The sequence below is a fragment of the Camellia sinensis genome, chromosome 12 (assembly GCF_055761805.1).
Source record: "Camellia sinensis isolate YWXY chromosome 12, ASM5576180v1, whole genome shotgun sequence".
Lineage (NCBI taxonomy): Eukaryota > Viridiplantae > Streptophyta > Magnoliopsida > Ericales > Theaceae > Camellia > Camellia sinensis.
In genome coordinates this window covers 139,952,489-140,020,000 of record NC_138972.1, presented here as the reverse complement: position 1 = coordinate 140,020,000, position 67,512 = coordinate 139,952,489, and the positions used below count along the sequence as shown (strand labels likewise).

The following is a 67,512-nucleotide window of genomic DNA, read 5'->3' as shown; positions in this document are numbered from 1 at the left end:
GGTCACCGGCCATTGGTGAAGCTATCGGCAGAGGGAGGATTGCCGGTCGGCACTTAGCACTGCCGGTCGGCAGAGAGTTCCTGCAGAACCTGCAATTGACAGCAACAGAGGGCAAGGCAGAGCATGGCAGTACAATTCAAGCCGTATATGCACCAAACATGTTCCTTATCATATGAATGAGTCAAAGGGACATGCTTCTTGGTTCTCGGACCACCAATCGCGCATTTCAATGCGTGATGGCCCAAGAGACCAAGCATGCACATTTTGATGTCAAGTGCAATGCAAACCAACAAACCAAAGAGGACTTAACCTCTATCATGGATAGTCAAGAGGCCAAGTATGCATGCCAATGCAATGCAACCTAAGCATGTTAACTAGGCATGCAATACGGCAATGAAAATGAGCATGCAAGGAATGCAAGGCATAGGGCAATGCAACTAACAAGTGTGCAAGACTAATGTAGGCATTCAAGCATGTAAGCCAACATGTGACTTCATTCAATCATGCAAGTTCAATTATGCAACAATCTACCAATATGCTACAACATACTAGGAGTACATGCAACAAACAAAGAGATGGACTTAAACATGATTCGGGCAGCTCTCATTAGGCCCAAAACAGTGGCCATAAGCCAAGGAAATGAGGGCTAAATGACGTGCAAACATGCATGCACACAAGGACCAACACTTAAGCATAAAAAGGCAACTCTCAAGCACACTTGAAAGAGGCATAACATGGACTAATGGCATGCAAGGTAAGCATTGAAAATCATGTTACAAAAGGTGCTAAGCCAGTTAAACAAGACAAACAAGGCGTGCAAATAAAGCCAAAAACCCAAGGCAAACCAAGAGGCTTAAACCAAGACTAAATCAACCAAGCCTTACAAGGCTAAGAGGACTTAAAATAGGTCTAGTGCAAACCTAAAAAACACCCAAGGGACACCTAGATGGCATCTAAATGGTTCAAAATCAAAAGCATGCACAATGACCAAAACATGGAGCATGCAAGACAAGCTTCCAAAGCTTCAAAGAGGTGTCCAAAGCAAGCATACAAGCATGTCAAAGGGACTAAAATTATGCTATAAATGATGCCAAATCATTAGAATAAAGCAAGCAGTGCATGCTACACATTCACACACTTAAGGCCAACAAGCCAAAAATGCAAAGAGGCTATACAATGCATGCCATGGCCGACCCAAACAACTATGGACAGACCTCTAGCATGGCAAAATAAGCACAAAAGCTTCACAAAATTAGACCTAAAACATGCTAGAGCAAAGGCTAACAACCTAAGGCATATTAAGGCAATAACAAGGCATTACAAGGTAGATATGCTAAGCATGTATGGTGTACCAAAACCAACACACAACAAGGTTATATCATGGCATAATAAGCATGGAAAAGAGCCAAGGCATGATCAATACACACTCTAACATGATGCTCCCTTAGGAAGCCAAAAAGGGTCCCTTTTAAGGACAACAAAGGGAGGGGGTGGCCCTCCCCTTTTGGAGACTTCAAGGCACCATCCCCACCACTAAAATCCCTCAAGACTTCAGTGGTGAAGAGGCCCAAACACCAAAGTCTCGAAACTCACTCAAAATGGCTCAAAATGGGGCCTTTCAAGGCCTAAGAGGGGTCAAACACCTCCAAACCACAAAACACTCTTAATAAACAATCAAGAGGGCTAAAAAACAGAACTTTTTTGTATTATACACCAAGCTCAAAAACGATTTTAAGACAAGTAAAAATACATTGCAAAAATGGGGAATAAATGGACTAGTTTCTTACCCTTGTTGACTTTCTTCAAAGATGAAGCTCCAACAGCTCCTCCAAGCTTGAAACCACTCAAGAACCTCAAGAACAACCTCTTGGAACCTCATAAACTAAGGGAAGGTGAAACACTAGGTGTTTGTGTGCAATAGTAAGACACAAATGCCACCTAGACACACACAAGAGAGAGATATAGAGATAGAATGTGTATGGATCCTAACCCTAGAACTCAAAACCCTAAAATGGCTGTCTAAAAATGTCTAAAGTGTCTAAAGTGTCTAACCCTAAGGCCAAGAGAGAAGACTCTCTCTTATAGAGCCTTTTGTTTTGTAAAGCTTACAAGACAAGCTTCTCAAGAGAGAGATCCCTCCATACACGTGTATGGAGGGGAGCCAAATGCAAGACAGCTGTGATAAAATATCTGCAAAAGCAGATGCACAGTAGTCGGCCGGCCAAAGATGCCATTTTGGCAAAATGGGGTGCCGACCGGCAACAAAGAATGCCGACCGGCAATATAGATTGCCGATGGCAGCAAAACACAGCCGGTGGCCTCTGACCATGGTCGGTGGTGTGTGGGGATGTCTCACAAGGCATTCCCTGCCCCTCCAAGGCAAAAGACAAGTGTTTGGTGCAAAACCAGACACTAAACAGTCAAGTTCGGAGATCCTGAGGCAAGGCGCATGGCCGAGACCTCCGGGAACTCCAAACGAACACAAACATGGGTAATCACCAGGTGTTCCAATGGTGACGTCCAAGTCTTGAGGACGGTCAAAAAATGGGGTGTCTACAGTTGCCCCTCTTTGACAGAACTCGAAAGTCATAACAATGACGGGAGTGAATGTCAAAGCCCAAAGACGACCCATTTTTGACAAGGCCGAAGACTTAGACAAACATGCAAGACAAACAAGATATGCGCCCGAAGGCAGGGGCAAAATGCAAGACAATGCACGAAGCCGAGCATAACTTATGATTATGCAAAGAAAGCTGTAACGAAGCACACATGCAACAGTTTTAAGCTAGCGTACACCAAACTACACTACAATGCAGAAAGGATGTAAGAGAATTATGCAATTCTCAATACTTCTCACTCAGAGGATACAATACCTGTGCGGCTCATCTGGTTGCACCAGCCTCAAATGAACCGTACATACAATATCAAGCCTGAAAAGAAAGCAAACTTAACAGGTACAATATCGTTATTAGCAACACGCATGACAATGCGAGAATGGATGCAAAATGATATGCAATAGATACAAAACAATGTATAAATAATGCAAATGAAAATGCAATGTAATTGAAACAATGCAAACTATATGCAAAGCAATTGAATCATGATCCAATCGTGAGTGGTTCGAAACCACGCCTATGTCAACTAGATTGATGGAGGTAACAAGTCTGTCTACCATAGAACGGTCAACTGAACTATGAGTAATGTAGACGGACGCAAGAACAAGTATTGGGGGGATTGACACAAGTGGGGAAACGACCCGCTGAAGAAGGGACAACGGTCCTAATGCCGGATGCAAAAATTACACTACAATGTAATATATATATATATATATATATGGAAATGGCAATGGATATGGCACGCGGGCCAAACCAAATCTTGCCTAGGCAAGGCATGTACGCATACAAGCCATGTTTAACATAGAACGGTCTACTGAACTATGCTTCGACACGAGAAGTATGGGCACATACCAGACCAAGCTCAACATGGAAAGGCGCAAGCCATAGATGGAAAGTGATGCAATGAATGCACGCAAGCTACAATGCAATGTGCACTAGGATGGGAAAGATACGATGGATATGGCCTGCGGGCCAAACCAAATCTTGCCTAGGAAAGGCATGTACACGTACAGGCCGCGTCTAACATAGAACGGTCCACTGAACTATGTTTTGACGTGAAAAGTATGGGCACATACCAGACCAAGCTCAACATGGAAAGGCGCAAGCGATAGGCGGAAGGTGATGCAATGAATGCATGCAAACTACGATGCAATAGAAATGGCACGCGGGCCGAAACCAAATTTTGCCTAGGAAAGGCATGTACACAAACAAGCCGCGGCTAACATAGAACGGTCCACTGAACTATGCTTTGACACGAGAAGTATGGGCACATACAAGACCAAGCTCAACCTGGAAAGGCGCAAGCCATAGATGGAAGGTGATGCAATGAATGCATGCAGACTACAATGCCATATCTACAAATATGCAATGGGATGGAAATGGATACAAAAAGGCATGACAATGCAGTATGATGCGATCTTCTGGGGAAAATGCAATGGATGCACGCAAGCTACAATGGAAATGCATGACAATGCGTGTTTATTTTCTACAATGCATGACAATGCAATATTTACCATGTATGCATGACAATACACTACTTACAATGAATGCATGACAATCCGTGTTTTTGTTTATTTGTTTTTTTTTGGAATGCAAATGCAATGATGATGCACGATCTTGAAGTGCGCGACAACGCGCGGCTTTTGAGATGCACGTGAACTTGAACATGCGACAACACGAGTCGCTTGAAATATATGTATAATGTAACTCACCAAAAGTCGTTCAGGCACGACGAACACCGAAGGACTTACACCTTCAGAGGATTTAGGGTCTCCTAGACCGTGGATATACCTGCGCGGCTCGTCTGGTTGCACCAGTCTCAAATGAACCGTACATACAATATCGTGCCTGAAAAGAAAACAAACTTAACAGGTACAACGCATATTAATGTATTTGAAAATGCGTGACAACGTAAAGCAAGTGGGAAGCATAACAATGCTTGTGAAATCACAGATATGTAAATGGAGCACGCGGTCTACGCGGGCAATGAAACTGATCATAGGCATGCGGTCTACGCAGGCAATGAAATTGAACATAAGCATGCGGTCTACGCAAGTCAAAACATGCGGTCTACGCAGGTAATGAAATTGAACAAATATGCGGTCTACGCAAGCAAAACATGCGGTCTACGCAAGTAATGAATTTGAACAATCATGCGGTCTACGCAAGCAAAACGTGCGGTCTACGCAAGTAATGAAATTGAACAATCATGCGGTTTACGCAAACAAAACATGCGGTCTACGCAGGTAATGAAATTTGAACAAACATGCGGTCTACGCAAGCAAAACATGTGGTCTACGCAGCTAATGAATTTGAACAATCATGCGGTCTATGCAAACAAAACATGCGGTCTACGCAGGTAATGAAATTGAACAATCATGCGGTCTACGCAATCAAAACATGCGGTCTACGCAGGTAATGAAATTTGAACAAACATGCGGTCTACGCAAGCAGAACATGCGGTCTACGCAGGTAATGAAATTGAACAATCATGCGGTCTACGCAAGCAAAACATGCGGTCTACGCAGGTTATGAAATTTGAACAAACATGCGGTCTACGCAAGCAAAACATGCGGTCTACGCAGGTTATGAAATTTGAACAAACATGCGGTCTACCCAAGCAAAACATGCGATCTACGCAGGTTATGAAATTGAACAAACATGCGGTCTACGCAGGTTATGAAATTTGAACAAACATGCGGTCTACGCAAGCAAAACATGCGGTCTACGCAGGTTATGAAATTTGAACAAACATGCGGTCTACGCAAGTTATGAGATTTGAACAAACATGCGGTCTATGCAAGCAAAACATGCGGTCTACACAGGTTATGAAATTTGAACAAACATGCGGTCTACGCAAGCAAAACATGCGGTCTACGCAGGTTATGAAATTTGAACAAACATATGGTCTACGCAAGCAAAACATGCGGTCTACGCGGGTTATGAAATTTGAACAAACATGCGATCTACGCAAGCAAAACATGCGGTCTACGCAGGTTATGAAATTGAACAAACATGCGGTCTACGCAAGTTATGAAATTTGAACAAACATGCGGTCTACGCAAGCAAAACATGCGGTCTACGCAAGTTATGAAATTTGAACAAACATGCGGTCTACGCAAACAAAACATGTGGTCTACGCAAGTTATGAAATTTGAACAAACATGCAAAATGCAATAAGATGCGCAAAACCGCGCGATGTGTTTTAGACAACGCGAGCGCACAAGACAGTGCGATTGATTTGAAATGCACAAGACAGTGCGATTGGTTTGAAATACACAAGACAATGCGATACGCTAAACAGCGCGATTAATTTTGAAATGCACAAAACAGTGCGATTGATTTGAAATGCACAAGACAGTGCGATTGATTTTGAAATGCACAAAACAGTGCGATACGCTAAACAACGTGATTAATTTTGAAATGCACAAAACAGTGCGATTGATTTTGAAATGCACAAAACAATGCGATTGATTTGAAATGCACAAAACAGTGCGATTGATTTGAAATGCACAAGACAATGCGATTGATTTGAAATGCACAAAACAGTGCGATTGATTTTGAAATGCACAAAACAGTGCGATTGATTTTGAAATGCACAAAACAGTGCGATTGATTTGAAATGCACAAGACAGTGCGATTGATATGCGATGCACAGGGGGGCAACTTTTGAGTTTCGTAAAAGCCAAAAGGATACGAAAATGATACACCTTGCACGAATTCGAGTGCCACGCACCGAAGACACGACCCGCGGTCACAACGGAGGCCGGTTGAGCGTCGAAAATGCCTTCTCTTGCACTTTCTTGAGCAATGGAGGCCCCAAACCACACATATCACCCTAACAAGGTTGTAGGAGGCTCACCGACCATCAAGGGAGGTCACCGGCCATCCACCGGCCACAAAAATAGTCCACTGGCCAAATATTTGGCTGACCGGCCAACAGGAAAACAACTCAAACAAACCACTGTCCATTTTGAACACTCAGCTCGTAACACAGTGCTTGGTTTAATCTGCATACAGCCCATACAGCTCACAACTGATTCTGAACACTGCTCATTCTGAACTCTGCTCATTCTGAACTTCATAGCCCATAACACAGTATTCTTAGTTCATTCTGCATGCGGCGAAAACAGTTCAAATCTAAAAAGATAGAATACAAAGGTGGGATCGGCTGAAGTTGAAGCACACTCAGATGCAATCTGGAACCCACATGTTCACTGTTTCCAAGTGACCCGGGTTGAACCCCTGCAGTTTTACAAAAGAACCAAACCTGTTTTACAGAAATGTGGAGAATGGCACAGCACTCTGAGCACAAAATGATTTGAGAAAAAGGGTTTTCAACCAGGTACTGAGCCTACGACTGAACACAGTGAAAAAGACTCAATAACGAAAAACAAAAGGTAAACAACCTAAACACAACGAGACACACTCGGAACCGACTCAAAGCAAGGGTCGAGGTAAACAAAACAAAAGACACGACACACAGACGCGTTAACGACGACGGGGACCTCAGATCACGAGGAGCTAATTTCTCTGGGTATTGTTTCCCACCCTTTCTGATTTGTGATTCTCACATCACTCTGGCACTCAGGCTCAGTTTTTCTCTCAAAACCCTTTGGCTCGCTTTTTCTCTCAACTTACACTTCTCTATTCTTCATTCTCTCATTTTTCGTCCCTCCCCAAGGTGATTAATGAATGAATGGGAAGTTGCGGGTTCATGCCCGATGCCGTTAGCTCACAGCTATTGCTCCTGGTGTGGGTAGAGTGCCCTTCTGGCAAGTATGTTGACGACGGGGGGAGACAGAACGTCTGGCTCAACTGTGCCCTTAGTTCATCACTTTGACCATTTTGTTTTGTTTTGCTTTCTACTAAAACAGTTTTGATCATGATGAGAGTCGGATTAACGTACTTGTTTGATTTTTGATTTGAAAACCATGCAAGTCAGGCTGTAAACACTAAAAATTTTCCTTTTTGGGTCCAAGAAAATGGTCTAGTTTTGGAAAATGGAATAGTTTTCGAGAAAATAGTCAACCTTAGTAAAAATTTTCAAAAACTATTTTTCAAACAGTCAATGCTCAACGAGCATGGAACTTACTCTTTGAGATGCGCAACCTCGGATCGGAGGCAATGGAAAATTGCCCCTAGCTTAAAGGGGGTGGATGGCAACGGAAAGTTGCCCCTGGTTTGAATGGCGGCTCACGGCAACTCGTGGCAACGGAAAGTTGCCCCTTGTTTGGATGGTGCCGCAGCAGTCCGCAAATAGTCTTCATTGGTGGTTGTCGAACTCTTGGACACAGAGATGACAAAGACGGTTATAACAAATATATGGACACAATCACCTTGGAAGGTGTTGGCAACTGGACTTTGGAATGAAGTTGAAACCATTGCATGGACCGAGACACTATGAAAGCGTTGGGGGCTGGACTTCATGATGAAGTTGCCTACGTATCCCAAACATGGGAATCAAGCCTTACGTAGTTCCGGTTAAGGTACACTCGGGTATTTTAACCTTCACTTTTCAGGCTCTAACTTTTGCCAAGGCGCCCGATGCGGGTTTTCGACCTTGCGAGCTTTATTCTTCTCTTTTTTTTTCTTTTTTTTTTTTCAAATTTTCAATTCTTTTTCTTTTTTTTTCTTTTCTTTTCTCTTTTTTTCGTACTTTTTGTAATTTTCTCTTGCTCTAAATTTTGCCTGGGTCGCCCTTCTGGGTTTTCGGCCCAGCGAGCCTCTCAAAAGGTAAAAGTGTAACAAGTCCATGCCAAATGGTTTTTGAAGTTGAAGCCTCTCTGTGTCTAGGAGAACGGCTATTGCACTGATTTGCGGAAGAATCCATCATGGTTGCTCCACGAGCTTCTTCTGGTGAGATCTGATCTTTTGATTCGGCTTTGGTGCCTCTTGTTCGAGGGCTGCTTCTGATCTGGCCATACAGACCTTGCATGACGTTTGACCGTTGAACTTTCTGAACGGGTTCAAGGTTCGAAACGGACAGGTTGAATCTTAAGGCCGAGAGCGATCCTAGGCTGCACAATCTCAAGAGCGGTTCCACACAGGTCTTCACAGGGCCGTGTAAAACATTTGTTTTTGAAAGTTTTTTAAGAAAGCGACAAATCGCTCGCGCCGAAGGTAGTGTGGAACCAATCTGGATCAAGCCAGGATCCTTCTTAGTACTCATGCCGACAAGCGTGGTTTCATTCATTAAAAGGCTTAGCATGCCTCTCTTTCTCTCAAAATGATCAAAATTTTGCAAAACCCGAGGAGTTCTTTCCTCTTCGTTTTTATCACCGCAGTGTTTAAAAGGGGTTTTGAAAAACTTAGGTCAATGCAATGAGTTTAGCGCGCAGGAGAGCAGGCGAGATATACTGTCAACCCATTCAAGTCCTCTGGCACAAATAACTTATACTGAAAGCAAGCATGAAAATGAGGTAGCCACAGCTGTTTCATTCAAATTTGTTGGTATAACTGGCCCCTCGGCAGAAACAGACTCAAAAACAAAAACGGGTAATTACAAGACAAAACGGTGTTCGAGACAACAACCCCGGAATCACCTGGCATTCTATACAAAGGGGACTGACTCGCTACAACCAGACAGGCCCTTAAGCAAAAAGACTGACTCAAGACAAAGAGACAGACTCAAAACGAAAGACTGACTCGATACCCGAACCAGATTTTACAAAGCTAGCGTTCACAGACGCTCAAAATGCATGCCAGACGCCATATTTAAAATAAACCAGATGTCGCCCGCAGGTGGTTCACCTTCTGATTACATACTTGTAGCATCTACGTCCTCAAAATCCAATAACTGGGTGGTAACGGACTTGGCTGAGGTGGGCAGGAGGATAACCTCGTTGTCGATCAAATCTTGCACCTCATGACGGAGGCGGAAACAATTGTCGGTAGCATGGCCTGTCTGCTGGTGGTACGCGCAGTACTGAGCGGCATCATGCGTAGCAGGGGGATTCTTCGGGAGAGGCCGAGGCTCCAAGGGTTTAAGGTGCCCCCTCTCGACAAGGATCTGAAGTGCCTTAGACAAAGGCATGTAGAGAGCGTGAAAGGTCCTGCGCCCCCGGGGCAGGTACTTTGGAGTCTGAGCGCTCTTACTGGCCGCACAAGCGAAAGGGTCGGCAGGCGCCACCTTAGCTTTCTGATCTTTCCCAGGTGCAGGGGCGGGAATAGGAGGAACTGTTCTGGCATGACGGGGCCCATCCCGATTTTCCGACTGACTTGAACTACCCTCAGGTGGAGTGGGGAAAGCATCCTCCATAGTTTTTGCCACAACTGCGGATACCTGTTGCTTATTCATCCCCCCGGCTTTCAAAGCCTCGACTGCCCGCAGCAGTTGTTCAATGGGATCGGCATCTGCCTTCATTTTGTCTTTTCCTCTGGCCTTAGCCTGATCGAGGGTTTGAGTTGATGTTGATATGTCATTACCATAGCTGGAGGCCATCTCCGATTGGCTAAGTTCAATCACGATTTGTCCCAAAAGCGGGGGCTCCTGGGGTACAAAACTCCCGGCATATGGTGCGGCTGGAGGTGAAGCTGACATTCCGTAGGCGAGATCCGCCACAGACCTCTGGAGATCACCTATCATCCCCATTAGTTCAAATGTAGTAGGCTCGCGAGCCTGGTATAGCTGGGGGGCCCAGACCGGGTGCGCAACAGGCGACCTGGGTGGATGCGGCATATCAGTATGGGTTTCACTTTGCAGAGTGATTCCTTGCTCTAATGCAGCTGTCATAACCACAATCTCTTCTGAATTCTGCGTCATCACAAGTCCTGCCTCAGCAAGGAGGAACACTAGCTATTCTGTATCAATTCTCTGGACACTCTGAACCTGAAAGGAGAAACAAACCGTATTTCAGCCCAAACAGATCAAACACGGGTGTAGCCGAACGACTGCACTCTACTGCTGATCACTGTTCCCTAGAAATCACTGTCCCAAAAACTGAACCCTGATACCCGCAGATAACTGATTCTCATAACTGACACTGATACTGGTGCCCTCAAGTCTGATACTCAAACTTACAAACTGATATACGCATTCTTGTAGAGGCCAAACTCGAAAAGCACATAGCAGGCAAATGAGAGCCAAAACACCCCTATGTTGGGGTAGGGTTTCCCTGTCCTATTTCGTCAGGAGCTAGGGTTTCACTATGCAAGCAGCAGTTTTCAAACAACCTAACATCGGGTAAGCAACCTGTCCTAACTTGGAATGGTCACTATGGATCCGAATATGCACTAGGTCGAATGGTCGAAAAGGGTGCCCCGGCAAAACCGAGGTTTGTGTTCCCATACTGTCAGAGCCCATAACCGGTCAGCCTTATGGTCATGCTTTGACAAGACAAGCCTCCGGCAAACCGTTCAGGAATGACAGATGGAAAACGCGGTGTCCTAGGCGCACCAATGCACATGCAATGCAAAGAGACACATAAATGGAATCAAAATAGGATATCACGAGTTCGAGTCAAGCTCTCTACCTCCCCAGCAGAGTCGCCAGAAACTGTAGACGAGCCCGCGTGGGGCCCTTTACAGTTCGGACTCGATTTGTGTCACGGTTCTTAATCTGAACAAAAGAGTCCAAATCCGGCAAATCGTTTTGAGAAACAGATTTTTGAAAAGAAGTGCCAAACATGGACTGCTTTGCCAAATATAGAGTCGCCACCTAAATATTTTTTATGGGGGAATTTAGGAAACCCTAACTCGATGCCGAAGGCCACATGTCTGTCATCACCAGAGTTGCCTCGGCTCGGGAGCTAGGGTACGATTGGGGAAGGTCAGCTATGAGCACCCCCTCTCGCCCGATCCGAAGATCGGCCTCTACTAACCGTGATATCCGTTTTTGAAAACGTTATGTGTTCTTATTCCATTTATTAGCCTAGCGTTACTATGTTATGCGCGCAGCAAACAAGTATAGACTAGATTGCCTAATTTGAAAATAAACATTGCATATCCGTTTGTCTTAAAAAGTACTTTGGAATTTGCTACTCGCAAGTAGGCTAAAATACGGATTTCAACGAGCCATTCCAACTCAAGCAATCCAACCTTCACCCACAGGCATTCAAACAGTTTATCACCTAAGCATCTAGCCACATGGTAAGCATGCTGTCATGTTAACATTCACACGCATGCGATATGCTAAAGCATAAATACTTACATCGTACTCCGCGTCAAAACAATAAACTAGTTAGCAAACATGCGTGGTCCTAGTTCATGTCAAATTGACTAATGCAACACATACAGGATGCAATTAGAGTAGGCTCGGCTAACCTAAGCATGGCATGTGAAATGCAATCAATTGATGCACGTATTCAATTTGGAATTGAAGTACAAATGCAGTTAGCATGATGCGCCGAGCCCGGTGCATGCAAGACAAATGTATGGATGCACGCATGCGTAGCATAAGGTATGCTAAATTAAACATGTCCTAATCTACCATCAAAGCAGGTAAGTAAAAGGGAAGAAAGAAGTGGGGATTGGGAGACATGCACACACACGCACCCACACTTATTAAAGATTCGCCCTTGCTCGGAGGGACCAAATAAATATTACAAATAATTAACCTACGAGCTAATTAATTATTACAAATTACCTAATTAGTTAACAAACTAACTAAGCTAGGAAAAGCAATAACAGGGGCCTCGGGAAGAGGGTTCGATGCGCGCGTGCTCGGTCCTGCTCGGAAGTACACTGCCATGCACAAGATGCCTCTGTTTTCCCTGTTTTGCACCTCTGAAGACTGTCAAAGTCTCAGAGTTGCTTCTCTGGACATTGGGAGACACCACCGGCTGAGCGGGATTGCCACCGGCAGTGGTATGTGGTCACCGGCCATTGGTGAAGCTATCGGCAGAGGGAGGATTGCCGGTCGGCACTTAGCACTGCCGGTCGGCAGAGAGTTCCTGCTGAACCTACAATTGACAGCAACAGAGGGCAAGGCAGAGCATGGCAGTACAATTCAAGCCGTATATGCACCAAACATGTTCCTTATCATATGAATGAGTCAAAGGGACATGCTTCTTGGTTCTCGGACCACCAATCGCGCATTTCAATGCGTGATGGCCCAAGAGACCAAGCATGCACATTTTGATGTCAAGTGCAATGCAAACCAACAAACCAAAGGGGACTTAACCTCTATCATGGATAGTCAAGAGGCCAAGTATGCATGCCAATGCAATGCAACCTAAGCATGTTAACTAGGCATGCAATACGGCAATGCAAATGAGCATGCAAGGAATGCAATGCATAGGGCAATGCAACTAACAAGTGTGCAAGACTAATGTAGTCATTCAAGCATGTAAGCCAACATGTGACTTCATTCAATCATGCAAGTTCAATTATGCAACAATCTACCAATATGCTACAACATACTAGGAGTATATGCAACAAACAAAGAGATGGACCTAAACATGATTCGGGCAACTCTCATTAGGCCCAAAACAGTGGCCATAAGCCAAGGAAATGAGGGCTAAATGACATGCAAACATGCATGCACACAAGGACCAACACTTAAGCATAAAAAGGCAACTCTCAAGCACACTTGAAAGAGGTATAACATGGACTAATGGCATGCAAGGTAAGCATTGAAAATCATGTTACAAAAGGTGCTAAGCCAGTTAAACAAGACAAACAAAGCGTGCAAATAAAGCCAAAAACCCAAGGCAAGCCAAGAGGCTTAAACCAAGACTAAATCAACCAAGCCTTACAAGGCTAAGAGGACTTAAAATAGGTCTAGTGCAAACCTAAAAAACACCCAAGGGACACCTAGATGGCATCTAAATGGTTCAAAATCAAAAGCATGCACAATGACCAAAACATGGAACATGCAAGACAAGCTTCCAAAGCTTCAAAGAGGTGTCCAAAGCAAGCATACAAGCATGTCAAAGGGACTAAAATTATGCTATAAATGATGCCAAATCATTAGAATAAAGCAAGCAGTGCATGCTACACATTCACACTTAAGGCCAACAAGCCAAAAATGCAAAGAGGCTATACAATGCATGCCATGGCCGACCCAAACAACTATGGACAGACCTCTAGCATGGCAAAATAAGCACAAAAGCTTCACAAAATTAGACCTAAAACATGCTAGAGCAAAGGCTAACAACCTAAGGCATATTAAGGCAATAACAATGCATTACAAGGTAGATATGCTAAGCATGCATGGTGTACCAAAACCAACACACAACAAGGTTATATCATGGCATAATAAGCATGGAAAAGAGCCAAGGCATGATCAATACACACTCTAACATGATGCTCCCTTAGGAAGCCAAAAAGGGTCCCTTTTAAGGACAACAAAGGGAGGGGGTGGCCCTCCCCTTTTGGAGACTTCAAGGCACCATCCCCACCACTGAAATCCCTCAAGATTTCAGTGGTGAAGAGGCCCAAATACCAAAGTCTCGAAACTCACTCAAAATGGCTCAAACTGGGGCCTTTCAAGGCCTAAGAGGGGTCAAACACCTCCAAACCACAAAACACTCTTAATAAATAATCAAGAGGGCTAAAAACTAGAACTTTTTTGTATTATACACCAAGCTCAAAAATGATTTTAAGACAGGTAAAAATACATTGCAAAAATGGGGAATAAATGGACTAGTTTCTTACCCTTGTTGACTTTCTTCAAAGATGAAGCTCCAACAGCTCCTCCAAGCTTGAAACCACTCAAGAACCTCAAGAACAACCTCTTGGAACCTCATAAACTAAGGGAAGGTGAAACACTAGGTGTTTGTGTGCAATAGTAAGACACAAATGCCACCTAGACACACACAAGAGAGAGATATAGAGATAGAATGTGTATGGATCCTAACCCTAGAACTCAAAACCCTAAAATGGCTGTCTAAAAATGTCTAAAGTGTCTAAAGTGTCTAACCCTAAGGCCAAGAGAGAAGACTCTCTCTTATAGAGCCTTTTGTTTTGTAAAGCTTACAAGACAAGCTTCTCAAGAGAGAGATCCCTCCATACATGTGTATGGAGGGGAGCCAAATGCAAGACAGCTGTGATAAAATATCTGCAAAAGCAGATGCACAGTAGTCGGCCGGCCAAAGATGCCATTTTGGCAAAATGGGGTGCCGACCGGCAACAAAGAATGCCGACCGGCAATATAGATTGCCGATGGCAGCAAAACACAGCCGGTGGCCTCTGGCCATGGCCGGTGGTGTGTGGGGATGTCTCACAAGGCATTCCCTGCCCCTCCAAGGCAAAACACAAGTGTTTGGTGCAAAACCAGACACTAAACAGTCAAGTTCGGAGATCCTGAGGCAAGGCGCGTGGCCGAGACCTCCGGGAACTCCAAACGAACACAAACATGGGTAATCACCAAGTGTTCCAATGGTGACGTCCAAGTCTTGAGGACGGTCAAAAAATGGGGTGTCTACACTAACATACCATCAATTTTCCATTCATAAATGGTTCTACTATGGTATGAACGCTGGGTTTGGAGGAAGTCTTCTTCATAAAGAACATCCATAGGAGTAGGTCGAGGATAGTAATACCTACTGGGTCCTGCAAGAGTCATTCTATTGGTAATTTTGCCATAATTGACTCGATTAATGGCAGAAGGTTCATTCTGGAAATTAGCCTGAATGTCAGATATTTGATCTGGAGAAAGATTTTGATAGGCTTCTTCCTGAGAGCCTAGATGGGTATTGGATAACATGTTGACTTGAGAGGTCGATGTTTGGGAAGTTTCTCCTATATGAAGATTTTTTATTTTGTTAAGGAGAGTATCCATGAATTCTGTATTTTCTTTTTGTGACTTAAGTTTAAAATTAGTCACTACTGGAGTTGGTTTGATAGCAACTAGACGAATGGTTGCAGGCTTAGGTTGAATATGACAATTGTCTTCGATATGGACAACAGTTTCTTCAATCCTGGTTAGATGTTTGCCTATAATTTGACAGTAAAGATTTGTATAATTATTTTTCTTGATTAACGGAATAATTTCTTTGGCTGTTAAAGCACTAGAACTTTTTTCTGGAGGTTCAACAAAAGCAGTAACATTTAAGGGTTTACTGGAAGTAGAATCACTGGGTCGTAATTCTAAAGATTTTGGTGGAGGATGGATAGAAGTTATACTTTGACCATCGGTAGTTACCCATGTTTAGGACATGTATATGTGAAGTTTGATTCTGAATATGTTCTTTGAACCATAAAAGGAAAGACTCAAGCTTCTGAATTTGCTCTAAGTGAGAATAGTACTGTATTGTATATTCTTTTAACTAATCTTCAGTATGGTTGTTAAAATACCATTGCCTAAATTCTGAATATTTTTCCTGTAATAAATCCTGATTTAGGATTCTTCTATTTTCACTTCCTAGTGTAAAATCCATTAAATTTCAAAATTCATGCCACTGGTTGTAGGGCTATAAGGCCGTCTGGACTCTCTAGGTTCATAAACACCATGAGGTTTTCTGAAAATTGTAATCCTTGGGCTATAGGATTAGTTTCGGGGTTATTGGAAGGTCTACTAGAATGTCGAGATGACATACCTTGTAGGACAGATTCTATGGGTTCAGAAGTCGATTGTCTGGAAGACTCAGGTAGATCTACTTTATAAGATAGAGCAGTTCTAAAACTGGTTGTAGACATACTTCTGGATAATGGTCTTTGAGGTCGTTTAAAAGTAAGATAAACATTACGCCCTTGTGTCTGGATAACATCATCTATTGATTGTTGAACAATAGGTCTAGCTGGAACAGCATTATTAGTTTGCCATCTTTCTGGAAAGGTAATTTGTTGCCATGGTATCATTTTTGGCACAGCTACTTGGCTACTGAAAAGGTTTGTGTCTATCAGAACAGTGTGTCCTAACTCACTCTGTTTCCTAATGTAAGGATTGAGGGTTGTTAAGACCTTTAAATAAATTCGGGAAACTACCAGAAAGGGTGGTGATTCGGGAAGATACTCATATCCATGAGATAATATCCTAAGTTCTAAGACTTTGGATAAATTTGCATATGTAAGGGCAACACTTAAATTAGGATATATGTTAAAGTAAATTGGACCATGTGAGAGATTGGTTTCTATCACTTCCATGAGCGAAGCTCTCCAATCGAGACACCTTGCATCTCGTAATGTACACTGGATACTGGTATTTTGCCCAAGAAGGGTCAAAGGTTTAAAGGCTATCTGGACAAGTCCTATATGAACATACTTATACTTCTGTAGAAATGGATATAAATCCTGTATATCTAATAAATACATAATCTCATCATCATTCTGGACTGAGGCTGCATGCTCAAATGTTTTTATAATTTTTCTACTGGAAAAGTCAAAGGTTCCTATAGTATCTGGTTTGACCTTAGGGATAGTCCATTTATCTAGGGCTTCCCTGACATCCTGGTACGCTACTAACTCTCTAGCTTCTGATGTAGAAGCTACTGCATTAGCTACTGTATTGGTTACTGTAAGGGCTACTTCTTCTGTAGGTGTAGTACTCATGTGGTTGTATTGTGACCATATATGTATAATTTAAATATACTATAACATAATACAAATAACAATAAACTTGGCTCTGATACCAACAATGGTGCTTGACACAGGGTAAAGCTAGCACGTCTGTCAATGACTTACGAGAATCTCGACCTCACCGCAATCACTGCTAACGGTCTAACCTCTACGCGGCTTGGGTGACGTTCTACTAACCCTAACACTGTTCTACCCATCATTAAGCACAAACCCAGAGATATTACTATTCATATTATTATTATATTAAATCTAAATTATTCCATATATGGTCTCATGATCTACTGGAATGGAGGTGGTGGTCTTTGTACAGACGCCCACGCAACTATTTGTTCTTGTATTTGATTATGTATTCTATTTATTTGTTGATTATGATTTTCTAATTGCTAGAGACCCCAAGGGTCATTAGGAAATATAGATAGAAAATTTAGAGTATTATTTTTTCTTTCAATATAAAAATCTAATAATTCATGCAGAATAACAAGTAGATCAACAGAGGACATACATAAGAACAACTTAAAGAAATACTTACAATCAATACTTCAAGCTTTTTTATAATACTTCAAAGGGAAGGAGAGAGTACAAGCTGAGAGAGAGAGAGTTCACACTTCACAATTAATTTTACACGTTAAAACTTATGCCTTCAACAAGGGTGAGGCATCCCTTAAATAGATAAAGAAAAGAAAATGAGATAAGGATGAGGAGGACCGATGGCGTGTCCTAAATGGGTGGAGTTGATCGTCCTTATCCTCTTCTGATTGCTGTTGACTCAGCTCCTTATCTTCAATTGTCGGTAAGGGACAGCTGTATGGACAATTGTGTGATGGCAGACAAAGCATCTTCTTTTACCGAAAGTAGCTTGTCGTCTTGTGCTGCTGGACAGGTGCTGGAAGAGAGTGGGAGACAAAGAACTATTCCTCTTTGCCTTTTCCTTTCTTGTCCTGGCTCATCTTTTCTGTAATCAAACCAATCAGGGAATCCTAAAAATCGCCCATGTTTGGCTCATTGTCTGTTGGATCTTGAGATTCGCCAGCCAATACTGTAAAATCATTTTCATCCAATAATGGATCAAAATGTTCTTCATCTTCGGAACCTCCATGGCTGCTGGAACTAGATTTCATACTAGTATCATCTCTGGAGAACGACTGCAAGAATTGTTCCTTCATAAAATCCATACTCTTAATAATTAATTCTTGCTCAGATAATCCAGGATATTTTTGCCGTAATTCAGTTTGAGTTTGGACAAAAGAATTTTGGATTGGAGTGGCTGGGAGTAATTTTGGTGTGGCATCCCAGCAAGCCTGTGTATGGGCTTTAATCTTCTGGAAGAGTTCCAGTTGTTGCTTAGGAGAATCCATGCCCTTAGTCCACCATTTATAAAAGAAAACTCTTTTTAAACGAAGAATTTTGTTCTGGAAATCACATTGGAAATCCCACTTCCAAATCCATGGGATTCCAAAGTGGATAACAAAATGAGCTGTAGATTTGGACATAGAAATATCCTTGTAAACTGGAATATGACTGTAGGCAATGTGCCATTCATTAAATGCCTGGCGAATGGGTTCTGGAAAAGCATCGATCTGTAAACCAAACCTATCCTACCAAACGAGAAACCAGTTTGGGATATCGTTTTTGAGGATTTCGAGAAGAACACGAAGAAACCGAGAATGGCTTCGTGGGGAATTCTGATAATAAAAAGTCGAAGAAAAAGCATCAATGTAATCCCAATAGCTGTAACGAGATTCTTTATTGCGAATCTCAAGAGATCTGGTAACATGGGGGTGCATACCCCAGGCGGCCATAGGCAAGATTTGCTGGATAGTAGCTGGATAGTCTTATTTTGAGTAACGACTTTGAATAGAGTTTTGAAAAAAAAAAAAAATTGTTTGGTTATGAGTTTTGAAATGAGTTTTGAGTTGTCTTTTAAAATTTTTTTGATTTATTTTTTTTAAATATTTAAAAAATTTCTTAATTTTATTTTTTTAGGATAAATATTTTATATTTTAAATATTTATTTATTTATTTAAATATGCATTATATTTCATACATTTTTATGCTGTATTTTTTTAAATATTAAATAATTGAAAAAAAATATTTTTTATTTTAAATATATAATTTTTATTTTATAAAAATATTTTAAAATTTTTTGTTATGTATTTGGTTACGATTTGAGTGTAAAGTTTTGAAAGTAGCATAGAGTTTCGAGTTATGTGTTTGGTTATGAATTTTGAAAGTAATTTTTGAATTGAGTATTGATTTATGGCCGCGTTTATTTGGTAGATTAGGTTGGATGAGATTGTTAGTGAGCTGATGGTCAGTGAAGAGAATATTAATGTGTGGATTGCTAGTGAGGAGATTAGGTGAAAGTGTCTTTGTTTTGATGATATAGTGTTGAAGATGGTTAGTGATATAATTGTTAAATTATTTTTATTAAAAAAAATAATTTATATATTAAAAAAAATATCTAAAACAAATATAATAATTTTTTTTTTCAAATAACAGATTGCCATTACAAAAAAAAAAAAAAAAAAAAAAAAAAAAATTACACTGTTCTGGTCAACTAGCAGAACGTCCGGGAGAATGTCTAGGCGGATGACTGGGTAGACCCAATTCGTTCTTAAAATTAAAAATTAAAATATTTACAAAATAAAATAAAATATTTTAAATAAAAAAATTTAAAAATATCTAAATAAAAATTATATATTTAAAATAAAAAAATAAAATTTTCTTTGACATTTTTTAATATTTTAAAAAATATATCCAAAAAATTTAAAATACGACTCAAAATTCAAAAACTCAAAACTCTTTTAAAAACTCAAAATTCTTTTCAAAATTCAAAATTCAAAATTCAAAATTCATAACCAAACAAATTTTTTTTTTCTTTTCAAAACTCAACTTATGATTACTCACATAAATCGCAACTCCACACTCAAATCACAATTTCAAAATTAAACCAAACACAATCAACACAACATTTTCCACATAACCACTTTCTTTCTGAAAATGATAGTTACGTTTTCTTAATAAACATAAACATTTCTAATTTACATTTCTAAACTTTTTTTCATTATTTTTATTTACTTAAATTTTGAGTTCAACTTTGACAATCAAAATTTTTTTTTTTCCACAAAATAATTTTAAAAAACAAAATAAAAAAAAATTATATTTTTGTTTAAAAATAGAGTTTTGAAAAAAGTTTGGTTTTGAGTTTCGAAAAGAGTTTTGAATTGAGTTTTGAGTTGTGTATTTAGTTATGAGTTTTGAAATTCATTTTTGAATAATTTTGAGTTATGTGTTTGATTATGAATTTTGAAAATTTTGTGCTAGAATCATGATTCCAAAGGCTAACCAATAATTTTGGAAATGTTTTTTTTTTTTGGTTAGACAAATTTGAACTCAAAAATTGACTTGGGTTAAAATGTAATCTTTTCATAAGGCAAGTGAGAGAGATAATGAGGATGATGTGATTTGTTTAAAGACTAGAAAAGGAGTTTTTTTTTTTGTTTTTTTTTTCAACAAAATTTTTTACCCACCTTAGTGACAAAGTCCACGAGACATATTCTTACAATAAATTTTTTTTTTTTTTTTCAGTTTTTATTGGGTGCATTTTTATCTAGGTAATTTTACAAAATTCATTTTGAAAGTCGAAACTGACCTTAAATTTTTAGTAACGAATTCGATAAATTACATTTTAATTTAACAATTTTATTTTCAATTATATTTAATCTCATCATTAATTGTACCGTACCTTTAGGTATAGGCATATACTAGTCTACTTATAATGCAACACAATAACAAAATATATAAAGGGCACGAAGATAAAACGCAAAATTCTTATAGTTTAGAACTCGTGTCACTTTGATTCTTAACTTTTTAATTGTAATATATTTGACTCTGAATTTTGAATTTTGTTCCAAATAAGGTCAATTGAAGATACCATTACTCAATTTTAAGGGCAAAGTCGTCAATTTGATAAAATATAAACTAATTTAACAAAAATAAATATCAAAAAAATATTTTTGAATTTTTAAAAATAATTTCTACCCACCAAAGACAAAATTATGTAAAATTGATAAATCTTTTAGATATTTATTTATTTATTTATTTATTTATTTTACTAAATTAATTTTTATTATGTATTTGGATGATGATTATGTAATGGACGGTTGTTAGGCTTTTAATGTGTAATAGATATATTTAATATATGAAATGTTTTTAGTTTTGAATTTTTTGATTTAATGGATTGGTTTAATAGTAAAATTAAAGTTTTCGTCATATTTGACTTTTGAAAAATAAAAACTAATTTAATGAAAATAAAAATAACCACCCATTACATGATCATCATCCAAACACATAATAAAAATTAATTTAGTAAATAAACAAATGATTAAAAGATTTATTAATTTTACATAATTTTATCTTTAGTGGGTAGAAATTATTTTTAAAAATTAAAAAATATTTTTTGGCATTTATTTTTATCAAATTAGTTTATATTTTATTAAATTGACAACTTTGCCCTTGAAATTGAGCGATGGTATTTTTAATTGTCCTAATTTAGAATAAGATTCAAAATTCATAGTCAAATCTGTCATAATTGAAAAATTAAAGATCAAAATAATATAAGACTCAAATTATAGGATCCGTTAGTGTAATTCATCCTAAAAAGACACAAAGTAAAATTCAAAAAATATTATATAGATCAATGGTATAACTTATTCATTACATCGGTAGTTATACGGGCCTTGAGCACAAAGAACAAAGGCTTGTCTTTGGGCCTCCAAATTCGTTAGTCTATTATAGTGCTAAACACAAAAGGCCCAAAGGACCAATCTGCGGGGCCCAAAAAGAGATTTCACACGTATACATGTATCAATTCATATTGTCGATGTCCTCTTCTCTCTCATCCTCGAAGTGGAGAACCGGCTGCGGCAATAAAACAAACATTGATCCGGCTCTAGCAACGTGAGTTCTTCTTCTTCTTCTTCTTCTTCTTCTCTCTTTTTATTTGTTTGATCAGATTTTAATGGAAGACTATAGTTGTTGCGTTAATTTTTTCACTTTGCCCTAATTTATTAGCATTGTTAATTTAATTATGACTTTTTACTGTTGTAGTTGTTGCCCTATTTGTGTTGTGTTGTTCTTTCCATGAATTCAATTTATTGTTGTATAAATGCTTATATGGGTATGCAATAAATCAATTATAATTCTATGCTTGTTGCTATTTTTAATTGGTTTGGTGCTTCAATGGAAATCCCCAATCTTTGTTGTGCTCTAATTTGTGAAAACATATTATTTGCCCATATCAATCATTTTGAAGGCCTGCAATTATTTTTAATTGGTTTCATGCTTCAAGTAAGTTGGCATAGGCATGTTTGGTGGTAGGCTAGGCAATGGAGCTTCCAAATTAAGAACTTGAATTGCATGCGTTATTGAAGGCTTGCAATTGTGATCTGGGTGATGTGCCTCGAGTTTCGCATCTACTGCTTCGAGAACATTTCCTCTTCCATAGAGCTCCCAAACCTTCTTTAACCATGGGATCAATAGGCTTTCTTCCACAGGCAATTTCCAAAGCAACAATGCCAAAACTGTAGACATCTGATTCTTTGTTGTCCTCTATGTTACATGGACTCGGGTACGGGTGTTAGATGCGGGTATGTATCTAGAGGTCGGACTCATCAAATCATAAATTTAAGGATACGCGGACTCCACAAAAAAATGTCATTTTTTTATATTTTTAATCTAGTATGTGAGATAAAATGGTACTATATGTAATTTACAGTATCAAAATGACATTTATAGCAATTATACAACAATATGTTCATATAATAATAGTGTTATATACAATTATATAAGAAGTATCCATTGAAAAGTATCCAGCACATATCACATACCCTTGTCCGAGTGTCAGATGTCCGACACGGGTATTTGATTTATTTTGAAGAGTCCGTGTAACATAGGTAGGCCTTGCCTTTCATGAGGCACTCAGGAGCCATGTATTCCATTGTCCTGGGCAGGATCCTGGTCTGTGACCCATTCCCGTGGTCAACAAGATTGGCTAACCCAAAATTCTCAAGCTTAGCATTGAAATTTGAATCCAACATAATGTTGCTCAATTTAATATCTCTGTGCAACAGCACTGTTTCCATTCTTTGTGTAAGTACAACAATGTCGCGGCTAAGCCTTGAGCAATATGGTACCTTGTTAACAATGTCAAAAAGGTGTTGCCTTTGAAGAAATGAGAGTCTAAGCTACCATTGGGCATGAACTCATAGAGAAGTAAGAGTTCTTTTTCTTCATGGCACCAACCTAGAAGTTGCACCAAATTCCTATGCCTCAATCAGCTGATGATCTTCACTTCTGACGCATACTCTTTAATCCCCTGTGTAGACCTTAGTTGCAAGAATCGTGCAATCTGGTGACGATTCGGAGTCAGAATCGCGATTCCGCGCTTCCTAGAAAGAAACGTGTAGGAATCGCGTTTCTGTGGAGACAGAAACGCGATCCAGTCCAAGATGGGATCGCAAGGGGGAGAGAGAGAGAGAGAAACCTGAACTCGCTGCTACCTTCTCCTTCGACATTGCCTGGACCTTCGAGATCGACCTTCGACATCGCCTGGACCTTCGATCTGCTCCTAACCTTCGATCTGCTCTCGCAATCTGCTCGCGATCGATCTTCTCCACATCGCCTTCGCCATCGCCATCGCCATCGCCATCACCATCACCTTCTCCACATCGCCATCGCGATCGATCTCGCCTTCGAGCAGCTCACCTCCTTCTGCTTCTTCTTCTTCTTCTCTCTCTCTCTCTCCCTCTTCGATCTGTGCTGCTGCCGTTTCTAACATATAATAAATATAATAAATAATATAATTTGTTATATAATAATATAATAGATAATATACTTTATTATATAAATAATATAATTTGTTATATAATAATATAATAAATCTAATTAAATCAAATATAATAAAAAAAATCTAATAAGATTTATAAAATAAATTATTATTTTACTATTTTTTATTACTTTACTGTTTTTTAACATATTTTATTATTTTATTGTTTTTTATTTATAATATATATCAATTAAAAATTAAAAAATATATATATAAACAAATTAAAAATATTATCTATAAAAATAATATCTAAGATAAAAATAATAAATATATTTAAAAATAATTATTTAACTCACCTTTATATAATAAATATATTTTAGAAATAACTATTAAAAATATATATATATTACCGCTTCCCGAGGCGCTCCCAACCTAAGAAACTTCTATCCGCTCACGCTTCCCCGCTCCCACTCCCGCCCCCGCCCCCACTCCCGCTCCCGCTCCCGCTCCCGCTTTCGCTTCGTGCAACTAAGGTGTAGACTCCCTCGATGCCCTCTTGACAGCAACATAGGAATTTAAGTCCCTCAAGAAACCTCTGTAAGTGCTGTCAATTCCACCCTATCCAGGCTTCTCTTCCTCCACAAAGTTCTTTGTTGCAATGGCCAATTCTTTGTTTGAAAACTTCTTAAGTCCTGTTTCGCCTTCAAACTCATACAAAACATTGAAATCGCGATCATCTTTCTTTTCAACGCCATTTCTCTTCTTCTTCTTCCTCGAGCTAAACCAAAGCAAGACCAACCCACTAATTAGAATGCACGCACCTACAATAGATCCCACTAGTACCCCTCTATTGTTTGTTCCATTTTGTTCTTGGTTGGGAATTGTTGGTATTGACTCCAAACCAATTGGACTTGATGGATTTGAATTCAATAAATTTGGAGCGATTTGTATATTAGAACTAAAATTCCCAAGAGTGAAAGAGTATGAATCTCAAATAATGATCCTGTTGCAGCAGAAAAGCCTAAAGTAACCCACTCCAACAAATACTTGCTTAAATAAACTATACGAGAAAGCTCTTGCAAGATTGTGGTGTTTCTATTAAGAAAAAATCGGTGAATGCAACACTCAAATTTCTCAAGCTAGAATTGTAACTAATCCAGAGTCACCAACGTGATCTGCCCTCCGAGGGCGGATCCCAAGGGTTTGGATACGTGCCGAACTCTACTAGCACATATGGATTGGCCGATGAGTTGAATAGTTGCTCACAGTAGACGAGGCCTACCTACTTGGACATCTTGGATGGGGAAGCCAACCGATGCAATGAAAAATGCAATCAAATCGGCGTGCATGGTCCTAGTTTGTGAGTTCATGATGAATGAGAAATGGGTATTGTAGTCTCCATGTGCTCCTGAGGCCATGTCCCAAAGTGACATCAGTTTGTAGTACATGATGCGGCCTATACTTGATGTCATGTTCTTGTCATTCTAGTTTACGGTTAGTTGGATGACTGGATCGGAGGGCAAAGCTTCTTCTTAGTAGTTTATGTCGTGAATGTTTGGATTGAACTCAGTGAAATTGAAAGAGAGTTGAGCAAAACAAGGGACTAATAGAAAGAAGAAGATGAAGAAGAATAAGACAGCCATTGAAGGAGGGCTGTGGAGGTCTAGCTGATCTACAATCACTACAACAAAATGCACATTTGGTGATCAAAATTGGCGACTAAAAAAAATTTAGTCGCCAAAAGTTGTAGAAATGGCGACTAAAAATTTTTTTAGTCGGCAAAAGTAAAATATTTAGTTACTAATTTATTTTAGTCGGGGTATTGTTTATTGGGACTAAAAAACAATTTTAGTCGCTGTAGGTGGAGATTTCGCTACTAAAACACTTCAGTCGCCAATTGGAAAATAAAAAATTATTTTTTACCTTTGGCGACCAAAATTTTAGTAGCCAAAAGTTTATGTTCAACGACGAAAAATAGTTTTAGTCGCCAAAGAACTAAAATTATTGGAGAGAGATATTTTAAATAATTTGGAGGGATTTATGAAATACTTTCAGCGACTAAAAACTTTTAGTCGCCAATGGTGTAATATATATATTTTGGTTTCCAAACCACAAACCAGCACCTCTTCTCTCTTTCTTCAGCGGTTCTCCCTCTGCTGCTCCCTCTCACCACCGACTGTCACTACCACTGTCGCTGGCCACCATCCATCCCCACTGTCGCACGTCGCCACCGCCATCGCCGAAATCACCACCAACACTACCGCAAATCACAGGTTTGTCACTGTTGCGTTCGGTCCTCTCCCTCGTTGTCGACCTGGGTCTCTCTCTCTCTGCCGAGCCATTCCCTCTCTCTCTATTTCTCTCTCTTTCTCCCTTCCCCTATTTCCCCATTTCTCACACTTCATCTAGGGTTTATATGATTTTTTTAGTTCAATTTTGTGTTAATTTCAATAATGGGTTTGGTTGAAGTGTTTGATTTCTATGAAATTATGATATTCTTCATGTCGAAAATGGGTTTGATTTTCGAAATTATAATTATGAAGGAAAAATCTTGGCAAAAAAATGATGGTTATTTAAATATTTCGCAAAGGAAATGGAGTAAGGAATGAAAGGAATTGCTATATGGACACTGCAGTCTTTAGAGATTTTGGGCTATGGGATCAATAATGATTGATCCTTTGGAGGTTCACTTATTGGATTTCCCCAATATTGTTATCAAAGGAAGTGAACTGCAACTTCCCTTCCAAGCTTGCTTGAAGATTAAGAAATTTAGTGATCTCATTCTGAAGGCTACCGAGCCACAAATGGTCTTATTCAACATCTATGATGATTGGTTGAAAAGTATTTCGTCCTACACAGCATTCTCCAGACTCATTTTGATTCTGCGTGCTCTTCACGTGAACAATGAGAAGGCAAAAATGCTATTAAAGCCTGATAAGACAATTGTCACAGAGCCCCATCACATTTGGCCTTCTCTTTCTGATGATCAGTGGATGAAGGTAACTTCATTAATGAATCCATGGTCATGTTTGTTCTTTGTATGCATTATTAATTTCTTCCATTTTATCAACATTCTAACTGTGATTTTAATGGGGGAAAAAATTTAATGGGACATTATTTAGTACATCACAGGTTATATTGGTGGATGTATGTGACACAATAATGTACTGCGTTTTCAGGTTGAGGTTGCTTTGAGAGATCTTGTACTTTCAGACTATGCCAAAAAAAAACAATGTGAACACGTCAGCATTGACACAATCTGAGATTCGTGATATAATACTTGGTGCTGAGATTACTCCACCCTCACAACAAAGACAACAAATTGCAGAAATTGAGAAACAGGTGATTTATTTATTTTTTTTTTGGATGTCTTTGAATCTATGGTGACTTTTTATTTATTTATTTACATTCCATGTGTGGTTGATGATTGATTACACATTTCAATTGATGATGCAATCAAATTTGTATTTTTAGGCAAAAGAAGCAAGTCAACTCATAGCAGTCACTACGAGGACAACAAATGTTCATGGTGATGAACTCATTGTCACTACCACAAGTCCCTATGAACAAAATGCATTCAGGTCTAAAACTGATTGGCATATGAGAGCAATTTCAGCTACGAATCTTTATCTCCGAGTGAATCATATATATGTGAATTCAGAGGACATAAAGGTACTTATTCACTTGTCTTTTTAATTTATATGGAATTGCTATATGGACACTACATATTTATCTTCATCCTGTGCCTTCTGAATCCTTATCATCCTATCTATTTTCCTATGAGGATATGGGATCAATAATCTTGATTTTGACATTAATGTGTACTAATTGGGCGTTGTTTTTAATAAAAGTTTGTATATAGAAGTTGCTAGAGTTACTTTCTCCAACGTGTTTGTGATTTTTCCTGCCTCATCGTTGAAGCTTTTCCTATTGATTACTCAAGAGGAAAAAATAAAAAGGACCAAAGTTTAAACAGGATATTTTTAGTGAACTAAGGCCTTTAACATGGTGTTTTGCAGGTGATGATGATACTAATGGTCATATTGACAACTTGTGCTATTTTGTGAAGCCTGGTGTGGCTTTGTTGTCCTGGACTAATGATGAATCAGATCCTCAGTATGAGCGATCTGTGGAAGCCTTTTCTGTTCTCTCTCATGTTACCCAACGCTAAAGGTAGAAAACTAGAAATTATTAAACTCCATGTACCTGGGCCACTTTACATGACAGATGAAGAGGCAGCATGACTAATTCAGGCAAACATGATTCTTAGAATTTTACTGTCACAACTCTGTATCGGTTCTGGCTACTCTTTATCCACTAACTGAAAAGTAAATTTACATTTTTTGAGATGTTATGCTCATGTTTACTGAACAATACTGATGGAGATCAAAATTTACTAGTTTTAGGAATGTCAATCTGCAGAACTTGAGGTTAATTTTCCTCCAACAAGAGGGGAATAATGTAACCTAGTCGATGTGAGACCCACGAGAAGATGATAAATTGATTACTAGTGTTAAGTACTTTGTCTTTGATTTAATATTTTTATATTTTCTTTCTTTTAGGACTTTTAATGGCTTTAGTGATAAGACTTGAGTTTTTTAGGTATCTATGCTGGGTAGGAATTAGGATTGGTTTGTGAAAGTTTCCACACATTTTCATGATTATCTACAGACTACACAACCTATAAATAGGCTCTATTGCTGTAAAACGAATTTGGTATCACATGCATGAATAAAATTAGATTTGATTGATGCATCTCCCTCCCTCTCTGTGTTGCTGTTGCTTTTTCATCCTAAATCTCTCTCTTCTCAGGTGGCGGTTCTCTTCTCCTCTATGTTTCTCTCGTCTCTACCTCCCTCTCTCTTCTTTACTCTTCATTTTCCCCTATTCTCTTATATCTCCACTTTTCATATATTTATATTCTGTCTTATTCATTGTCCTTGACTTTCTTGCTATCTTTTCTCTCTTCATTATATTCTTCTTCTATTTTATCTCATTGTTCTTCTCATCTCCTGTCTTATCTTATTCTTCTACTCTCTTTCATATTTCTCATCTCCATCTTGTAATATGAAAAAACAAAAAACATCATATTATTTTCCCAATCACGTGTTCGAAGAAATTCTCATAAAGGCCATGCTACTTTATGTGTGTTTGTATGTATATGTATGTGCACACATACGCATGCAAGTAAATATCAAGAATTAAGGTGTCTGCATGAGTTTTTGTCTCCTTCACAATATATATATACTCTTTCACGTAAGCCGTTATGTTGACTCCTGACAAAAAAGGAGACATTGTAAATTTTGTAAATTTAGTTAACCTCTCTGAGAATGCGTGTATGCGATTATCTCCTGTCGTCCTGATGTTCATTTCCTGCTTTATTTTATGTGTTCTATTAATCATGTGATACGTAAATCAAATGCATTAGGTCCTCATATTGTTGATGTTTTGAGAACAGAATGGTGAGGCTAAACCACGACTTCTGGAATCAAGGATTGCTGCTTCTTATGTGAACTTCTTATGTGAACTTCTACATTGCAAATGGAGGTATTATCACACCGCAATTTGGGGACCAGAAGTGGGACGATGAAGCTGTTCGTGTCCTTTCTCTGGCCTTTCCAGATCATGAAGTAAGTGATAGTATTCATTCGTTGTTGCATGGTTATATCTACATGTTTTGCAACCTTCATTCCTAGAACACATGAGAGTGAAATATCAAAGCTTTTTGTCTTTGTCCATATCTATCAGATTCTAAATGATTTAGTGAGCCCTAAGTGTTGCCCATGTAGACACAATTCATTTTGATCAATTATGATGAATGAAAAACCGATGGATTAAAAGCTTCAAAGATTTAAGCCTCGTTCCAAAATCGTTATACCAATGTAAATCTGAACATCAAAGAAGGTAGACACACCAATGTAGGGAATGTGAGGACCAAATGTGGAATAATAAAGGCAATTGACAACTAGAAATCGAATGCTATAATTAATGGTTCTAAAGTGAAAAGGATCATTTGCAAACTGTTTATTTTGTTTATTTTTGACCATTCATAATAATGCCAAGGTAGTATGTTTATCTGTTACAACTATGGGAAGTTGCAATAGTCCAAAATGCCAAATGGTTTGAAGTGTCCAAATATTTATTTTTCTTATGGTTTTTCTACAACATGGTACTATAAAAAGACAATTCTCTGTGCTTCTGGAGATGACTGCTAAACTAGGATTCTGGTGACTTGGGAAAAATATATTATTTTAGTACTCAGCAGGCATGTGACACTGTCTCTTCAGTGGGATCATAATATTTTATATAATCAAGGTTATCTTTGATGGAAGTAACAGAAGGAATGCTTGAAATTCTGTATTGAAGGGTTGGTTCTTTTGTTTATTCATTTATTTAGTAGACCTTTTAAGGGACACTTCCATCTTATTTTCGAAAATCAAACCCACAAAACAAGGAATGCTAGGATCATATAAATGTTAGTGATAAATGAGGGAAAATATGTCACTTTATCTTCTCATTATGTGAATATCGTGTTAATGCTTACAAATTTTCTCAGTGCATGTCGAATATCTAATTCTAGTGTCTGTCTGCATTAATTGGGGGTTAATTGAGATGATTCCCTGTTTACAAGTATCCCATACTTTTTGGGTATTTTAAATACAGACAGTTTAAATAGAAAATATATCCAAAATGATGTGTTAATGATATTTATAAAAATTATGGGGACAACTGTGAAAAATGTGTTGAAATCGATAACAAGTGTTTCATGTTCTTGCTATTTTTTCCCCCTCGTGTCCTGGTTGATTTTCTTCTTTCTTCTCATCCAAAACATGATGCGATGGTCTAAAACAACTGGTTAGGTAAATGTCATGATTATATTAATGAAAAAGTCCAGTCCAAGTATTGACAAAGAAAAAGCTCTTTATAATATCTTCCTAGCATGTGTATTTTTGTTTCTCGAAATGACTTATTTTCGTATTGTAGGTATGGGACCTTGTTACTGGAAGACTTTTACAAACTCGAGCTTTTCCACTACCAATTACTGCAATAGTTGTTGATCCAACAAAGATGAAGTTATTTTCTGGTGGAATAGATTACTAGTGGATATTTCTTTTTTGTATACGGAGGACATCATATTTGTATGATTATCTGTTTGTATGGAATTATTATTTTTGGTTGGATTATATTTGGTTTGTATAGAATTTGATGCTACAAGACCAAATTTTTGGATGGTTGAAAGTGAAATAGAAATAGACATATGTATTGTTTTGTTTATATACAGGGTCAGGTTGCACGAAATAAATACAAGTTGTGTAGAAATTAATAATAATAAAAATAAAAAAATAACACTAAATAAAGTTTTTGGTGACTAAATGTTTAGTAGCCAAAAAAACAAAATGAAACTTGTTGGCTACTAAAAATTTAGTAGCCAAAAACAAACCAAAGATTTTTTGGCGACTAAAAATTTAGTAGTAAAAAATATATGAGACTTTAGGCGACTAAATAGTTTAGTAGCTAAAAAAGAAATAAAAAATTTTTTGGCGACTAAATATTTAGTAGCTAATAATAAATGATACTTTGGGCGACTAAAAGTTTTAGTCGCCAAAAATGAAAATTAATTTTATTTGAAAACTTTAGGCGACTAAATATTTAGTTGCCAATTTATGACTTTTGGCTACTAAAAAATATTAAGTCGCCAATACCTCGTACTTTTCCCTACTAAAACATTAGTAGCCATTTATAGGACTTTTGGCGACTAAATTTTTTTTAGTTTCCAAAACCTTTCCCGACCGTTTTCCCACAACAAATTTAGCGACCAAAATATTTAGTCGGGAAAAGGTTTCAGTGACTAAAAATCTTACTTTTGGTGACTAAAATTTTAGTCGCCAAAAGTGCATTTTCTTGTAGTGAATGGTGAGATAGAAGGGTTACATTTGTCATGTAATGACAATTTTGAAGAAGTCTTCAAGTTTTCAAGTCCTTTTGTGCTTGTGTTTTTTCAGCTTAATTTCACATCACAAGCTGGCTTTGCTTAATACAAATTTTCATAGGAAGAGAAAATTCTTGTATCATGATTTTAGCATTTTGATCTTGCTCTACTTATTTTATTATGCAATTTTTTTTTTCTTGATCATCCAAAAAAAAGTAATATTTTATAATAATAATAATGGGGATTTACGTGTAGGTCTTAATAGGTGAACTTATTATCTAATATGACCTATGATAATTAATCGCGTTTTTCATTAAACACTATTAAAAAACGTTATTAATTATTAATTTTCAACGACAATTTGAAAATTGTTACAAAAAATGTCATTAATTATAAGTTTTAGCAATAGTTTAAAAAAATCGTAACAAAAAAAGTCACTAATTTCCAACTTTCAATGACAATTTAAAAAATTCGTGACAAAAAAAACTACTAATTGTAAGTTTTAGCGATAATTTATAAAAATCGTAACAAAAAAAGTTCATAATTGTCAATTTTTAGCGACATAAAAAATTGTCACAAAAATTTATTTTTAACAATTATTTTATTAAGATTTATTTTTTATAAAATTTGATGGAAATTAACTCTAACTATTAAAATCTATTGACAGTTTACTCTAATAATAATTGGGAGACGTGTGAAACAAAGATGGAAATAGTAAAAGAGTTAGACAATTAGTCCTGAATGTGGACAAGTCTGCTGGAATCATAAGCCAATTAAACAGTAGCCACTCTTAAGTAATACAAATTTATAAAGAAAAATTTTACACTATTATCTATATCTATCAACTATTTTCAACAATTTGAGAATGAAAATTTAAATTTATCAAATCACAAAAACAAAAGCTTTTAGTACTTGCATCTATATCTATCAATTATTTCATACTCTCATTTCAGGCATTTAGTGGGAAAGCTTGTGTGGATGTAGCAGCTCTCAATTGTTTGATTTTTTAGAATATTTAACACAAAAAAAAAGGAAAAAAAAACTCCTTAAACAAAGAGAGCTGTTACGTTCGCACAAAAGCATTCCCACCGAATGCCGAAAATGAGGTGGCAATATTTGCTACAAATTGAGTCCACTCGTTGTGTGAATAATATGTTTATATATATATATATATATATATTTTATATTGTTCTTTAAAAAAAAACTACTGAACTTTTAAGTTCGAGTTTCTGAAAAAATATTGACCTGTATTATAATCTAATTAGTAATATGTTATCCGTAGCTTGTGAGAGGGGGGAGGGGGGGTTGACCTGTATTATAATCTAATTATTAATATGTTATCCGTAGCTTGTGAAAGGGGGGGTTGTAAATAATCATAGAAAATAAATCATTAGTTGTTCCAAAGTCTTGTAAAAGTCATTGGAAAGTCGTGTAAAGTCTGTGTACTGTTTATGAAGTTATATATTGATTTCAATAATGATTCATCCCCCTTTTCCCCCACCTCTTTTGACCCCCTCTCTCTCTCATTGGTTATATTTTCTTTTTTTTTCTTTTTTTTTCCTGCTCCTCCAATCACCACCCGTCACGTAGCAAAGGGGGTGAGGGGGTGACCCCCAAAAGGGGGTCCCAAGCATTATTCATATTGATTTTAAGAGTAAATTATACTCACCTTTTTTAAAATTTTAAACAAATATAGTTAGTTTATATAATTATACTATATTTTTTAAAAAAAATTTAATTCGCATAACATTTAAATCATTTTACATCAATAATTTATAAGTCATATGAATGAAAAAAAAATAATATTATTATCACTTTTCATTGAAATGCATATATATTTTTTTAGGGACATTTACACACAAGTCTTAATTTATAAACTTATATTACATTGAGTCTTAATTAAAAAATTTTTGACCTTTAAGTCCTATTAAATTTTTAATAATCAGAATTGCCCTTCAAATAATAATTGTTTATCATTTTTGATTATCTATAAAGGAACATGATGATTTGACATTTATTTTGATTTTTAAAACTTTAAAATATGAACTTTATGTGCAAAAAAAAAAAATTGAAAATTTTGAATTATTTTTTTGTACAAAACTGAAAATTTTGTGTCTATAAAGGAGCATGATGATGGAACATTAACGTGCAAAATGGGAAAAAAAAACTTTAAAAATGAAAAAATGGTAATGTTTTTAGTTTTAAAACTGAAAAAAAAAACTGTTAATGTTCTCGATTTTATTAAATAATTGAATCAAACCAATAAGTAGAAGAGCAAAAACTTTAATCTCATGTTCTTTTTTTTTTTCCCATCAGTTAATGAAATAATTATCTGGAACATTACTATGTAAAATTGATAATATTCTTAGTTTTAAAAATTAGGAAAAATTGATAATATTCTCAGTTTTACTAAATAGGATTTGTTGGTTTAAAAAATCTTAAATAGGATCTAAGCTACCATAACATTTGTAAATAGGATTTTTAGGTAATTAACTCTTTTTTTTTATTATTATTTGAGTGTCTATCACCATTAGAATTAATCGCTTTAATCATACTAAAATAGAGATTAATATAATTATATCAAAAGAGTAAAACAGCTGTACTTTTTCTAAATTTTAAGGAAATTGAGTTTAATTTTTCCTTATTTTAATTGCGTGGGGCCCACCTTATGGCCCATTTTATTGATTAATTAAATATTTTTTTGGGTTGAAAATCCTAATTTAGGCTTGTCTCCCGTCCTAATCAGATTAGACTGCATTGTTGGGTCTCCATGGGCTCACTATAGAGCCCAAATCGATGATCTGAGCTTGAATGTGTAGAATTCGTCAAGTATTTTATTCTTATAAAAAATCACGTTGATCGGATATTGACGGTCACTTGAACCGTTCACATTTTTGTCAACGGTAAATATGATTTAAAAAAAAAAATTATTGACGATCAAGTGACTTTCGATATCTGCTCAATATGATTTTTTTTTTTTTTTAAATGAAATACTCAACGAATTCTGAATATAAACCGTTTAAATTATCAAAATAAACCTTAAATAAACCCTAAATAAGCTGGACTGGACGGTCCAGTTGGGCTGCTCTACGGGAGACAATCCAGTCCCAACAGTCCTTAGGGTGCATTTGGAAGACGAAATGTTGCTTTTGATTAGTTTCGGTGGTTGTTGCATACATGTCAACTGTAGAAAGCAAACGCGAGCCTCTTTGTGGTGGGAACCAAATTAGTCTAAAATAGTGGGAGTGGGGAAGCAACTGCTGCTCAGGTACGGTGCCATTTTGTGTTTTTTTTATTTTTTATTTGTGGTGTGCTGTGCCGTGCTGTGTGGTGTGGTTTGAAATGGTATTGGCGGTTTAAAATATTCTTTTTGACAAAGTATATTGGCTTCATTTATTTAAAGAAAAAATCGTTAACCAAAATATTATTGGTTGTATCAAAAAATATTATGCTTACAAATGTGTAAAATTTTAATTTTTTTAACATTATTGAATTTTTAACGACAGTGATTCGTAGCCTTTTTTTTTTTTTTTTTTAAACACAACCAATAAAAAGACCAATAATAATTTGGTTAAATTTTTTTGGGAAAATTATTATAAAAAAAAAAAAAAAAAACCTTAGAGTTTGACCCTTATAACGAAATAAATTCCGAAATTTTAATTTTGTCAATTTAAATCTTAATCTTTTATGTAAAACCAATGAGAAAATGGTATTTTGATCAATAAACTTAATAAAAAATAGTATTTTAGACATTTTATGGATACTTACATTAACTTTAAAACTTACGGTGTATTTGGTAACGTTTACGTTTTCAATTTATATTTACAAAAATTTTATAAATCGGCTTTTGTTTAGTTTTTGTTTATTTTTAGAAAAATATAAACCACAAACGCGTTTGGTAATTGACAAAATATTTAAAAATTTTAAAAAATATAAAAAAGAGTGAGAAATGACAAGTGGTGGCAAGTAGCGGCGGAAGACGGTGGTAGAAAGTGGTAACGGTGGGTGGTGGGTAGCTGGTGGTGGCGGGTGGGTGGTGGTGGTAGCGGTGGCGGGTGACGGGTGGTGGTGGCAGGTGGGTGGCAGATGGCGGGTGGTGGTGGCGGGTAGATGACGGGTGGTGGTGGTAGGTGGTAGGTGGGTGGGTGATGGTGGCGGGTGGTAGGTGAAAGCGATTGGGTGGTGGTGGCGGGTGCCGGGTGGTGGGCGGTAGCGAGTGGGTAGTAGTGGTGGTGGTAGCGGGTGGTGGGTAGTAGCGAGTGGGTGGTGGTGGTGGCGGGTGGTGGGTAGTGGTGGTAGGTGGGTGGCGGATGGCGGGTGGTGGTGCGTGGTGGTGGGTAGGTGGCGGGTGGTGGTGGTAGTGGGTGGGTGGGTGACGGTGGCGGGTGGTAGGTGGTAGCGAGTGGGTGGTGGTGGTGGTGGTGGGTGGTAGTGGTGGTGGGTAGTAGTGGCGGGTGGGTGATGGTGGTGGTGGTGGTGGTGGTGGTGGTGGTGGGTGGTGGTGGTGGCGGGTGGGTGGCAGGTGGCTGGTGGTGGCAGGTGGTGGATGGTGGTGGCAGGTGGGTAGTGAGTGGTGGTGGCAAGTAGGTGGCAGGTGGTGGTGGCGGGCGGCGAATGGTAGTGGGTGGTGGCGGGTGGGTGGTGGTGGCGAGTGGGTGGTGGTGGAGGGTGGTGGTGGCCGATAGGTGGTGAGTGGTGGTGGCAGGTGGTGGTGGAGGGTGGGTGGTGGTGGCTGAAGACGGTGGTGGAAAATGGTGGTGGGTGGTGGCTAGTTTTGGGTGGTAAAAAAAAAAACTGAAAACTCAAAATGGAAACACATTTTTTGTGTTTTCATTTTTTGGCCAAATTTATAAACTGAGACCACTGATTTATAAATCAAAAATTTTACCAAACAAGTTTTTATTTGAGTTTTTTAAATTTTTGTAAATATAAATAGAAAACTGAAAACGTAAGTGTTACCAAACGGCTTAGTGTTTCAATTTCGACAAATTAAATCCTGAAATTTCATTGGTGTTTCAATTTGCCCCTTCCGTCTATCTCAGTCTGTGTAAGGTAATAGAGGGGGGTTTAAAACGAAAAACACGTGAAACTTTGGGATTTATTTTGTAATTAACCCTTTTTTATTTTTAGTGATTTTAATTTTTAAAAAATGATTAATTACACAAAAAAATCATAAGGTTTCATACATTTTTCACTTTAAACTCCAGTATTTTTCACTTTAAACCCACTACGTTATCTTACATAGACGGAGATGGATGAAGGAGGCAAATTGAAATACAGATGGAGCTTTAAGGTTTAATTTGGCAAAATTGAACCATTGAGGTTTAAAGTGAAAAATGCGCAAAATCATGGAATTTTTTTTTTGTAATTAACCCAATACTTTTTTATGTCTGTTTTATTTAATAAAAATAGACAAATGATTTAAATTGAATCAAAAGATAAAGGTTTAAATTAAAAAAAATTAAAACATCAAGATTTATTTTAGGGTAAATTACACTCACCTTCCCTGAGGTTTCTGACAAATACAGGGATCTCCCCTGTGGTTTTAATAATTACAATAATTTCCCCTACTTTACCTAACATTCTTCAGATTCTCCTCTCCTGTCAAATTAGAAAAACGGTGTTAGTTTTTTTTATAGTAAATGACCTCTTTGCCTTTCTTTTTAAAATATTAAAAAATATTTTTGGATTGGAGGACGGGTTTGGAATAGTGTTTGGAACAAACAATGTTTTTGGATTTATTTTTTTAAAATATTAAAAAATGTTTAAGAAAATTTTATTTTTTTATTTTAAATATATAATATTTATTTAATTTTTTTAATTTTTTTATTTTATTTTGTAAATATTTTTATTTTATTAATTTTAATATTTTAAACTCAAAACACAGCTCTACACTTAAATCACAACCAAACACATAATTCAAAACTCAATTCAAAAATTATTTTCAAACCTCTTAACTAAACACATAACTCGAAACTCCACAATACTTTCAAAACTCTACACTTAAATCGTAACGAAACACATAACAAAAAAATTAAAATATTTGAAAATAGATTTATAAAATAAAATAAAATATCTGTTATTCAGCATTATACAAACAAGCAACATATCTGTTCTAGATTTCCACAATTTCTACAATACCATCTTGCTAAGTGCGGAAGATGCTAGGCTAAATTAGGACATTCTGCAATCTGTGTTACAAGACCCTGTTGTGTGTGTGTTGGATTTATTTGTGTGTTTACGTTAGATTTATACAAGTGCTTGTATTACGCGGTAGGAAACTTTTAAGATTCCTAGCACTTTTTAATGAAAAAATTTGCAGCACCATTCAAAATTTAAGGTGACGCTGGTGTGTATTTTTTTTTTTTCTGTGTGTTCGATAGGGATTTTTTTTTATCTTGTTTATATGTGTGTGAGTGATTTTCCGACCACACTGCCAACTCAGTATTCAGCTGGAGAGTACTGGCAGAATAGATGACACATGGCTGACCTGCAACAGAAAGAGAAGATTCCGGCGGTGGTTCGTCCACCCGGGGGTACTCCGACGATCAAGTCAGTATATCTCTCAAAGATAATCAATAATACTAAATTCACTGTTTTTAATATAAATTGCGTACCGTAAATCCATGGGGGTGCCTCTCTTTTATAACTAACTCAATCCTTGTCTCAACAGAAGCCTAGCTTCAATGGACTCTTGCTCAGTGCTTATCATGGACTCTCCAAGAGATAAAGATAAACTCCTTAAGAGTGTTATCCTTATCCTTGCCGTAGTCATTCCTCATTCTAGGACTCTTGTGCTTTATCCGCTTATCTCGGATTCCGATATCTTCGGAGAAAACCTTGGCCTTGCCAAGATTACCTCGGCATTACGACCAGGGCATGTGGCACCTCAACTGACACATCAGCGTCACCTTGGCCACGTGTTGGTACTGAGAAAATATATCCCCACAACTGCCCCCTAGGTTCTATTACCTCGGCAATCTGAGGTGATGGAACCTATATAGTACGTTGGCTTCAAATTCCTAAGCCGAGATTATCATACAGGCCGACATGCCTCTTTAAAGAACAAGAATTCCAAGAACCCCTTTATACGTATGAACTGTCATACACAACAACTCAACCGTTTAAGCCACGTGTTCTCTCCTTACTAGATCGTACTGCGCACGCGTTTGGGAGTCATCTCGCACCTGCAAGTGTCGTCTGACAAACCCGTTGCTCTAGGCGTATTGATTGCCTTTTTGCCGCCGTTTCCAATTTTTAACAAAACTTCTCCTCTTCTTTCGTTCTTTCACTTCACATCGTCTCAAAAACTCTCTTTCTCTCTAGCTTTTTCAATTCCTCCATTGTTCTAAGCCTTCAAGCTCTGCTACCAACGTTTGTTCATCTCCTCCGGCGAGACTCTTGCTACTCTTTTCTGTTGCCGTCGTTCGCCTGACTTCGGCAAACTCAACACCGACTTCCTTTGTTCTGGTAAGTCACCGTTCTTCCTGGTCTCTGTTTTTACTGTTCTGTCTTTGCAATCTTGTCCATATTTTCGGTATTTCATCTTGCATCTTGTATTCCACCATATATTTGAACATGTTTGTTTCACGATTCTGTTTTTACCCAAATCATCTTCTTTGAATATACACTGTTCACACACCTGTTGATTTCTGCCACTGTTCTTGGCCTGATACACCTGTGCAAACTTTTTGTTTTGATTTCCTGGTGGCTTCATCACCATTCTTGATTCTGAAATGCATCCCTGTTTTTCTGTTTTCCAGATCCGTGCATTTAATCTTCGTACCCATAGATCTAGGTTTGGGATTTGTTCGTAGAACCCAAAACAATTGTTAGGGAAAATCGAAACAATTCCCCACAAACTCCGTGTATCCTTAAGCTTTAGCCGAGGTCCCTAAAATCCTTCAAAAACACTTCCTTCTGAAATCCAATACCTTCAATTAAGCCGACATCATGGGTATGTAGAAACATAGGGTAGATACCCCGAGCAAATTAGAGCACTTTAGACAAGAGTTTGAGATCACGGCCGATGTCCATCTGAGCCTGGCTGGGGAGGATGACTCTATCATGCCCGATGTAAACCTCATGCCTTTCCCAGTAGTAGGGTTTATTGAGTGTGGACTCAGGTTTCCACTTGACCCTTTTTTCCGTGAAATCCTTCACTACTATAAGTTCAACCCAATGCAGCTTGCCATCAATTCTTACCGAATTATTAATGGTACCATAGCCTTAGCCAAACAAGAGAATGGTAAGATTACCCTTGCCGATTTCCAATACTGTTATACCATATGTCGCCTGAAATCTGAAAAAGGCCACATCTATTACCTCAAGCCGAGGTCTACTGAATACAAAATCGTTGCCGACCTCCTTGACTCCAACAAGGGAGCAGGGGATGATTACTTCATCGTCTCGGGTAACTGGGAGTTTCAGCCAAACGATGACCTCCATCTTTATCCCTTAAGTCGAACAGTTTTTGGGGAAGGAGCTGGTAAGGGCCACCCTCCACAAATTTTCTTGCTTTCTTGCATAAAGTCTTCAACATTTTGCTCTAATGTCTACGTTTTTTTTTCTTTTTTGCAGCTCTTCCTCAGCCACCGAAGGGCTTCCGCCAGTCTTTCTTTCCCAGCAAAGACTTGAAGAAACTACTGAATTTGCCAGTCCACAAGCGGAAGGCCCCTCTGCTTCTCAACTTCATCCCCACTTATAAGTCGGCTCTTCCCGACGTCCCAAAAAAGAAGAAGAAAAGCCTTTCTCCACCTTCTGCCACAACTCTACAAGTCGCGTCCACATCTCGGACAGACCAAGGATCAACCTCTGATCCAGCTGAACAACCGTCAACCTCAGCCCCATACCTAATCCCACCATCTCAGCGCCAACGTCGACGACGAACTGTTTTTACCGCCGAGATGGGTCGCCAGAAAGCCAAAGATCTCTTAGCCAGCATCCCATCAACCATTGACGTTCCACCAGTGCCATCCCAGCCCCCTCCGAAGCCGAAAAGAATAAAGAAGGCTCAGCTAAAACCGAAAGTGACTCATGTTGACATTGAAGATACTTTGCCAATTTCAAAATTGGCTGAGAGTGAGAAAACCTCATCTGTGGCCGAGAAGAGGCGTACCGAGGCCCAACCATCTAAATCCCTAAAATCAAAGAAGCCGAGGTCATCCATTGCAACCACATCGGGGTCTCAAAAATAGGATTCCCCCTGGGCCCCCCAAATTACTCTAGAAGATAAGCCAGTTATGGCCAGTGATAGCGTCGATGATATTAACGTCAGCGTCACCCTTAGCACCGCTGTGCTTCTTCTCGGCGATCTCAACCGAAACACCGAGTTGAGTGAATATGAGAACTATGCTTTGATGCTTCAGCGCTCTATTCAAGTAAGTGCCTTTATTTGGTCTTTTTTCTTTCTTTCTTGTACTTAGAAAATTTTCTAATACCTTTTGTCTTCTTCACTTTCAGGCCATCCAGCATGCTCATTCCTTCTCAATACAGTCTTTTGAGAACCGGAAGAAGCTAACCAAAAAGAAAAGGGAGGTCTTTAGTCTTCAAAAGACTAATAAAAATTTGCAGTCAAAGATGAAGACCCTGGAGGATCAGGCCGAGGTCGCTATCAAGGCCAAGGACGTTGCCGAAGAAAAGCTTGGTGCTGCTGAGGTGATAAACAAAGTTCTTGAGGCTCAGAGGAAAGAGTCTGAGGAAAAGATGGCCCAAGCCCAACAAAAACTTCAGGATGCCTTGGCCACGAAGGACGCCGAGCTCAAGGTGGCCGATGAGAAAGGTTACAATGAGGGGATGGCCGATGCCACGGCAGCCTATGAAAGCAAGTGAAGCAGGCATGCAACAAGGGTTTCACCCTTGGTTGGATGACTCTTCTAAAAAAACTTGAAATCCCCGAGGACTCGCCCCTCAGGAACGCCGATGTCATTCCTCTTCCATTCCCTCCAACCCCATGTCATTCGGACGATGAATCTGGGTCTGAGGAGGAGACCTTGGTGAGGAAATCAAAAGAGGCTACTGGGACCAAGTCTCTTCCTCAAAATGAGCAAGTCCTAAACTTGACTCAAGATGAGGAGGTTGAGGAGGTTCCCAAGGAAGCTACCCCTGAGCAGGCCTCATTGGACGTGCCTCTCGCCGATTAGAGCCTTGATCAGACCCTTCAAGAGATTGATGCTGAGCTTGCGCCCGAGATGTCTTCCCAGCAGTCTTCCGAGATTCAGACCCAGCCCGCTAATGATGTTGAGGAATCTTAGTTTTGATGCCTTTGTTTTTTACACTTTGTACTTCTTTGTTTTTGAGACAATGTAAGCTCTTCATATGGCCGACGTGCCTTTTAATGGATACAACTTCCTTCTTTTTTGAATGTTTGCCTGTTTGTCTTCCCTTTATTGCTTCTTGTATGACTTTCATACTTAGAATAATTTTGTGTCTTCAAGATGTACCGTAGTCTTGTGCAATCTTCTTGGGGTGAAACACCTTAGTTTACATCGGCAAGTACATAAGTACTCAGCTTAATACTCCCTTGGTTTTAACTTGTAAATTTTTCTCAAATTTCAACAAGTGTTTATCATCATCTCGGTTTAACTTCAACTTGTAAACTTTTCTCAAGTTTCAACAAGTGTTAAACATCATCTCGGTTTAATTTTAACTTGTAAACTTTTCTCAAGTTTCAACAAGTGTTAAACATCATTTCGGTTTAATTTCAACTTGTAAACTTTTCTCAAGTTTCAACAAGTGTTAAACATCATCTCGGTTTAACTTCAACTTGTAAACTTTTCTCAAGTTTTAACAAGTGTTAAGCATCATCTCGGTTTAACTTTAACTTGTAAACTTTTCTCAAGTTTCAACAAGTGTTAAACATCATCTCGGTTTAACTTCAACTTGTAAACTTTTCTCAAGTTTCAACAAGTGTTAAACATCATCTCGGTTTAACTTTAACTTGTAAACTTTTCTCAAGTTTCAACAAGTGTTAAACGTCATTTCCTGACTCTTTGCCCCCTAATGTGAGCCTAAGTTCTACTTGAATTCTCATTATACATGTATTCTAGGAACAACGTTAAGTATCTTGACAAGTATACAAATAAACAAATGAAGCTGAAACTTTATTTATTTACTTCGGCAGATGACAAAAGAACAAAAATTCTAATGATAGAAAAATTTCAAATTGCAAGTGTTCCAAGGCCTTGGCAACTCTTTGCCTTCATTATCTTCAAGCCGATATGCCCCATTGCCCAGTACCGAGATGATTCTGTAGGGTCCCTCCCAATTTGGGCCTAGCTTCCCCTCTCTGGGATCCTTCTTGTTACCGACGACTTTTCTCAAGACTAGGTCACCGATTTAAAACTCCCTTGGATTGACCTTCTTGTTATAAGCTTTGGCAAGCTGCTGCTGGTATGCTATGAGCTGAATTGCAGCTCTCTCCCTTCTTTCTTCTAAAAGATCTAGATCTCGGGCTAAGAGTACATCATTAGTCCCATCTTCTACGCCCTGGGTTCTAATCCCAGGGATGCCGACCTCCAGTGGAATGACAGCTTCTGTGTCATAAGCCATGGCAAAGGGGGATTCCCCCGTTGATCTTCTTGGCGTGGTTCGATATGCCCAAAGCACACTTGATAGTTCATCTACCCACTTTCCCTTTGCTGCCTGCAGCCTCTTCTTTATCCCATCCAAGATAACTTTGTTGGATGCTTCTGCTTGTCCATTGCTTTGAGGAAAGCTTGGGGTTGAAAAGTAGTTCTTGATCTTGAACTTTGCGCAGAAGCTCTTGATTAGCTTACTGTCAAATTGTGTTCCATTATCTGCGACTATTGCGCTTGGGATCCCAAATCTTGTGATGATATTTCTCCATATAAAGTTCTTCACGTCTACATCTCGGATTTTAGCTAGGGGCTCAACTTCTATCCACTTGGTGAAGTAATCCGTTGCTACCAGCAGGTACTTCCTTTGTCCAGTTGCTTGGGGCAGTTGCCCAACGAGATCCATGCCCCATTAGGCAAACAGCCAAGGGCTGGATACTGGGTTCAGGTCTACTGCTGGTTGGTGTATTAGAGGTGTAAACCTTTTGTACTTTTCACACTTCTTCACATAGGCTGCTGCATCTTTCTACATGTAGGGCCACCAATACTCCTGGGTAATGGCCCTATGGGCAAGTGATCTGCCCCCAGCGTGGCTTCCACAAATTCCTTCATGAATTTTATATAAAAAATCTTCAACTTGTAAAGGATGTACGCACCTCAATAGGGGTCCAGTGAAGGATCTTTTGTAGAGATGTCCCTCTGCTGTCAGACTGAATCTTGTCGACTTCAATCTGATCTTGTATGCCTCCTTGTGGTTATCTGGCAGCTTTCCTTCATTTAAGAATGCAACAATTGCATCCATCCAGCTTGGTCCCGTGTCCACACACATTGTTTCACGCTCTGTGGTCAACGGTTCGATGCTTGGGCCCGACAAGTAGTCAACCATTATTGTCCTTGCTTTTCCAGGTTGTACTGCACTAGCTAGGTTGGCCAATGCATCGGTGTGACTGTTATGATCTCGGCTTACCTGAAGTAGTCGGGAGTTCTGAAACAAGGCTGACAGCCTGATGACTTCCTTTGCGTAAGCCGACATCCTTTTATCTCGAGCTGCAAACTCGCCTGTTGTCTGGTTAACTATAAGTTGCGAGTCACAAAAGATTATTACCTCATCTGCTTGTACTGCTGCTGCCAGTTTCAATCCCGCAATGAGTGCTTCTTATACTGCTTCATTGTTTGAGGCCTTGAACCCCAAACGAATCGATTGTTCTAGTATCTGCCCATCTGGAGATACCAGTACTACTCCTGCCCCCACTCCCTGTCGGTTGGAACTCCCATCAACAAACAGTCGAAAAGAGTCGCCGATGTAAATGCTGCAGGGTCTGAGTTTTTCCTTTTTGTTTTGTTCTTTCGCCTTTGGCTGAGCTCCTCCTTGCTTGTTTGGACATCGTTCACCTTGGTTCAACGGAGCCCAATGTTCGATGGATTCTGGCGTGAACTCCGCCACGAAGTCGACCAAAACTTGGCCTTTGATTGTTGTTCTGGGTCTGAACTCCAGGTCGTACTGGCCAAAGACCACTGCCCATTTGGCTATTCTTCCTGTCAGGTCTCCTTGTTGCAGCAAGGACTTCAAGGGGTGTTCAGTTAGCACCACAATTTTATGGGCTTGGAAGTAATGGTTCAGTTTCTTTGAAGCCATTACTAAAGCCAGTGCTAATTTCTCTAAGGGTAGATACCTTGTTTCTGCATCGGCCAGGGTTTTGCTTACATAGTAAACAGCCCTTTGCTCCCATTTTTCTTCTCAGATTACCACTGCGCTTACTGCGTGTTCTGAAACTGCTAAGTAGAGGAACAGCTCCTCCCCAGGTTCTGGATTTGAAAGAACTGGAGCTGTGGTCAAATACTTCTTCAAGTCGACCAGGGTGACCTCGCATTCTTCTGTCCATAAAAAATCTGTGGCTTTCTTCACTAGGTTGAAAAAAGGTTTGCACTTGTCTGAACTTCTATTGATGAATCTATTTAGGGCTGCGGCCCTTCTAGTCAACATTTGTACCTGTTTTGCCGACGTCGGGCTTTTTAACTCCAGTATAGCCTTAATCTGATCTGGGCTGGCTTCAATGCCCCTTCTAGTCACCAGGTATCCCAAGAACTTACCAGATCCAACTCCAAATGCGCACTTTGATGCAATGAGTCGAAGCCGATATGCTTTAAGGATTTCAAAGACTGCTTTGAGGTCGGCCAGATGACCTTCAGGTTCCTTGGTCTTCACGACCATGTCGTCGATGTAAACTTCCACTGTTCTGCCAATTAGATGTTTGAACATCTTGGTTACCAACCTTTGGTAAGTTGCTCCTGCGTTTTTCAACCCAAAAGGCATCACTCTATAGCAGTACAGCCCTTTTGGGGTGATAAACGCAGTCTTCTCCTCATCTGAGGGGTATATGGCTATCTGATGATACCCCCTGTAGGCATCCAGGAAGCTCATCCTTCCATGTCCCGAAGTGGCGTCTACCAGCTGATCAATCTTGGGTAGAGGAAAACTGTCTTTGGGACAGGCCTTGTTCAGGCTGGTAAAGTCCACGCAGACTCTCTATTTACCATTCTTTTTTTTCACCACCACTGTATTTGATAGCCATGTCGGGTAATTTACCTCTTGAATGGCCCTTGCCTCCAGAAGTCCGTCTACTTCTTCTTCCACTGCTTCGATGTGCATCAACGTCGGTCTTCTTGCTCGTTGGATTACAGGTTTGGCCGACCTGTCAACGTTTAGTTTATGGCAAGTGACCTCGGGGTCAATGCCAGGCATTTCGTAAGGCGTCCAAGCAAACACCTCAATATTTGCTCTTAGGAAAACTTCCAGCTCATTTTCCTCTTCTTCGGCTAAGCCCGAGCCGAAAAGAAAGAAGCGTTCTTCATCCCCTTCCTGGACTAGGATTTTCTTCAGTGCTTCTTCACTCTTATCGGCTGGCTCCTTGCCGACATCCTCTAGGACCTCCACGTCCTCATCTTTGATCTCTGCCTTCTCTGGTTCTCGAATGCTGTAAGTGGATTTCATTGCTGCCATGGAGCAATTCTTTGCCTGCAGCTGATCTCCTCTGACCTCCTCAATCCCATGCTCTGTTGGGAACTGCAATAGTTGATGCAATGTTGAGGGAACAGCCCCCATTGCATGCAACCATGGCCTTCCCAAAATGATGTTGTAAGGGGAGGGTGTGTCGATTATGGTGAACTCTGTTGTTATCTTCCTGGTGCCTGCCTGCACCTCCAAGCTGGTTGTTCCCAGTGGCTACGTCGGCATTTCATTGAACCCGACCATTGGGCTATTGGATTGCTCCATATCGTCTGGGTGAAGGCCGAGCTCCTTGTAACATCGGACGTACATGATGTCACAAGAGCTGCCTTGGTCAATCAGGATGCGCTTTACTTGGCATTCCCCAACCTAGAGGGATACTACCAAGGCACATTATGCGGATGCTGCACCATCTCAAGGTTGGCTATAGAAAAGGACACTACTGGTCCTTGGTACTCTTCTGCCCGATGTCGTTTCTCCCCGACTTGGTAGACATGCTACAAGTGCTTCACTTTCTGGGTCTCCCCCCTAATTTTGTTCTCGTTGACTTTCGAGTGAATTACATTAACTACCCAAGGTCCTCCTGCCTGAGGTTGCTGTGCTGGGGGAGGCGGAGCTACTGGCGCCTGAGGCAGTCTTGCCTGTTCTTTCCTTGTCCTGGCTTCATCAACAAGGTCTCTCAGATGGCCTTGCCTCACCAGGTCTTTCAAGTGTGTTTTCAGGGCTCTACAACCCTGTGTCATATGTCCGTCTTCATTGTGGTAAGCACAATGCCTGCCAAAGTTTCTTCTCATAAACTCTCCTGGTGCCCTTGCTGGTGTTCTGAAATAAGGCTGATTCCAAATTTGATCCAGGACTTTGTGAATTGGGATTCGGAACACAATTGTCACTGCCTGTATAGCCCTCTGTTCTTTCTCTTGCTTGCTCGATCCATTTTTGCCTCGGCCTCGCTTCGACGAGCCGTTTCCTTTCTCTTGCTTTGTCTCCTTATTGCCCGACGTGTCTTCCTCGGCTCTGGCATACTTCTCGATCCTCGCCATGAGCTCTTCCATGCTTTTTGGCAATGTCTTTGCCAAAGACTTTCGTAGTGGACAGTCGTCTTTTAGGTCGTTTTTGAAAGATACGACCACCACCTCTTGATTACATTCTGGTATTCAGTTGAACACCTCATAGTATCTTTTTGCATAGGCCCTAAGGCCTTCATCCTTACTGATTTTCAGAGCCATCAATGCGTCCACCCTTAATGGCTGCAGCTTGTTTGTCACGAACCTGGCCACAAACATCTCGGCCAGGTCTTCCCAGGTCTTTACGCTTCCCTTTGGTAGTTTGTGGAACCAATCTGATGCAATCTCCCTGAAGGATGAGGGGAACACTTTGCAGAGCAGCGGCTCGTTTCCACTATACAATGCCATTGAGTTCAAATATAATCCAACGTGGAAGTTGGGGTTTGACTTACCATCGTATATTTGGAACCTCGGCATACTGAATCTCTTCGGCGCCTCAAACTTGTCCAACTCCACTGAGAAGGGTGTCCTCGGCTTATCTGGGGAGGTTACCTCGGCGTCGGCATTCTGTTGCTTCCTCTTGAGGTAATCTCTTAAGTCCTCCTTTGTCCGCCCAGGAGCTCGGCTATCTCCTGCTTTCAATCTTTTTGGTGCACTACTTTCAGCTTCGTGGTGAGTCCTCTTCGACCTTTCTCTATTGGTGGTGTCGAAGCACAGCGTCTGTCCCTGAACATGCCGATGTTCTTTGGGGTCTGCCTCCTTTATGCGATGCATCCTCTGTGATTCTTCCCTTCTCGACTCTCCTCATCCGACTTCCCTGGAAGGTCAGTGAGAATGTCTTTCACTCCTGGTGTGCTGAGGGGCTATGGGGATTGTTTTCTGCACTCCCTTCTGGGCATTGGCCGCTGGAATCAGCGTGTCCTACAGCGGGAATGGTGGCTACATAACGTTGTTTTGCATCATGAAATTGACGACCGATTGCAGGTCCGCCAATTTTTTTGCGATCTCTTTTACTTCTTCGTCCCTCCGCAGGCATCTATCCTTCCATACCTGGAGGTCATCCTCATTGTAGTACTCACTTCGATCTGGCTTCTTTGGTACGTCGTCATCCTGGCCGACGTCTTTGTTGCTGTGATTTTGGTCTTCATTGAAATTGTCCTTCTCAACGTCAACGTCAACAGGTCTCTCACTCCCGTTAGGAGCGTCGTCCCCAACCTTCTCCTTCTGTCCGTTGTTGGCCATCTATTCTTCTTTCTTTCCCACAGACGGCGCCAAATTGTGTGGGTGATTTTCCGACCATACTGCCAACTCAGTATTCAGCTGGAGAGTACTGGCAGAATAGATGACACCTGGCCTGCAACAGAAAGAGAAGATTTCGGCAGTGGTTCGTCCACCCGGGGACACTCCAACGATCAAGTCAGTATATCTCTCAAAGATAATCAATAGTGCTAAATTCACTGTTCTTAATATAAATTGCATACCTTAGACCCGTGGGGGTGCCTCTCTTTTATAACTAACTCAATCCTTGTCCCAACAGAAGCCTAGCTTCAATGGACTCTTGCTCAGTGCTTATCATGGACTCTCCAAGAGATAAAGATAAACTCCTTAAGAGTGTTATCCTTATCCTTGCTGTAGTCATTCCTCATTCTAGGACTCTTGTGCCTTATCCGCTTATCTCGGATTCCGATATCTTCGGAGAAAACCTCGGCCTTGCCGAGATTGCCTTGGCATTACGACCAGGGCACGTGGCACCTCGGCTGACACGTCGGCGTCACCTTGGCCACGTGTTGGTACTCAAAAAATATATCCCACAATATGTATATACATATACACACAAGATTATAGTTTGGCAGGATTTTACACTATTTTACTTGGTCAGGAAGACAATGCTTGTGTGTAAATAGTTTCAAGAAAGTCCAGACATGTATTTTCCATTGAGTGATTTGGCGGAATATTATTTTCTGAAAACAATATAGAAAAATTCTGCAGTTCTGAAATTATTTGACAAACTGCAGTTGTAGTTTTTGAAATTGTGAGTTCAAGTTGTTTTCAGGTTGAGGTGGCCACTTCACCATAAATTGAAATTTTGATTGGAGTAATATTATAAAATAAATAAATAAGAATAAATTTTAAGACAAATTTTAATAGTTGTGGATAACTTACCTATCGTTGTGTTTTTAAATAAAAGGTTACAATTGTAAAAAAAAAAAAATGTTCCGAACGACCGGCCAACATTTGGTATTGGTATATATAGGTGGGTTGAGGATATTTGAGGGCATTATGGTCATTTTAGTTTTTAGCTTTGATGACATCAGCTTTTTCTATGAGAAAAATAAACAGAAGTCAATAGATAGGGGAATTTGGAGAATGTCAGGTAAAATAGGAGAGTTACTGTAATTATTGAAACCACAGAGGAGGTCCCTGTATTTGTTAGAAACCTCAGGGGAGGTGAGTGTAATTTACCCTTTTTTTATCATCATAATAAACTTCTTAGATTTTTTTTTTTTTTTTTTTTTTTTGTGGTGATTTCTCCAAGTTTTTTTGTTAACTGTTGCCAAATTTTGCCCAGGAGATACTTTTGATGAACTTAAGTTGCATCCCCATCACAAGAGGATTTGCACCCATCATATTTGTGTAATATTTTTTTGTCCCACACTCATGTAATTCTCTCAATTTTTAAAAGGTCCAATATCAGTTCTACACAGAAAAACAAGTAAAAAAAATTAACCAAAAGCTCAAAACGGCACCATATCTATGCGCAAACAGTAGTTGCAGTGCTCTACGCACGGCAACATTCCCATTCCCTAAAATAATGCAGAGGGATAATATATCCAAAATTTTTACTTAGATTTTTATTTAAAAACGTTTATCGTTCAAATTTATTTCATACAAGATTCTATATTATAATCTTGACCATATAGATTTTTGTTGAATTAATGGAATTATTCAAAAGAGTGGACTCCATATTTGAAAAAGTGTATATATTGTCCCCATTTAAAATTATAAGCCCTTCTACTTTGGACCAATGAGAATGTGTTTTGTTTACAAACATTTTGGAAGGTGAAGAGTATATCTTGGGACTTTGTTATCATTATACTATATATACAGAATTTGATTACAAAATTACATACAATTTTTTATTGGATAAAATTCAGACATTTTATAAGACATATTTCATATGAAAATGATTAAGTATCCTTAAATGACATTTTCTACCACTAAGGTAGGCGTAAATCCTATTATAACTCACATTGTGTTTTTGACATGAGATTCACTACTATTCGGATATAGTCGTGTTTGAGAAGTGTTGTGATTGATGAAAGAGATAAGACATGATTTTATGTTAGAAGATGGGTAAACAATAAAGAGACTTGAGAGACTTGATCCCAAGATAAGGAATAACCAGTTACGAGGAAAGATGCGGTCATACATTTATTTGGAATGTGACCAAATTTCCATTGTAGACTTGACCAAGCCATTTGCTAGTGGCGATAGGTAACAACTAAAGCAGAATTTTTAAATTTATTACGTAACTTCATTCAATATAATTAAAAAGTATAGATTTTTTTAACAAATTAAATCATATATTTTTAATTAAAACTCTCAATCGTTAAAATGTTATCAAAACAGTAGGCCAAATTATTGTTTTGATCAAAATTAGAAGCTTGGCAAATGGTAATCGCAACGGTAACGTAAATGAAATAAGTGAACAACTCATTTATGTAATTTTGTAGTCTAATTACTACCATATGAAATTTGAACTCTCATTAATGGATGATTATCTACAGCCTTGTGAAACACAAATCATTACAAGAAGAAAAAGAGATTATTTCATTTTTACCCCTATACTTTGTCACTATTTTCAATGACCGCCCAGACTACTCTTATTTTCACGCGTACCCCCATACTATTTAAATTACTATCAATTTTTCCCCTGTCGTTACATTTGAAATGGAAAAAGTTTTAAAAAATTACATTTTAACCCCAAATTTCAAAAAAAGATGCAGACCCATCCATTTACTAGCAAACCACCACCATCACCAACCACCACTTCAAGCCCTTCTATCTCTCTCGTCATAACTCCGTTTTGCCTTATTTTTACGTCGTTGGATTCAACTCACGGTCTAGTTTTCGTATCATATCTCACACATCTCGTTCTTCCTTTTTTTGTATGTTATCGGAGCTTTGAAAGTTGATAAAAAAATAAGACTTTTCTTCTCATTTTTGACTTTTCTTCGAGCCATTCTCTTCACCTCACTTCCTACTTCATTCTTTCGTCATTCTTTCACTAGTAATGGAGTTCGGTGATGGCAGTGAAGGACAATCCCCCACATACAGAAACTGTCAAGACTGGGACTCTCTCTCACTAAAAAACCAGCTCACACACAGCTAAACTCTCTCTCTCTCTCTCTCTCTCTCTCTCTCTCTCTCTCTACCTCTGTTATACACACATACATACATACATAATATATATATATAGAGAGAGAGAGAGAGAGATTCTCTCTTCTATATATCCAATTCAAATCCCACATCTCTGCCTTGAATCATACAGCTCTGATTTCTTCACATAGAAACATTCCATCACATCTAAAACCATCCCAGCCAAATCCAGAGTGAGCTGAAGTGTGTCAGGAAGCGCAATTCTGATCATGGCTCACTCATTCGACTATGTAGTTCCTCAAGCCTAACCCATCCATGTTCTCGCAGAAGGCTTTCAGCTCTAGCCAAACCGAGATAAGTGAATCTGATTGCTAGGTTTGATTTAGGGGTTCTTTAGATGGTTGAGATTGAGGGTTTTATTGGGATTGAAGAATAGTGAACTGGGTTTGGAGAAAGGATTGGAGGGAAAAGAAGTGGGAATTGAGGTCAGACCATGAAAGGATGAAGGATGAGAGAACAGATAAGTAGGATTGAAGATCTTCAAAGGCTTTTTGGAGACTCTCTTTCTTCGAATCGACGAGGCTTAGAGCTACTGAGATTGTCTCCATTGTCACCATTTTGTGAAACTTTGTACACAGAGAGAGAGTCTGAGGCAACGCTTATAGGGACTAGGAGAGAGGAAAGAATTAAAAGAAGAGGAGAGAGGGTGAGTTTAGGTAGGAGAGGGTGTATTTGTGTCTTTCTTTTGAAATTTAGGGCCAAAATGTAATTTTTTTAACTTTTTCGGTTTCAAATGTGACGGCAGGGGTGAAATTGATAGTAATTTACATAGTACGGGGGTACGCATGAAAATAAGCGTAGTCTAGGGGTCATTGAAAATCGTGACAAAGTATAGAGGTAAAAATGAAATTATCTTGAAGAAAAAAACTGATACAACTATAGAGAATGAGTTGAATTTAGAGAAATCTATGTGGTAACTATAGTATTAGCTAGAAGACTAAAATCGACCAGTATTAGAAAAAGTAATAGAGTTTCTAGAAACCGAAGATGAAGTAGTACTCACTAGAGGCGTAACGTATGTTGGCACAGGCATTTTGGTAGGGAGAATGGGCAATGGAGCTTCAAAATTAAGCACATGAATTGCTTGCCTAATGGAAGGCCGGAGATTGTGATCGGGGTGAGCACACCAGAGCCCAACAATCACCAAACATTCCATTTCTTCTTGAACAAAATCTGCATATATCTTCGGATCTACTGCTTCAAGAAGCCTATTGGTAGCATAGAGATCCCAAACCCACTCCACCAATATCGTTTGACTTTCTGGGACCTTCCAGTCAAAGGGTTTTCTTCCACACGCTATCTCCAATGCCACAATTCCAAAACTGTAGACATCTGATTCCTTACTAGCTTTACCTGTAAATAGGTATTCAGGTGCCATGTATCCCCTGGTCCCTGCCATATTAGTTGTTTGCACATATTTTCCATGGTCGACAAACCTAGCTAATCCAAAATCTCCAAGTTTAACATTGAAATTTGAATCCAACATCATATTGCTTGATTTTACATCTCTGTGTACTACACATAGCTCCCATCCTTCGTGTAGGTAGAGCAATGCCGAGGCCAAGCCTTGTGCAATTTTGTACCTTATTGCCCATGTCAACACGCTATTTTCTTTAAAGAGATGGTTATCTAAGCTTCCATTTTCCATAAACTCATAAACAAGCAGGAGTTCATTTTTGTCATGACACCAACCAAGTAGTTGCACCAAATTTCTATGCCTCAACCGACTAATGATATTCACTTCAGATGCATACTCCTTTATTCCCTGTTTTGATCTCTTTGATATCCTCTTCACAGCAACATAGGAATTCAATTCCCTTAAAAAACCTTTATAAACCCCACCAAATCCTCCCTCTCCAAGCTTCTGTTCGTCCGCGAAGTTATTCGTTGCACAAAACAATTCAGCATATGAAAACTTCTTTTGTCTGATACCTGAATCGAATTCATTGTCCATGGCCATATCAGGGCCAATCTCCCCATCCTCTTCTGGTGCTTTACTTTTCTTCCACTTGATGAAGCCAAACAAAGCCAACCCACCAGCCAAAGCAGCTGATCCAACAATCAACCCCACAACCAGAGCATTTTTGTTGTTTCTACTCTTCTTTCTTGGGCTAGAGGTAGCATTGGGGCTTGGAACGAGACTGGAAGTGGGACTTGGACTAGTTGTTACATTGAATTGCAAACTCGAATTGAACGACCATGATTTAACAATATGTTGCTCATACAAATCTGATGTTCCAGCTGAGAAACCTATTGTAACCCATTCTGGTAAGTGCTCCCTCAAGTCAACCGAAAAACTAAGACTAGTTTCGATTATGTTATTATCTTTGTATCCAGTGAAAACAACACTCAAATTTTTTGAACTAGAATTATAACTAATCCAAGCTTCATTCTCTTTCCCATACGTTATGTTATTGTGCCATACTGCAGTAACATTAGATATGTTAGAGTTGATATCAATACCTACATGAGTTGCGTTGAGTGGGTCCTCCAAAAGGTTGTCCGCATTTACATAGGTATCAAACTCTACAGCAACACATGGAGTTTGTTTGGGGGGGACGATTGGAAGACCGAATGCATAACCTGGTGTGAGTTTGGAAGGGGAATTATGAGGAAGAAGGAAGAATGCAAGCCCATCTGCAAAATCCAAGTTTCCTTGTGAATCAATGACAAACGAGAAATGGGTGTTGAAGTCCACCAGTGTTCCAGAAGCTATGTCCCCAAGTTTAAGAGGATCTTTATACGAGGCTCGACCAGCTATCCATGTTTGGTTCGTAGGGGTGATTTGGATGGCTTGGTTGAAAAAACTAGCTTTTCCTTCTACTATTATGTCGCCATTTTGAAGTGTTGTTTCATTAAAATTGGTGAAGTTGAAGCTGAGTGCAGTTGAATGAAGAGAAAAGTAGTAAAGGGTGATCACAAAGTAGAAGAAGAAGAGAGAACAAAGCTGAATAGGTGATCGGTGGGGGTTCCAAGGCCAAGAGTTGCAGACAACCATAGCCATAGCCATATCAATGGTTGGTTGTAAGGAAAATGAATTCTTGATGAATGAGTTTGATCTATAAATTACCAAATAATGTTGGAGATTGGACATTCATTGTTCCAAAATCTTTGAAAAGTCAGTGTATTTTTTTTTTTTTTTTGGAGTAAATTACATTATTTGTTTAAAATACGAATAGTCTCTTGTAATTTTAGAAATTAGATTTCATCTTTGAGATTTTTAATTTCATAACAAATAGATCATTTTATTAATAAATTATCAAATTAATTTATAGTTTTGAATGATATCATAAATATATTTTAATTAATAATTTAAATAATTTTATTATTATATAATAGAGAAGTTAAGAATTTTATTTTTTTTAATTAATTTTGTTAAATTAAAAATTCTGACAAGAGGATATTTATAATTTTTCAACTCACATGAGATAATTTATATTTTAACTAAATCTCACAAAGTGTATTTATAATTTACTTATTTTTTAAGACTGTATTTGGAAAAAAAGGAAAATAAGATAAAATGATAATCACATTAATGAAATATAAATTATTATTTTTTTCATCACCGTTTCATTTCAAAATTTCTATACAACTTAAATGTGTGGGTCCCTTTAATCTCCTCTGATTGGGTAAAGTTTGGTGGCATTCTGTGTGTACACGTTTGGCTAAAATTTTGGATAACAAAAATGTTAGAAATTCTAAAAGTTTTATTAAATATTTTAGATGAGTTTGGGATTTACTTGGAGTCACATGAATCCGGATCCTCGGTGTCCCTTTCCTGCCGCACAACCCTGTAGCCTCCCAAAACGACGTCGTTTTGGGGGTTTTTTGTTTTTTTTTTTCTTTTCTTTTTCTTCTTTCTCTTCCGTCTGTGTTTGGTCTTCTGCAGAACAGAAACCAGAGGGGAGGGAAGGGGAAGAAGAGAGAGAGGAAGGGAGAAGAGAGAGAGAGTGACAGAAATGGAAGCCGAGAAGCTCCTCCCCTCACAACGGCATCACAGCAGCAGAGCGGTGGCTCCTCATCGCCGAGAAGCTCCTCGCCGGTCGTGACCCGAGCTAGAGAATCCGAGCCGAGACTGGAAGCCGCCGACCAAATCCTCGCCGTCGCCGACACTCTGAACCCTTCTTCTTCTCCCCTCTTCTTCTCCCTTCCTCTCTCTCTTCTTCCCCTCCCCTCCCCTCCCCTCACCTCTGGTTTCTGTTCTGCAGAAGACCAAACACAGACGGAAGAGAAAGAAGAAAAAGGAAAGAAAAAAAAAACAAAAAACCCCCAAAAGACGTCGTTTTGAGGGGCTACAGGGTTGTGCGGCAGGAAAGGGGCACCGAGGATCCGTATTCGGAGTTACATAATGTGTGTCTTATATCTATATGAAATATTTGATAAAAATTTTAATAAAATTTTTGAGGTATCTATCTAATAATACTCTTTGGATAAAGATTGTTTCAATGCAATCTTTTGGTTTGTTTGCTTAATGTGAATGGGATGAGACGAAATAAAATGATATGAGATGGTAATTTTTACTTTTTTTTATAAAATAATTATTTTTTTAAAATGAAGAAAGATGATATATGGGACATTTGGAAATAATCTAATCTGATTGGGTAAAGTTTGGTGGCAGTCTGTTTGTACACGTTCGGGTAAAATTTTGGATCAAGATTGTTTCAATGCAATCTTATGCTTCATTTGATTAATTTTTTAAAAATGAAATGGTAATTTTTATTTTTTATAAAATGATTATTTTTTTAAAATGATGAAAGATAATTTTATTTGTAATATATTTGTTATTTTTTTTAGTCTAACTAAAAATGAAAATAAATATTTTAAGGAACAATTACAAAAAAAAAAAAAAAACCCTCTAAAGTTTGAGCCTTTTAACAAAATAAATTCTGAATTTTTAATTTTGTCAATTTAAACCTCAATCTTTATTTATTTATTTTCAATTTAAATCATTTGTTTATTTTTGTTAAGTAAAACATTAAAAAAATATTTTAATTATTAAACTCAATGTAAATATACATAAAATGTCTAAAATATTATTTTTCATTAAGTTTAATGAGTAAAATATTCATTTTTCATTGATTTTACTTCATGAAAATAGGCAAATAATTTAGACTGAAAATAAATAAAAAGTTTAGAATTAAAATTGACAAAATTAAAATTTTAAAATTTATTTTATTATAAGGTCAAACTATAGAATTTTTTTTTTTTGGCTGTAATTTCCCCATATATTTTAATGAAACATACCATACCATTCCAACAAGACTTATCTTCCAGATAAAACAAACATACCATACCTTTGCGTCTCTGCTGTTTAGTGTTTTTTTTTTTGCTGTAATTTCCCCATATATTTTAAGATTTGTTTTGTTTTTTGACAAATTCAACAAGACGTTTCTTCCATGTTGAAAACGAAAGGAATCAAACACGCCAGTGGAGCGTGGAGACTACTTGAGCTAGACTATTGGATTCAATCTATAAATAATTTCATATAATATACTTTTTTTTTTTCTTTTTTTTTTGACTAACAAATTTCTTTTTTACATGATATGTGGATAAGAACCAAACACGAACACAAAATGACATAGTTGTTAACACTCAATTTAAATCAACAAGTAAAAAATAAACAAGTCACGACCAGAATATTTTCAATATTTGTAAGTAGCATACACTTGGGAGAGATTTTTTTGGTGAGAGTTACAAATTGATTTTTTTTTACTTAATTTAATGGTTAATTATACTTTTTACTCTTGTAATTTGACTCAAATATCATTTTAGCCTTTATAATTTTAATTTTAATAATAGTAATGATATATAACTCTAATACTAGAGTTCTAAATGGAGCGAGTAGAGAGATGGAGAGAAGAGTGTGTGATCTCTCTTCACATAAGCATTATCCACATCATTAGAACTGCATTAGAGCTCTCAAAATTAGAACTTCCAAATATTATTCTTTTAATAATTTGGTTCTTTCAATTTTAGATTGATAGAACATTCATTTATTTGAAAAATCAAAAACTCTTTTTATGTGATTCTGGGGTTGTTTAGGGTATTCTAAATAAGTGCACTTTTTGACTTTTTGAACTAAAAAGTAAAGGAAAAAAATACGATTGTTTGGGATAACTTTTTGAATTTTTATAAAAAAATGTGTAATAAAATATTATATAAAATAACAAAATTACTATATTATCCCTACATATATAAGTACCTACAGTGATGGTACCGTCATGCAGTCGGTGGGAAGCTAGGATCAGATTGCCTACGGTGTTGTTCGGCCCGTGAGGGTCCACCACAGGTTCCGTTTTGATAATCGGAACCGTTAAGTGTATAGAACTCGTCGAGTACTATACACTTATAACAAATCACGTTGATCGGATTAGTTTTTGTCAACCATTATTTTGTGCACCGTCCATGTTTTTATACAAAACGAATCTGATCATACAGTTATCGATATCCGATCAACATGATTTTTTATAAGTATATTGTACTCGACGACTTCTATACATTAACGGTTCAAATTATCAAAACGAAACCCGTGATGGGCCCCCACAGACCAAACAACACCATCCTATGTAAATTTTTTTATGCACCCGTGTGACCATCACTTGCCATCACTTTTTGACCGACAGTGTCTTGTACTTGGCCTGTGTAAAGGGATTTTTTTATATATTATTTTTTGATGAATAGTAATAATTTTTTTTTTCTTTTTTAATAACTTTTTAACATTTTATATTTTTAGTGTATGTCAAACTAGGCCTAAATAAGATGGTATCATAATTGTACCTATTTATAAAGTTTCTAATTTTGGTCAAAATAATATTGCAGCTAAGGACTAAGGAATACTTTTCGAAGGATTATTATTAGAAATTATAACATTCATTTATTTTAAAAATCAATCTCTTTTTTGTGGATCCAATTTCCAATAGTGACTTGACAAATACAAGAAGACGTTTCTTCCGCGTTGAAAACGAAAGGTAGTTCGATACGCCAGAAATAATAAATTAAAGTTGAAACTAATAAATACGTTTCTATGAATAATTTCATAAGTACACCTATATTTTTAACTAACAAACAAATTTCTTTTGACATGATATCTGCACACGATATGAATCAAAGACGAATACAAAATGGCACAATTGTTACGCCCAATTTAAATTGACAAGTAAAAATTAAACATGTGGCAATCATTATACCTTCAATTGGGAAGAACAAATCAATATGTTATTTTAGTGAAGAAAATTATAAATTATTATTTTTAGTTAATTTAACTCAAAGTTGTCAATTTGATCCTAGCTCAAATTGATAATTTTGAAAAATATGTGATTGGAGGGGGGAGTTCCATGAGTTGGAAGTAGCCATGGCAATGGTTGGTTGTGAGGAAAATTAATTCTTGATAAGTGAGTTTGGAAGTATATATACAATTTTACATAGAAATTAAATAATCATAGACTCGTTATTCTAAATTCTTGGTACTTTGTTGAATCAGTCTTTGTGTAGAGTTTTCAAATGTATAATTTTCTCCATTGCATCTATTCTTTAATTGCAAAGAATTTAGTAATTCTACATATACAACAAATCCAATTACAAAATCAAACAAAACCTTTTTTCATACGGTGTGATTCACATATTTGATACAGCTCACTTCATGTGAGATGTTATATCCAATTTTGTAATCAAATTTTATATACTTATTTTTTTATTAAAATAAATAAAATATTTCCGATCAAATTTTCTATAACTTGCTCATACTTGAGTGTGGAGTCCAGTGTATAATCGTGTGGGCCAGGACTTGACGAGTAAAAGTACAAGAAGATGTTTCTTCCACGTTGAAAACGACAGGTATGGAACACGCTAGAAATAATAAAATAAAGTTGAAACTAATAAATATTTTTAGGTAAATTCTGTTTTATCATTTTAGTCTATATTGTTTTAATTTGATCAATTTTATCCTTAAATTTTACGGATTGTGTTATATTAATACAATAAATAATCATGGTTAAGTTTGATGGACAGAAAATCAAATGATATGTCTATTTAGTCCTAAAATTTATAAGATATGTCAATTTAGTCCATATAATATATAGCAAAATCAAAACAATAGGAAGTAATGATGTTTCAATAACCAATTTGGTTCCCAGATAAGTAATAACCAGGTATCCAAAAGATGTGGGAAATACATTTATTTGGAAAGCTATAACTCTTTGTGATCAAAATTTCCAATGTAGACTTGACCAATCCAAGAAGAGGTGTTTGCTCCATTGAAAACGAAAGGGTTCGAGCCCACTGCCAGTATAGATAGGAAACAATTGGAGCTGAATTTTTTAATTTATTACGTAACCTCATCTAATTTAATTAAAAAAAAATAGAAAAGTTTTTTAAAAATAAATTAGAATTTGACCAGTTAACAAATTAAATCATATAATTATAAACAAACCTCTTAAAATTTTTGCTTAAGATACGAATCGTCCTCTGTAATTCTGGAAATTATATTCCACCCTCTAAGATTTTTAATTTCATAACAAATGACCAATTTTATGAATAAATCATCAAAACAATTAACAATTTTTAATGATATTAGAAATAGATTTTAATTAACAATTCATAAAATTTTATTATTGTATAAGAAAACAGTTAGGAAATTTATTTTTTTAATTAATTTTGTTAAATAAAAAATTTTGACAATGGAATTATAGCGGCCGGGTCTCTTCTCCTCTTTCCCCCTCCTTTCTTTCTCTCGTGGCTCAGTTCTTCTTTTACTTCTGTTGAGGTTGAAATATCCGAAAATAGTCTCCTAAATAAAAATTCTTACTTTTGTTTTGATCGGTATTAAATTCCACGTGTTCCGGAGAGTGTGAGGTCGGTTCTGGAGTGCCCGGGGGGTCGAGCCAACAACTTTTCTGGACTGGCTGGCTTGTCGCATGTGCGGGGGCCTAGGGCTGCACGTGCGGGAGAGGGGCCGCACGTGCGAATTTCAGGGGAAGCTGGAGCTGCACACTGTCTAAAAGGCATGTGCGGAAGGTGGTGCGGGAGGAGAGCCCCGCACGTGCGAGGATGAGGGTTGTACGTGCAGAAGAGGCGCTCTGCACGTGCGGTCGGTCTGGACCCAAAAATCTGCATTTTTGTAACTTTTTAGCCGAGTTGTATCTCGCTTTGGGGCTTCCTTCTCTCACTCTTTAGGTCATTTTCTCTCTTCCTTCTCTCTAGAAACCCTAACCAAAGTACTAAAAACTTTTAAATCTTGCGATCCATTTGGGCTTAGATCATCATCATCCTCCTCCAATCTTCAAGATCAAGCTAGAGTTTCACTTGGGTGGTAGATGTTGAAGGATCTTCCATCAAAAGCTAGGGTTTCATCATCTTCTTCATTAAGCTTGAGGTAGGGGAAATCCTTGAGTTATATATACATGTTTTGCATTGTTGTTGTTGATTTGATAGTTTCATGAAGCATTGGTGTTGATTTTGATTTTATGATCTAAGATGTAGAAGGTTTTCAAAATGGGATTAAAGCTCAAATCCTTTTTTATAAATCCTTGTGGGTTTGCCTATTTATCACACTCTAGATAGATGATTGGTAGGTTTTCTTCAAGGGAATGAAAAAAATGTTTGTTTTGATGAAAACCCTAGGTAAAATTTTGGGGGTTTTTGAAAATAAGAAACATGTCTATAAAATTCCTTGTTATTCTTGCATCAAGTGAATGAATGAAAGTAACTCCATCATATATGTAGTAAAATGGCCATCTACTTGTTATATGAGAATTGAGATGGTATTTTAACATTGTCACCGAATATATGAACTTGTGTTGTTGTGAGGGGACAAATGGTTGCGCATTATGGGATGTGTAAATTGTGAAATCTTATAGTTTGATGTTGAAAACACTACATGTAGCCTTGAAGAGGCTAGTTTATTGAGATTTGGACATGATGAGAAGTTATTGTTGTTGTTTCAATTGATGGCATGGGTAGTTATGAAATAATATCGAGAAAAAGAGACGATAAATGTGGTAAATTGACCTTGTTGGAGAGATGCTTGAAATGGAGAAATATCAAGAAATGTTGTGTAATAGTTTCATTTTCTCATTTGATTATTATCATTATTTGTATATCTTGACATGAATTGGCAAACGTTTACATTGAGAATGATTACATTGTAATTTGAACTATGAAAACGTGATACGGGGTAAATACGTGGTAAGTCTAGATAGGGGGTATAGTTGTATTTGATAAGTTGGCCTGAGTGTCCTTGGTGAAAGACCAGAAAACTGCACGGATAGGTGTCGAGCCTTCCGGTTAATACCGGTAAAAATGACAGTTTGGTAGTACTCGTAGAGTCTACTTGCAGACATCAACCTAGGAATTACCAGTGTCGTATTTACCGCCCCTATTAAATTAATATTGGAAGTTTGAAATTGATGAGATTACAAGATAATATTGAGGACGTGGTAAATATGTAGTTATGCATTGAAATGAACATATTTCCTCATTTATTAACCCGGGCATGGCATTGCTTTTACGTTTATTCTTTTTGTTGAGGAAGGAGCATAACTGTATATACATTGTGAGAATTTCTCTAATGGGCTTTATGCTCACCCCTATGGGATTTGGTGCAGGTAAAAATGTGGTGATCCTGTCGAGTTGATGGTGTGGACGTGATTGTGAAGAGTGCTTGCTCTTATATTTTTGTGTAAATTTTTGTAAAGCCAATGGCTAATGTGTATTGGTCCAAGAGACCATTTTGTGTAGTCGGGCTATTGCCTTGGAACTTGTAAGCCCTTAAGGGCCTTATTCGTTTTGATTTGATGATTTTACATGCTATAGATTCATGTACTAGTTTATTAATGAATTTATAACCGCATGTAAGATTATTTTGTAAAACATTTGATCTTATGTAATGGGATTTGGTTAACATTTTATTTGGAAGTGGGTAGTTCATGTCGAAGTATTTCGGGGCATTACAACTTGGTATCAGAGCTACCGGGTTTGAATACTTGGGCTCGCGGGAAGTGGTTGTCTTACCACAATGGGTTTATTTCGCATGATTACGAAACGTTTTGTTTTTGTGATTACGTGATAGTATGCTTATGTGACTATGTGGGTATGAGATTAGACTTTTGGGATGTTATTTGCGCCTATTAGTTTCCTTGAAGTCTTATTAGAAGGGTACTTGATCAATACTCATTCTACTCAGAATTCTTGGTTTTTCATGGGACAAATCTCATCACTAAAGGATAATTCGTATGTGTTTATGTGACTAAAGTGCTTATGTGGAGTGAATTTAAATTGTTTGTGTAGTAGGATGCATGTAGTTGCTTTAGCCTAACGTGTGAAGCGAGTGGCGAGCACATTTGGAATTATGTACTAAATTATTTATCTTGTCTCTCAATTAGGATGTCAAGAAGAGTTCGAACTCAAGGAGGTAGGGGTGGAAGGCGAGGTCGAGGTCGCTAGGGTGTATTTGAGGTATCGGTCCAAGAGGTTCCGGTACAAGAAGATGGTTTAGGCCAAGCTAACATGGCCGAACAAGTGGGGCAAGTGGAGGTGCCGGGGCAAGCCGGCTAAGCCACAATGGGGGCTCTAGCCCGGGAGATAGCTGGGGCATTGAGGGAGTCTATGAACATTTTGAGGGCAAAGACCCAAGCACGGGAGAATGCTGCTGAGACTAGAGCTAGTTTCCTCACGAGGGAGTTCTTAAGGGCCAAGCTGGATGAATTCCATGGCGGCCCCGATCCAAAGAAAGCAGACGAATGGTTAGAACAAACCGTGAAGACTTTCGAAATGCTTCATATAAAAGACAGCGAGTTGAGGATGACCCTAGCAAGTTATTATCTTAAGGGTGATGCAGGCCAATGGTGGAAGTATGCCAAAGGCTGAGTAGCACTAACATGGAAGGTGTTTGTGGTGGCCTTCCAAGATAAGTATCTACCTTCCACGGCTAGGGAGAGATTGAGGCAAGAATCCAAGGACCTTAAGCAACTTACTATGTCTGTGGCCGAGTTCGAAGCGGCCTTCTTCAGTTTATCCTGGTTTGCACCGGAATGAGTAGCAACGGAGGAACGTCGTTGCATTGAGTTCGAGCAGAGGTTGAGGACGAAGATCCTAACCAAGGTTGCCGGGAATATGATCCGGAATTATGATCGCCTAGTGGAGGCGGCCGCACATGTAAAGATTACGGTAGAAGCCGAAGAGGAGAGACTTTGAAATTCAAGGTCCAGGGGCCAGGGATCGCATGGAGATTATAGGCCCAATAAGAAGAGTAAGAGCACCTTTTCATCCTAATTCCAGTCCTAGCAGCAACAGTCTAGATCCACCTTTTCCTTGCCTAGTGCAGGCTCGGGAAGAGGTGCACCGAGCGGGTTTTCTTGTTTCAAGTGTGGCCAACCGGGTCACAAGGCCTTTGCATGTCCACAGAAGGGAGGAAGACAACAGATGTTGCCGCCACCACCACCTAACCGATCCCAGAGCCAGTCTCAGTCTCAGAGTAAAAGGTAGGGGCTTAATTGCTTTTAGTGCGGTTAGTCAGGGCATATAAGGAGAGCTTGCCCTCAGTTGGAAAGCTCGTTTGGCGCTTCAGGGTGTAAGCAGACATAGAGCCACCAGCAAGCTCACTCAGTTTAAGCTTCTCGGGTAAATCAGGGAGCCACTTTGGCTCAGTCGGTACATCAGGCCTATACTCCGAGGGAGGAACAAGGGGTTGATCAGAGGCCACAAAGCATGTATATGCAGCCACTGCGCCAGAGTAGTTACCAGGATCCTCAGTTGTGAGAGGTATTTTTGTTGTTTGTAATTCCTTGGCTAGTGTGTTGATAGATATGGGTGCCTCTCATTCATTCATATCTACTGCATTCGCATCTGCATTGGGGTTAGAGGTGGCACAGTTAGCGTCTCCACTTAGAGTAGAGTCTCTAGTTGGGGATACAGTTGACTTAGATCGGGAATGTCGTGGTTGTGAGATAGAGGTTGCCAGGTGTAGACTCCCGTTGGCCTTTGTGTTGTTAGACATGCCAAGCTTTGATGTTATCCTAGGCATGGATTGGTTGTCTTCGTATCAGGCTGTGATTGATTGTTTTCGGCGAAGGGTCACAGTGTGCACTTTGAGTGGCGATTGTTTTTATTTCTGGGAGACCGGGTTGATAGGGTCTTGTCGCCAGTGTGTAATCATCGTAGTAGGGATGAGCTTAGTGGTCTTCTCGCTACTCTGTTGGATAACGAGAGTGGCGGGATTCGAGTTGAGTTGCCAATGGTAGTGTGTGAATACTCGGACGTGTTTCCCGAGGACTTTACCAGTTTGCCACCCCACCAGGAGATTAAGTTTACCATCGACTTAGTGCCTGGAACGGCACCAATTTCTATGGCGCCGTATAAATTTGCGCCCGCGGAGTTGCATGAGTTGAAGATTCAACTCCAAGAGCTTTTACACAAGGGCTTCATTTGCCCTAGTACGTCACCTTGGGGAGCACCGACCCCCTTTACAAAGAAGAATGATGGGTCCTTGCGATTGTGTATCGACTACCGTAAATTGAACCAGGTTACCGTTAAGAACAAATTACCCAGAATATATGACTTATTTGATCAACTTAGAGGGCCTTGTTGCTTTTCGAAGATAGATTTGAGGTCGGGATACCATCAGTTGAGGGTCAGGGAGGAGGACATCTAGAAAATAGCCTTTCGTACGCGATATGGCCACTATGAGTTCCTTGTAATGCCATTCGGGTTGACTAATGCACCGGCTTCTTTCATGGACTTAATGAACCGAATTTTTAGGGAGTATTTGGACCATTTTGTGGTCATCTTTGTGGACGACATCTTAATCTACTCTACCTCTGAGGAGGAACACGAGGCTCATTTGAGGATAGTGCTAGACTTGCTTAGGGAGCACCAATTGTATGCCAAATTTGAGAAATGTGAGTTTTGGCTCACTAAAGTGAAGTTTTTGGGCCATGTTATGTCAAGAGAGGGAGTAACGGTAGATTCTTCGAAGATAGACTCGGTACAAGATTAGGAGCAACCTAAGAATGTCTTTGAGATTCGGAGTTTCTTGGGATTGACGGGGTACTATCGTCGATTTATAAGAGATTTCTCTAGACTAGCCGCGCCTTTGACTCGATTGACTAGAAAGTGGGTTAAGTTTGTGTGGAGTGAGGCTTATGAGAAGTCTTTCCAGGTGCTTAAAACTAGATTGACCACGGCACCGGTGTTGACCATTCCAGAGAGAGGTTTGGGGTATACCGTCTATTGTGATGCGTCTCGGGATAGGCTTGGTTGTGTTTTGATGCAAAAGGGAAAGGTTGTCGCCTATGGCTCACGGCAATTGAAAACCCATGAGAAGAATTAGCCTACCTACGACTTAGAGTTAGCCACGGTAGTGTTTGCCTTGAATATTTGGAGACATTATTTGTATGGTGAGAAGTTTGAGGTTTTCTCCGACCATAAGAGCTTGAAGTATTTGTTTTCCCAAAAAGATTTGAATCTACGCCAACGGAGGTGGATGGAGTTTTTAGAAGACTATAATTTTGAGTTGCACTATCATCTGGGGAAGGCCAATGTAGTGGCCGACGCCTTAAGCAGAAAAACTGTGAGTAGTTTGGCGAGTGTGGCCAATCGGGAGTGGGGTATGTTGGGTGAAGTCGGTGAGTTTGGATTACAATTAGGTGAGTCCGAAGAAAGTGTTACATTGTTTACCTTGAGTGCTCAACCTGCTTTGATTAGTAAAGTTGTAGAGGCACAACAGGGAGACCGCGAAGTGGAGTTAATTCGGGAGAGAATCTCCAATGAGAAGGAAGAGAAGGGTTTGAACATTCACTCGGACCAGAGTGTACGCTACCTATACCGTTTGTTTGTGCCGGAATCTTGTAGGGAGGAAGTGCTTCGGGAGTTCCATCATTCACGCCTTGCGGTACATCTGAGAGGCACCAAAATATATCGAGACCTTAGTCGTCAGTTTTGGTGGAGGGATATGAAGCGGGATGTTGCATCCTTCCTGTCGAAGTGCCTTACTTGTCAGCAAGTTAAGGCCGAGCACCAGAGACCAGCGGGTTTGTTACAACCCTTACCTATAGCCGAGTAGAAATGGGAACACGTGACCATAGATTTCGTAGTTGGGCTTCCTAGAACGCAGCGGGGCAATGATGTCATTTGGGTAATTGTTGATAGGTTGACTAAGTCCACACATTTCATTCTGATGCGAACGAACGACTCAGTCGAACACTTGGCAGAGTTGTATGTTAGGGAGATAGTTCGGCTTCACGGGGTTCCAGTAACCATTGTGTCGGATAGGGATCTTCGTTTCACTGCCCGATTGTGGCAGAGCCTTCAAGAGGCGTTGGGAACCAAGTTGACGTTTAGCTCCGCGTATCACCCTCAAACCGACAGGCAGTCAGAATGCACAATTCAGATCTTGGAAGACATGCTTAGAGTTTGTGTCCTAGATTTCAAGGGGTCTTGGGAGAGGCACTTGCCGTTGATTGAATTTGCCTACAACAATAGTTATCAGGCTAGTATCGAGATGGCACCGTTTGAGGCCTTGTATGGCCGACCTTGTAGGTCACCAGTTTGTTGGGCCGAAGTAGGGGATACACCGTTGCTGGGTCCGGAGATCGTTAGAGAAACAACCGAGAAAGTTTCTCTCATTCGAAAAAGATTAGCTACGGCTCAAAGCCGATAGAA

The 67,512-nt window shown here is 38.6% G+C and overlaps 1 protein-coding gene and 1 pseudogene across 5 annotated transcripts; one reads left to right on the top strand and one right to left on the bottom strand.

Moving 5' to 3' along the window:
- Positions 1-21,910: 21,910 nt before the first annotated feature.
- Positions 21,911-31,176, top strand: LOC114276901 (pre-mRNA-processing-splicing factor 8A). 5 transcript variants are annotated; one of them, XR_003634421.2, is made up of 6 exons: positions 21,911-22,034; positions 27,081-27,243; positions 27,376-27,573; positions 27,921-28,074; positions 29,360-29,531; positions 30,886-31,176. XR_003634421.2 is itself a non-coding variant. In XM_028218736.2 (5 exons), the coding sequence occupies exons 2-4, from the start codon at positions 27,118-27,120 to the stop codon at positions 29,489-29,491; spliced, it is 456 nt and encodes a 151-aa protein (XP_028074537.2). In that variant the 5' UTR covers positions 21,911-22,034; positions 27,081-27,117; the 3' UTR covers positions 29,492-29,531; positions 30,886-31,176. The 5 variants fall into 5 exon arrangements, 3 of the variants coding, with proteins under 3 accessions (XP_028074537.2, XP_028074553.2, XP_082756153.1); XR_014347359.1 differs by having other exon boundaries at positions 21,981-26,900; XM_028218736.2 differs by lacking the exon at positions 27,921-28,074.
- A 19,992-nt stretch (positions 31,177-51,168) lies between these two features.
- On the bottom strand, positions 51,169-55,013 carry LOC114276847 (L-type lectin-domain containing receptor kinase IX.1 pseudogene; annotated as a pseudogene).
- Between the last annotated feature and the right edge of the window lie 12,499 nt (positions 55,014-67,512).

Excerpts from the sequence above, each read along its gene's own strand:
- LOC114276901 (XM_028218736.2), top strand. The coding sequence starts at position 27,118 with ATGCCAAAAAAAAACAATGTGAACACGTCAGCATTGACACAATCTGAG. Across the intron at positions 27,244-27,375 it reads TTGCAGAAATTGAGAAACAG|GCAAAAGAAGCAAGTCAACT; the intron begins GTGATTTATTTA and ends TTGTATTTTTAG. Across the intron at positions 27,574-29,359 it reads TGAATTCAGAGGACATAAAG|AATGGTGAGGCTAAACCACG; the intron begins GTACTTATTCAC and ends TTTTGAGAACAG.